Genomic DNA, 72,089 nt, shown 5'->3' on the forward strand with positions numbered 1-72,089 from the left:
ATTTGGATGTAACCAGATACACGAGCTTAGATAGTCTGGACATAACCGAATTATCAAAAACATAAAGTATTTGGATGTAACCAGATACGCGAGCTTAGATAGTTTGGACATAACCGAATTATAAAAAAACATAAGTATTTGGATTTAACCAGATACGCGAGCTTAGATAGTTTGGACATAACCGAATTATCAAAAAACATAAGTATTTGGATTTAACCAGATACGCGAGGTTAAATAGTTTGGACGCAACCGAACTATCAAAAGATAATAACGTTTGGATTTAACCAGATGTGCAAACTTAATAGGTTTGGAGCAAACCAGCCAAAAAACTAGTCGACGATAAGTAGGAACCTCAACCTACTCCGAGATTAGTCGAGATCGAGGCTGGAATATCTTAAAGAAAAATAGTTTCGAACTCATAACCTCGGAGTAAAAACCAAGGACGAGAAAAAAGTAACTAAGCAAAAGATATAACTAAACCATTCACATTACATACCATATAAGTACTTTCGGGTTCGTGGTTAAAGTAATATCCGACCTTGATAAATAAAGAGATTGGAAGCGGATAATTTGAGCAAACGATGCATGAATGCATCGAGTCTCGAGCCTAAATGCACACTATGTTTGTATGAATAAATAAACATAAATTATTCATCAATATAAAATGTGCAAAATATTTCGAGCTGAGAAATGTAAAGCATATATAGGTCAATAATAAAAGAAATTGTATCAGCCCCGTGGGAATAAATTAAAGTAATTACAAGAAATAAGGGGACGCAGCCCCAAGATAAGATTTCCCAGAGATCAGATTCAAGTAGGAGGAGTCTCCTTGGCCATCTCAGCATCAGCAGCACCGGACTCCTCAGGACGAAAAGCATGACTATCCTTCTGGGTTTCCCTCCGAAACAGCCTCGCGAGCAGCCTCTTCCACCTCAAGTCGAGCATTCCACTTGTCAAGAAGCTTCGCCTCGAGAGGACCTAAGAAGCTGGTGTCCAGGTCTTCATTGTTGGCCCACATTCTGTACATGGCCGAATCAACCGCCCGGTCCTTCTTCTCCTTATACTCGGCAAGGAGATGAGCCTTTTCACCCTCAATGATATCAAAGGTGGCGGCCTTTTCCTCTTCGAGCTTCTTGTTGGCCTCCTGGAGCCGAGCGTTCTCCTTCTTAAGATCTGCGAGCTCGACATTCTCCTTTTCAAGCTCCTCGAGCCTAGCTTTCAGCTTCCCAAGATCGGTGGCCATGCCCTCAAGTTCCTTAGCTCCTGCATCAAGCTTTGCATTTGCTGCCTTCAGGTCATCGCTTGCTTTGAGGTGGAGATCCTTCGCCTCCTGAGCATAAGACTTGCTCAAATGGATCTCGTTATTCAACTTATAGTTGAGCTGGGCAGTAAAGGCAAGAGACTGACAAAGGAAGAAATCATCATTAGCACCAGGTTAGTGTGATTATAACTAAGAAGTAGGACTGAAAAAGGAAACTTACCGCGGCAGTGAGCTCGATACTCTTCTCATAGAGGACAGTGCAGTCTTGGGTATCATTCAAGCATTGCCATTGGGGAGCTTCGAGACTGCCAAAGCTCTGGTCGATTCGGGACATAACATCCGAGACCAGCGTAGACCCATGGGACCCAGCGGCATTGTCAACCACATATGCATCCATGTGGGTAGAAACTAACAGCTTCTGAGCTTGAGAAGCAGAAGGCTTTCTAGGAGGTGGACGAAGTGTCGATCGAACCACTACAGGAAGTTGGGGCTCGGTCATGTTAGAGGCATCGACCTGTGAAGTCGATGTCACAGTCGCGGCACCAACCTGCGAAGACGGCGCTGTGATGGAACCGGAAATAGGCGGAGCTGGGGGGGGAGGTGTCTTCTCGGTCCTCTTGGGGACTTTAGTAGGTCGGTCCACCTTTCATGACCCTGCCCTGGGACGCTTGCTCCTTTTGGCGCCACCACTCTTGATGATATTGTCGGGGTCGGAATCCATGGCACCTGCACATTTCCAATCGGAGTTAGACATAATGATAATAAGCTTGGAAAATTAAAAAAAAAACCAAGTAAAGGAAAAACCTAACTGGAACTCTCCCCCGAACTAGAGCTCGGGGACCATGAAATTCCCCCATCTTCAGAAGAGGCAGGGGGAGTACCTTCCCTATAGGTGGATGTCAACCTCGAAAGGTCCCTATAATCATTGGTCCCATATTGGATAGCTATCCCGTTCCACACCTCGTCTGAAGTATACATGGTGTCATACTTCCCGAGCCAACTATCAAACCTATGAACACAAGCGTCTACCCAACTCCATATGTAGAAGTGGTATCTATCATGCGGGCATGAAACTAACCTATCGGGCTTATGCTTTAGTAAGGTGGGGGACCACATTCTCGAGGTAAGGAGGGCTTTACCTTCGTCCGAGTCCGAACTCGAGGCTTCGTCATTAGCCTCATTCCCCGACGGCGGACTCCTTCTTCGAACTGGAAGTGGGGGCCTCACCTCTCTCCTCGGAGGAAGGACGCCCGTGGGCAAAGGCATCTGCTTCCAATGTTCATACTTTTTATTGGACCAGTCAAAGGTGGACTGGCCCTCTCCCAAAAGTCCGCAATTTCGGAGCTTTTCTTCATGCAAGAGGTACAAGAGAGACCTCCTGCCATGAGGGAGTTCGAGCAGGGTCTCTCTATGCCCCTTCATTGCCTCGTCAGTAGGGCGCTGAAAATTGGCAGGAAAGCAAGACACATTTTAACTAAGTACAAATCTCACAGCTAAAAATCCCGAGCACAGAGATAAAGAAAACTGGAATACTTACGAATCCGCCTGAATGAGTAATATCGAGACGGGGACAGGCCATCTGTCCAGAAGAAGGCTTTTTTGAAATCAAGTGGATGATTGGGGAGATCTTCAAAGACCTTTTTCTCTTTGGGATAGCTCGAAAGATAGTAAAAGCTATCTCCTCCCCAAGCTCGGGAGGGGTTGCTTTTCAGACAAAAGAGATATAAAATCTCCTGAGGAGAAGGCCCTTCCCACTTCAGCTCGTGGTATAGCGATCTCAGGGCAGACAGAACCCTGTAAGAATTGGTGTTGAGTTGGAACGGAGCCAGCCCAACAAAGTCTGTGAAGTCCTTGAAAAAAGACTTCAAAGGCAACAGCGCCCCCTCCATCATGTGTTCCTGACTCCATGCCGCGTAACTCAGCCTGTTGTCACGATCCACGAGGGCGTACCAGCTTCGTTCGTGAGCGGCCAGAGCTCGACATTTCAAAGAACCTGACAACCTGAGGCCATGGAGTGCCAGAATGTCAGTTATCTGACTTGTCGAGGTAACCGAGCTCCAATAGTGCTCGGCCTCGAAGATTTCTTTCCTCGGCTGCGAGGAAGAAGGCTCCCCCATCAATGTAAATTGAAGTTCTCCTGGACTATACGCGACGGTGACCTTTAATGTGGGGTCGAGGGGAATCGGCCTAAGACTTGAGTTGGACTCTGGATAAAGGGCCTCCCGAAGAGTTCTCCTCTTCTTCTCTATGACCTCGTCTATTTGGTGGCGGTAATGAGCTCGAATATCCTCTTGCTCGCGTGCAAGCTCGTACTCACGGATTCGACGTTGATTCCGAGCAAATAACAATCCCGGGCTCGGGGTTTTTGGCGAGTAAGGGATTGCCAGCAATGACCCCCACCATCTTTCCAGATTCTGTGACATCTAGCGAGAAAGAAAAAATGGTGAAGGCCATGCATGCAAGAATTACGAGCTTGATAGGACGAGCTCGGAGTGTAGGAACAAAACAAGCTCGATACTAAGACCATTATTAAAGAGTCAGAACGTGCGTTCCACGAGAAAGGGAGGAGAGTAGACAATTTTTTTTTAGAATCCCAAAGATCAGGGGAAAAAGAGTGGCGGATAACCAGAAAAGGTAACCTTGGGTATCGTGCATTTGTCAAAGCCAAGGTTTTATACTCGATATCTTGGTGTACAAGAAACGTCTTTTAAAATTTTTAAAAAACCCAAAAAACAGGAATCTTGTTCAAACATCAAAACTGGATATGAACCAGTGATGTAAACCCAGTATGGAAACCTAAAACATAAAAGCCTATCAGAAAACAATTCCCCAATGTATTGTACTAAGAAAATAAACTAGTACATCCAAAGACGTAACAAGAACAATATGAACAGAAACGGGTATGAGGGAAAATAAAAAAAACAAAGATTGGACACTTACACAATAATGGCAATTGCAGAGAAATTGCTGACTGAAGGAGAGGCTGCAAATATGAGCTCACGGACTCGAACAAACCAGAGGTCCTTTGTTTTTTCAGCTGAGAGAACATGCACGAGAAAGAAGTTCTCTAGGATGGCCTCTGGTTTCGTCTTTTCCCTTTTTTGTTTCTGATGCGTGTAAAATAAGAGGAAGAAGAAGATCTTGAATATAAAGGAGGAAAAGTGATCAAAAGGATTAATCTGAGCCATTGACCAGAATCCTCATGAAATCCAACGGTCAGAGGTCAAGGACATGATGGTACCGAAAAGGTGGCAGATGAATGATCGTGGGCAGGTTTCCAAGGTACTCAAGTACCAAAAATGAGCAATACCCAAATGACGCGTGTCCATTTTCAAGTATATGACGGTACAGTTCCCGAAGAAAGTAGTTCAAAAGTTTCCTTCTCTTAGGATTCGAACAAATACTTTTGAGGGGGCAAGATGTTATACCCAGATTTCGAGCCATGTTAAATGTGACCTCGAAAGCTGGATTCACAACGAATGAACTCGTAAAGTCTGAAGTATGTTCCAAGACTGGACATCGAGCCTGCAAAGCTGAGACGACTTCGAATATGGTGGCCTCGAAATCCACACGATCTCGAAGGGTAGCACCCGAGATGCATCTATCCTAAGGGATGACCTCGGATCAGGGGTTCCGAGCCTGACGCGAGTACGATCTCGAAAGCCATGTGACCTTGGGAGATGTCATTAGCTCGAAAGTTGATGTAAGACCTGGGAGAATAAGGCCTTGGAGATATATGATAATAACCTTGAACATCTTCAAGTGTTGTCCATAAGAGACGTGGTATACATTTATTAATGTAAATCCCCTAAAATCATGGGATATTATTTGATTAGTAATACGCCCCCTGGTCTTCAGGGGACGTTTCCTTTTATATCAGATTACAGGCATTTAAAGCCATTTAATTTATTTACAAATAAAGAGTAACTACCTGAAATATCTGGGATAGTATTCAGCAATCTTCTCTATAAATAGAGAGATCATACACCATTGTAAAGGACCGAATTTCTGAATCTTGAGAGAAAACTCTGAAGAATTCATCCTTGAAGAATTTTCAGAGGTCATCTTGAGCTTAATAAAAAAGACTCGTGGACTAGGCAGATTTAACTGCTGAACCACGTAAAAATCGTGTTTTGTATTATTATATTTTCATTGGCCATTACTAGTTATTGTTTACGTGCTCTTCTTTCACTGTTGATGAAAAACGGCGTCAACATGGACACTACCAAGATGTTGCCAATGGGGCCGGGAGAGACCAGGGTGGTTTGTGAGTATTTGGATGTATTTCCTGAGGAGCCACCGAGATTACCGCCACGCAGGGAGATTCAGTTTCTTATTGAGTTAGCACCAGGGACAGAACCAGTATCAGGAGCACCATATAGGATGGCACCAGCAGAGTTGAAGGAGTTGAGGATACAGCTTCAAGAACTTTTGGATTTGGGATTCATCAGGCCTAGTTAGTCCCCATGGGGCGCTCCAGTTTTGTTTGTTAAGAAGAAGGACGGAGCTTTGAGGATGTGTATAGATTATAAGGAATTGAACAAGTTAACTATTAAGAATAAGTACCCTCTACCAAGATGACTTGTTCGATCAGCTGCAGGGAAAGACGGTGTTTTAAAAGATTGATCTTTGATCTGGTTATCACCAGCTGAGGATCAAGGATGAGGACATACCGAAGACGGCCTTCCGAATGTGGTATGGGCACTACGAGTTCTTGGTTATGTCTTTTTGTTTGACCAACGCCCCAACAGCTTTATGGATCTAATGAACATGGTGTCCAAGGATTTCTTGGATCAGTTCATCATTGTTTTCATCGACGACATCTTAGTGTACTCTAGTTCAGAGGCAGAGCACGAGCAACATCTTCGACAGGTTTTACAAAGATTAAGGGAACACCAGTTATATGCTAAGTTTAAGAAGTGTGAGTTTTAGTTGCCAGAGGTGACTTTTCTTGGGCATATAGTTGGCGCAGAGGGGATTAGGGTTGATCCGTCCAAGGTAGATGTGGTGAGAGACTGGCCGAGGCCAAGGAACGCCTTGGAGGTGCTAAGTTTCCTTGGGCTAGAGGGTTACTACAGATGGTTTCTGGAAGAATTTACGAAGATTGCTTCACCAATGACAGAGTTAACTAAGAAGAACCAGAAGTTCGTTTTGTCAGAGAAGTGTGAGAATAGTTTCCAAGAGCTGAAGCGATGGCTTGTTACCGCACCTGTACTGAGCCTTCCTTCGGATGAAGGAAAGTATGTAGTATATTGTGATGCATCGAGGATGGGTTTAGGCTATGTGTTGATGCAGAATGAGAAAGTTATAGCCTATGCATCGCGGCAACTAAAGGAGTATGAGCAGCAGTATCCTAGCCATGATTTGGAACTAGCGGCAGTGGTATTCGCACTGAAGGTTTGGCGGAATTATCTGTATGGGGAGAAGTGCGAGATATACACTGACCATAAGAGTTTGATGTATTTCTTCACCCAGAAGGATTTGAACATGAGGCAAAGGAGTGGGTTAAGGACTATGATTGTGATATTCTTTACCACCCAAGGAAAGCCAATGTTGTGGTAGATGCATTGAGCTGGAGGGGCTCGAGGCAGTTATTTAGTTCTGTTCAGATCTCAAGACAATTAGTTGATGAGATTGCCAGGGCAAAGATAGAGCTGGTGGTGGGCCAATTGGCCAATATTGTCTTGCAGTTGACCCTGCTAGAGCGGATCAAGTAGGGGCAGTTGGTAGATGCGCAGCTACAGGAAGTTAGGCAGAATGTCTTAGCAGGGATAGCTAAGGACTATTATGTTTCTGAGGTTGGTATGCTTTGATATCAAGGACGAATTTGTGTTCTGGAAGATGAGGGGATCAGACGGGAAATACTGGATGAGTCTCACACTGCACCATACTCGCTTCATCCAGGTACCACCAAGAAGTATCAAGATCTACGGACATTATATTGGTGGCCTGGGATGAAGAAGGATGTGGTAGAGTATGTGGCAAGATGTTTCACATGTCAGCAAGTGAAGGCTGAGCATTAACGGCCAAAAGGGTTGCTTCAGCCTTTGGGTATTCCTGAGTGGAAGTGGGAAGACATTACAATGGATTCTGTGGGAGGTCTACCCAGGACAGTGGGTCTTTGTGACTCGGTGTGGGTGATAGTGCACAGATACACCAAGTCTGCTCATTTTCTGCCAATGAAGTCGACTTATACAGTGGAACAGTATGCAAAGTTATATGTGAGGGAGATAGTTCGTCTCCATGGGGTTCCAAAATCTATTGTATCTGATTGAGACCCTATCTTTACCTCTAAGTTCTAGGGAGCTCTACAGAGAGCCATGGGATCTCATTGATGTTTAGCACAACCTTTCATCCTCAGACTGATGGACAGTCTGAGAGGAAAATTCAGGTGTTGGAGGACATGCTTAGGGCATGTGTGATTGATTTCGAGGGATCTTGGAGTAAATATCTTCCGTTGATCAAATTCTCGTATAACAATAGTTATCAATCCACGATTGGAGTGGCTCCTTACGATATGTTATACGAAAGGAAGTGTAGGTCACCCATTCATTGGGATGAGATGGGTGAGAGAAAATATTTGGGGCCAGATATGGTTCAGAAAACAAATGAGGCTATTGAGAAGATTCGAGCCAGAATGCTCGCTTCACAGAGTAGACAGAAAACTACGCTGATCCTAAGCGTAGAGACGTGGAGTTCCAGGTTGGGGACCACGTGTTTCTGCGAGTTTCACCATTGTGAGGGGTGAGGAGATTCAGAGTAAAGGGCAAGCTGAGCCCTCAGTTTTTTGAACCTTTCGTTATTTTAGAAAGCATTGGACAGGTGGCTTACAGGTTGGCCTTGCCACTGTCATTGTTGGGATTTCACGATGTATTTCATGTCTCCATGTTGCAGACGTATGTTTAAGATCCGACACATGTATTGAAGTATGAGGACCTAGAGTTACAGATAGACTTGTCCTATGAGGAACGACTGGTTCAGATTTTGGACCGAAAGGATAAAGTTCAACGGAACAAGACGATTCCATTAGTTAAAGTGTTGTGGAGGAATAGCAAGGTCGAGGAAGCGACCTGGGAGCTAGAGACGGTGATGCGAGATTAGTATCCCGAGCTATTCAGGTAAATTTCGAGGACAAAATTATTAGTGGGAGGGGATAGTTGTAACGGCCCAAAATCACAAATATGTTTTAAAGGCCTTGACTAGTGTGCTAGGAGGGCATAATTGGTTTATGTGTGAATTTGTTAAATTAACGTGTGATTATATGATAAACATGCTTGTATGGTTATATGAATGTAAATGTGATTATATGTTATATTTGGGGGAAGCACATTATTCTGTGGGTAATTCTGCAGAGTGTGACTCGGGGCGATCCTAGGGAGCTAGTTAGCGGGAAAGTCACAATGGGGCTTAATACCTGACTTGGGGCAAGTTAAGTGGTGTTTCGGGTATTAGATGATTATCTGGGCTATCGGGATTATGGAAATAAATAATTGGAGATATATTTGAGGTTAGGAAGCTTAGGCGGGAATATTGGGGAATTTTACCATTTTCCCCTCGAGGATGTTTCTGGTACCCCGAGCCTCAAGATTGACGTAATTAATCAAGGTTAGACTAAGTAAAATAGAAACCAGTAGAACAAAAACCCAAACCGACCTACTTTGCTCGTCTCTTCTTTCTCTTCTCTCTCTCAAGAAAATTACTGAAACCTAAGGGAATTCAGTTGGGAATTCAGTGCTTTGGGTTGGAATCTTGAAGGTTTAGTCCAGTGCTCAGCTAAGGAAACTCAACCAGGATTAAGGTAAAGGCTGAATTACACTCTTGATCATTAGAATTCTGAGTTTTGGTTGAGTGTTAAAAGTGTTTATGGTTTTGATGTTTAAGGACTGAATTGAAGATGAGAAGCTTGGGTTTTAGCTCAGAAATTGTTAAGGAAGTGGTTCATCAAAGAAGGTAAGCTTCAATTCGTAGTTTAGAGTTTAAATTCTGAGTTTGCATGACTAGTTTTGGAGTTCTTGAGCTACTAGGTTTCAGAAATCAAAATGGGATTCTAATGAGTTTTTAAGTTGGGTTTTTGTTGGATTATGTTGCTAGAATCATGTTAAAAGTCTTGTGATCAATGGGTTTTTGAATTAGGGTGCTTTGAGATGGCTTTGAGCAAGGTTTGAATGATGGGAATGGTGGATTTTTTGGGCACGAAGGGCTGGGCGGCAGCTCTGTTCTAGGGTGTCGCGGCCCTGCGAAGCAAGGAAGAGCCAAGGAGGATTTGCAGTGGGGAAGCGCCACGATGCCACAGGGCAGGGCCGCGATGCGTGTCTGTCTTCAGTGAGGCCTAGGCTTTGTTTTAGGGGTGGGCCGCGGCATGAGTTTCATGGGCCACGACCCTTAAGGGTATTTTTGATCTCTTGGAGGTTTTAAACGCGCGAACATAACCTAGGGTTCTAGGGATCAATTCCACCACCGTGTTTGGTGGAATTTGATGTCCCGGAAGCTAGAACTCCATCCAAAAATATTAACGCGGTTATTAATGGCACTCCCTATCTTGATTGTCACTAGGTATTAAGGTAGGGCTCGGGAAGAAGATCGTGCTCGAGAGGCGTCGCTCGTAATCAATGAACTTGGAAATTAAAGGTAAGAAAACTGCACCCGGTTGTGGATTTATAATAGGACTAAGGGTTCCCTATTTTGTATGCTTTGTAAAGGATGGTATTATGCCATGTAAACAGTAAACCAATGGCCTAAGAGTGCCGAAGTTTACACTATCGCATAGGGCGCGACTCAGCCTCTGGTAGATGAGGACATCATATTATGCACTGAGCTCGGTTTAAGCGGGCCGGAGTCAGTGGGGTAAACAGAGGGTGCGACCTAAGGTGTCGACCCTGATTATTATGTAATTTGTTTGTTATTATTGATTGGTGGATTGTTATGTTGTATAGCTGGGTGATGATTAGCTGACTCTTTGGTTGAATCTTCATGTTTTGTGATTACTGTGGTGTGTTAAAGGGGTTATTCAAATGATATTTCTTGTTATGTAATATGTTAAGTTTTTCTTGCTGGGACTTGCCTCACAGGTGCTTTGTGGTGCAAGTAAAGGCAAGGGCAAACTGATCAACCCTGATTTGGAGAGCTCTGAGAGCAGAATGTACATGATCAGCTGCTCAGCCACCACGATTGAAGGGCGATGGGGACATGAAAACCATAAACTTCTGTTTTTCCTTTAGAAAGGTTGTTGGTTGTCTGTACATTGGAAATTTTGTAAACAAACTTTTAAACGCTATTTCTTTTGGGATCCCATGTGTAAAATGTTTAATTATTTAGAAAGTATCTCTTGAGACCAAAACCTTTTAACCCTAGAACATTAATGGCTTTAGTAATCACGTTTTTAATTGATTGGCTTGATTACCAAGTCCTGCACCTTTATAAATACACAGTGTAACGGTCTTGGCTATCGAGGGCGTTACACCTATGGACCTATAATTCCATGGTCCAATAAATTTATGATTATTAACTAAACTCAATAATTAAATAATCTTAATTTATTATTCTCATGATTACTCCACTATAAATATGTGATTGCACTCTTGTAATGATAGACATTTCATTTACTGAGTACTTTATAACAATAAAGCGTCCATTGATATAATCATTACATACAAATTAACCATCTAATAATTGTTCATAATTAACCAAGAATAAAATTACCCTTTTACCCTTTTAATTATATATTGTTTCATTAATTACCATTGGCTTGACTAGTTTAGTTTAATTCATAACTAAATTATGAATTTGAGCTCAATAACCTTTCAGTCCCAAAATTCAACCCTTAAGGGAACCATTATTTAATATCTTACGAGAAGGTATAGATTCCTTATCTGTATACTATTTCCCCAATCATTTACATTAATGAGTTCCCAAAACAAAAGTTTCTAGCCTGATCATTCTGACAAACTCTAAGGAGTGAATCAAAGAACTTGTATAACATAAACAGGAGTTTACAGTAACTTCAAGATTAAGATATATTTTTATATGATCATCGGATGATATATTTAATTAATACTTCGAAACAATATTTAACTAAGTATTAATAAACATATCTGGTCTAGTTCCATATATTCTCTAATATATAAAGCACCTCCACTAAAGTGTCCTACTACACTAGTAATCCGGGTCTACATTACATGTATTCATAGTACTAGTGGACTGTACTTGTAGTAATTAATCTAAAGATTTCATAACTTTATTTTACTGCGAACTATTCAAGTTCATTTATCTCAAACACAATCCTCCCGTACCAATACGTGGTTGAGATCACATATATGAACTTAGGAATTTTTCTGATATTTACTTAATATTATCACAAAACAATATTGTCCATAAAATATATGCATAAAAAATTTAATTTATTTATTTATTTCTTAAAACAATGTCTAATACATATGCTTTCAGGGAGCAATTCCCAACACCTTTACAGGCCTGGGGTTGGTGTTTTGTCCACCTTTTTCTTGTTTCTAGCTTTCGAAGATGAAGCTAGATTGGATTCAGCCTTAGTTGGATCAGCAGTAGCAACAGTAGTAGTATTCTTTTCTCCTCCCTTACTTGGTCCACCCATGATTGACTTGAAAGTCTAAAGCTCGTTCATGAGCTGCGTCAGACAATAGTTGAGTTTGTTCATTACATAGTTGATGGTGAAGGCCAGAAAAGCTGGTGATAAACTATTGAGGATTAAGCCGACTTGAGTCTCCTCATCTATTATTGCTCCATGCAGTTCTACTTCCTAAAATATTTGGTCATCTTTTTCAGGTGATCATAAACGTGCTAAGACGGTGACATCCAAGCATTGGCGGCCTCAAAACGAGTCTGTACAGACTTTGCCCCGAACATGTCTTCTAGTTGATCCATGATTTTGTAGGCTATCTCGACATTCTCCCTCTTTGTCTTGAGAGTGTCGACCATACTAGTCAACATGTAGTACCGTGCTTTATTATTAGCTGCCTGCTAACACTCATATTTGTCTCTTACAGACTAGGAAACTCCTTCAGCTGGAACTTGTGGGGATTCTTCAGTCATTAGGAACATTGATTTGTCACCAATCCACACTATGTTGATGTTCTGCTTCCACTTAAGGAAGTTATCTCCAGTGAGTTTCTCCATTGATAGTTGAGAAAGGATGTGAGTAGACACAACCATAATAATACTACATATTGTCAATAAAATAGAAATCAGTCACATTTGATCAATAAATCTTCTATTCACTCAAATTTCAAGAAATAACACAACATATACCATAAATATGTAGGATATGGAAAAAAATACCAAAATAATCATATCTCTACTTCTTTAGGTTTTAAACTATTCTATGATATTGTTGTCCCGGTTGGTGAGTGTAAAAAAAAAATCATTAGTTAAATAGAGTTGTGAACTCATTTAATAATGGATACCATTATTAACAACCTATTATTCGATCAAAATAAGAAAAAAAAATTTCTTATTTTTTGAGCTAGACCCACGATTTCGATTATCATAGAGTTAGTCCTAGTAGTCACTGTAAGGGTGAGTCTAGTAGAATATGACGTATAATTATTTTTCTTTCGAAATCTAACCTTGTCAAAATAACCAATGGACACCTTCCGTAGAGGAACGAATCGAAGCGTCTCGAGGCCCCATTAAGATATTGACCTTGTTAAACTAACGGTGGATATCGAATATAATTCTTAAAATAAGCTCATTATTTAATTAAAATAGTATTTTTATTATTAATTTCCGAAAATTAATGACTATTGTTCTCCAAAAAATTGTAAAATTACATTTTAAAACCAAAGCCCTATAGTTTTCAATCAATTCTAAAGTGTCACATTAAATCAAATTCAATTAAATTAGAACAAAGTTGTTGTTAATCAATATTTAGGTTTAACTATTATAATGAACCTATACAATTAAGTCAAACTCAGACAAATAGGCCCCCAAACTTGGGATTGTATGGAGGATGGTAGGGTCCAAGTAAAACCTATTATTTTATCAATGTTTACAAGTGAGGAATTTACACTTTACATTTTCTAATGGGCCCAAGTAAAACCTATTATTTTATGAATGTTTTATTTAGCAAAATTCGTATATTAAGCAAACATATGGGCCATTATATGCATCTAAGCCTAATTGCGAAAATTTACCACATATAGTGTAAACACATGTTTATACAAAAATATCCCAATGTATTTTCATTTTCCAAAATACAACAATTAATTTTCTACAATTTATCCAAAATTCGAATTCATTAAATTTTTGCATTAAATAAGTCAATTTAAATTAAATTTATCAACAATTAACAAATGTTAATTTAAATTTCATTTATCAACAATCAACTTAATTCAGGTTATTTTGAAAAATATTGATTTAATTCAAATTGGATTTATCAACAATACCTAAAGTTAATTTAAATGCCATTTAATAACAATTAAAAAAATTAATATTTTATTAATTGGTTTGAAAAAGGTGCTATTTTAAAATTTTAATCAATTTTAAATTTTAAAACAAATATCATTAACTGTTGTTCAAAAAATATCTTGTGTTGTTACAACTATCATAAAATATCTTAACCACTGATTAAAAAAATATATTAATAGTTATAACAATCCTAAAATATCTCAAACAGTTAAAAAAATTTAAATATCCATAAAAAAATACAGTTAACAATAAAATCTATAGCATAATTAGATATTAATATTTTCAAATAAAAGATATCAAAAATAAGAAGTATTTTAAAAAAATATCTTTAATATCTGATAACTTAATTCTAATATCTTAATATATTAAAAGATTTAAAATTAGTTAGGTAACTTATTTTTAAATTTGAACTTGAATATTTGTAGAAAATATCTAATTTTTAAATATCAAACAACAAAAATATCTTATTTTAAAAAGTATTTTTAAATGTTAAAATAAATCTTATATTTTTTGGTTTGTTATAAAAAAATCATTTTCATATTTTATTATCTTTAATTTAAATATATTTAAAAAAAAATCAAGATGAAGAGTACCTAAATCAGGTACTATTCACCGTGGCCATACATGGAAGACGCGTGCGGATGTGCACGCACTAGGTGGGGCGACGCCGAGGTGTGTGCGCGTGCGGCAGGGGTGACGCCAAGGTGTGCCCGCGTGTGGTGCGCAAAAATTTTTTGTGTAATTTTTCAACCAAAATTGTTTTCTAAATAATTTTTACAATGTTTTACACCAAATAAAGCATTTATAAAATAATAATTGCATAGAAAAAAAAAAAAAAACCCAAATATGCTAATAATCACATAATATTCGATATGCTTCATAAGAATCATGAAATTCATCGAATTACTCAGCACATCAAATAATTCAATTTTACCATGTGGGGAATACTTATACATGATCTTATTTATTTTCATGTAAATCATATATTAAACAAATTAATATAAGAAAACCAAGAATATGTTTCTATAATTGAATATAAATAGAGATAATGATAAGAACTCTTATATAATACGCAACAGAATGAATAAGTCCTTCCTTCAGTTTCTGTAACCCCTGTATCCTTTAAGTCACAGGGTATCACCAAGAAACTGAACTGATCTTCAAATTTCTTCACAACCTTCAACAGTATCCTTAGAATCACCTAAACTAGAGTGGGCAATTCTCGACACACGAGATAGATACAAAGAGAAAAAGAGATGATAATATAGAGGCTTAGAAAAGTAATTTTGTTGTAGAGAGAGTCTAATACCATAAAGCATCAAAACTAGATCTTCTGATCACCTGTTTTCAACTATCACTTAGTGTTCCTTTTAAAGGCTCAATTATGTCACATATTTAATTAAAAAATAAATAAAATAATATGTAATATCAGCCATTAGGTCGAGATTATCATGGGATTTAGACCCGTACAATTCTAATTTAATTATAAGTCCGTTGGACTTAAAATCAAGGCGTGTATTATTTTTTATTGATTAATTATTTAAATCCTTCATCAAATTAGTTATATATAATTTGAACCTTGATTTAAACTTATTTCTTAATTTAGACACCAATTTGTCTTAATTAATAAATCTACCCTAAAATATGTTTTCTTCTTTAAATTGCATAACTCTGTGAAATTATCAAAAATTGACCTATTAAACTTTGATAATTCTAATTGATTATTAAATCAACTAATTGAGACTATCTAGATGATCTTATCCAAGGTATGGTGGGGACCTTGGGCCTATGAAATCAAACTCCAATAAGTTATCATAAATTTATTAACTTATTCGTGACTCCACTAAAGATTCAGAATTAACCTCTTGAATTCATAGAACGCTCAATAAGCAATATAGATATGTTATTAGTTATCCATTGTTATAACCATAATTATCACTCAACCCTCTATAGACGGTCTACAATGCGATGAGACTAAAATATTGTTTTACCCGTCATTGTATTTTATCATTGAAATACTTAGTTCCTTGTAAATGATATTTCAGTAAACTAATATTAATTACTGGAATGAGATCTCTATCATTTAGCACCTCGAACTAAACTATAAGCTATAGATGTTCATATCTATGATTAACACTCCCACTCAATTATACTACCAAGTTCCCAAGATGTAAGTATGGGCTAGTCCGTAGGGTAAGTTGGTAACGAACAAGTCGAAGAACTCAAATAATACAATCAGTTAGAATACTAACCACTAAGAATTGACCTAACTATATAATATGACTAGAATATATAATAAATGTATGTTCACTTATATTATCTACTGTCAATATCGGTCAAGTCTGAGGTAACAAATACATCTGATCTTATCTATTTTACTTATGTTTAGGAAAGAACATAACACTACAATGTGAAAGTAGTTCATATCGTAGATTGGCAAGTCTATTGGAAAAAACAATCATAGTGCGCAGCGAAATGGCATGGTGGGCCCATTTATAAACAACAACAAAATTTCCACCTCTCATATAAAAGTTTAAATATTCAAGAATACATACATGAACCATTAATATGCAATATCATTAATCATGCAACATATATAAATATATATATATACATGCACATGTATACTAATATTTGAGGATATAAATAATTACCTCTTCAAGCCTATCAAGTGTCCTTCAGTCTTTTTGTATAATTTACAATCTTCCTATCCAACGCTTTGGGTACTCAAACCACGATATTCCAGGGTGTTCTCTACAACTCAAAATGTGGGTGGGCACTTGGAGAACAAAGGTTTGTAATTTATAAATCACAAGTTTATATCAACACAGTACTTGGATTATAGCTTAAGAAAAGTTGGAATAATAAGAGAAGAAGATGAGAACAAAGGTTTCTGAAACTCTTCTGATTCACCATTGTTTTTCTTTTATTATCACATAATATATATAGATTACATACTATATTATTATTCATAATAATAATAATATAATAATACAATCATAATGATGATAGGAATTGATTTAGGTAATATCTAACTTACCAAATTTGAAAAAATCTATTTTCAAATTATTAATTAATTAAAAAATAAAAAATAAAAAAAATACTGACACTTTATCAATATCATATGCACGCATGGCACAGTCATTGGACTGTATCATGCATGTGGCACTATTCCATCTAAGGGAGTATTGCATTTTTCCTAATTGCTTTTATTTATTTATTTGATTCAATAAATCATTCCCACAAAATATGGTATCATCTTTTTAAGGAAAAGATCAAAACCATAATTCAAAATTTAAATTTTAAATTCAAAGCTAAAATTAATGGTCATCATTATCATTATTTTTTCAAAAATCAATAAATGAAAACTATTTTGACTTACCATTTTCATTTTCTCCCACTCGAATAAAATAATTAATTAATTTATTATTATATATATTTCAAAAATTATATATTTAAATAAATAAATATATTTTCAAAATTTAATAATTATTTCTAAAATTAATTATTTAACCTCAATTATCATATAATTGTATATTTGACCCGAAGATTAAAATTATTATCAAATTTCTAAATTACAGTTTTACCCTTGTATCAACTCTGATCTTGATATGGTGTTGATAGAGTCGCACTAGGGACTTATGGACATATAATATCAAGCTCTAATAAATATTAGATTATTAATCAAAGCTCTTTGATTAAATAATAATATATATTCATCTGATGATTAGTCCACTATAAATATGAGAGTTGTTACACCCAAATTTCCAAAGTAAAATAAATAGCCTCAAAATTTTGGCTCGAAATAGTAAAGCTCTTGTATACAGATGTTAGTAACACAGTTATATGAATTGTTAAATGGTTCCAAATTTTCTACCACCACCCTAGATCTATTATTAGCATTCGAGCATGAGTCACATTGTTCGAGCGTGAGTTGCAAGCTCGAAGGCCTCGACCTTTTCCGAGGAACGTACTCGACGGAATTACTAGATAAGGAGGAGGTTACAACTGGAATTGTGAACACGAAGCCTGAAGCGTTCTCGAAAGCATGTCTGCAATACGATCAAGCTCAGCGACTCATTTTGCACGTGAGAATGCTTTTAGGAAATCCCTATTACAAGGGGATTCATTATTATTAGATATTAAATCCCTATTATCATGGGATATTGTGTAGTCAAGACATTTATTATATTTATTTCATATTAAAATGATTGATTGTAACTTCCCTGAATTAGAGGAAGATATTCTCATGACCAGGTCTATAAATAACCTGGTCTTATTCATTTGTATTCACACACAAATTATACTGAGGAATACTCTATCAAATTGTTTTCTGAAAAAGCTTTGAGAGAGTAATAAGTAATAATAGTTACTCGTGGACTAGGTAGATTTAAACTGCTGAACCACGTAAAAAGCTTGTGGATCCTTCTATTTTTTCTTCTTCTATATCTGTGTTTAGTGCTCTTCATATCTAAGTTGACAAAAAATGACGTCAACAGTTTGGTGCATCTGTTGAAAGCATTAAACAAATCTCTGTATTGTTTAATACAAAACCTCCCTATATCATCAATGGCCGCTAAAAAATATCCTAGAACTGGTGGGCGACCATTGCCACAAATCCCTGAGGAACAAACTCCTCAAACTGAGAACTACTCGCGAAGTCCTGGGAAGCAACCCATGGCAGGTCAGAGCCCGGATGAAGAAAGTACATCATCTGACTCCAGGGGATAAACTGCTCAACCCCCAGGCCTGACGAGGATTTGTACTATAATCCCGAAAGATACGTGCCCATTGTGGAATTGGAGAATCGCAGATTGCGCGACTAGCTGACTGAAGCTACTCGATGAAATGAGGAGTTGGCTAGGCAGGCTGCCGGAGCACAAGTACCGCCTCGAAGGACAAGGGGACAACCCTATAACTCCCTGCTAATTACGATATATTACCACATGTGTTTAAAATTAGTGCTGGACTCGCTAAACGAGTCATTTAGACTAAAACATGTGATTAAGCCACTAAGGGTTCAGGTATTAAAAATTTTGGTCAAGAAGTAAACATTTCCATAAAAAGAAAACTTTAGTCTTTACATGGGATCCAAAAATACAAATTTAACAGTCTGTTACAACTCAGGGATTACAAAATAAGATGACCGAAGCGGGAAAATAGGGTCCAACCCTAGTTTCCTTGCGATATCTCGACCGTGGCAATCGATTAGACTCTATATGTACATGTCACCTCTAGTGCTCTCCAACTCATGGCTGGCCAAGATTCTCCTTACCCTTACCTTCACTAGAAAGCAACCGTTAGCCAAAAGACTCAGCAAGAAAACACATTAACAAATTCAGGTAGTCCACAGAACATAAGAGCATGCTCAACAGTAATAACTGGAACCAAGCATACATGCTGTACAAGTAAGTGACCATAGGGTCACACAAGTGCGTGTTGCACTCCCGTTCATTCATATGGCATCCGCGCTAGTTAAGTGCATAATGCACTCCAGGGGAGGCCTAGCCAAAATAGCATGTGCTCAATGTGGATAATGTTTATCATGGCTTATAAGCCGAGCCTTACAGACCCTCGACTTATAAGTTGAGCTCATTTTTAACCAAATATACCCTCGGCTGGGAGGTCGAACTTTAGTCAAATGCAACAGACAAATTCTTGGCTTATAAACTTAGCTTCCTAATCAGAACAAACATCCGCAAAATACATTCATCATACACACAGATATAATGCATTACAATATACTGAAACAGATATACACATGAATAATTATAATCATGCTTATTAGCTGAGCCCGAGCGGTAATCACATTTATATTTAACAAATGGGCCAAGCCCCGATCATATTACATTAATAGTTGGGTCAAGCCCCAATCATGCATCTCACTCATAAGATGTAGTTTTCTTACCTTTGGTCCAAGAGTAAGCAATTAAGAAAGGCAAGTACGACTCTCGAGAATGATCCTCTTCTGAGCCCTAGCGGTAACCTAGTCACAACCCACAAATAACATTCTCAAATCCCGAGACCAATCCCGTAGTCTCGGGACCTTTAATTCCCCAAGACAGGGTGGTGAAATCGTCCCCCGAGCCCCTGTGGCTATGCCCTAAAAATACAAAATGAAGGCCCCTTAAAATGGCCTAGTGCCGCGGCACAGCCTTACAGGCATCATGACACACATCTAGGGCCCCCTGCCCTAGAACATCCAAGCAATGCGACTCGAAAGAATAGCATGCAACACCCCTATGCCAACCCAAAAAACTGGGTATTTCCACCATTTTTCTCAGAGTCAAAGCTCTAAAATCTTTCCCCAAACTTGCCTAAAAGTTCCAAATGAGTTTAAAACCCTAAATAACATATCATAAGAAGTACCAATACCTAAAAAACCGAACTAAATCTCTAACCAAAATCAAAACCCATCCCTTGGTTTAAAATTCTACAAAAACTTAAGCCATGGCAAGAATAAAAAAAAAAGAGTATAATCTTACTTCACTAAAGAACCATGCCCCTTATCTTCCTCCAACCTTAATTCAAATCATAAACCTTCAATTTCCATGTCTTTCCTTCTCCAAAAATCAAAACTTCACCAAGTGAAAGCGAGAGAAAAGGATTAACAGGAGAGAGAGAGAATGCTATTCTATTTCTTTGTGTTACCCTGTTCTTAGAAGCTTCAAGTGAATAAGTCACTACCTAGATAGGAAAGGAACAGTATACCGCTTGCCCCCTAATGCCCTGTCCAATGACCTTAAGGGAAAATGAGTCTTTTACCCCCTCCTTTTCCTGTTAATCATAACTAACGCCTCATAAATTCGCATTTCTTTAATTTCCTCAAATGATTACCAAATAATTCCCCATTACCCGATAATTCTCGGTAATGTGCTAAATTAATAAAGTGCCCCTAGGCTCACCCCAAGTCGGGTATTTGACCCCTTGATGACTAAACCGCTAACTTGCTCCCTAGGATCGCCTCGTGCCGGATCACCCAAATATATCCATATAATAATGTGATCTCAATCATGAAACACACATATATTCAAATATGCCCTCAACTTGCAAAAATTATGAAAATGCCTTTCTAATAAGAAACTGGCCCACATGAATGCTCAATATACCTAAACATGCCAATATAGTCATATTATGATATAACTCACATAATTCATATAATCATGCATAAAATCACAAATATCCATATCATATTCAACTATTTCCCTCCTATCCCCCTAATCAAGGTACTAAGCCTTATTAAGGAAATTGGGACAATTATCCCCTCCTTACTAGAATTTTGTCCTCAAAATTTTACGTGAACATCTCGGGATACTGATCTCGCTTCTTTGACTCCAATTCTCAGGTTGCCTCCTCGACCTTGTTGTTCATCCATAATACCTTAACTAAAGGTATAGTTTTATTCCTCACGACCTTGTCCTTCGTACCTAATATCTGGAATGGCTGCTCCTCATAAGATTAGTCTTTCTTAAGCTCCAGATCTTCATAACTCAGTACATGAGCCTTATCAGATACATACTTTCGCAACATCGAAAAATGGAAAACGTTACGAACGACCGACAAAGCCAGAGGTAAGGCCAATCTATAGGTTACCTGACCGATCCTCTCCATGATCTTAAAAGGTCCTACAAAGCTAGGGCTCAACTTGTCCTTCCTCCTAAACCTCCTAACCCCTTTTAGTGATGACACTATAAGGAATACATAGTCTCTCACTTGGAACACCACGTTCCTATGCTTCAGATCTATGTAGCTTTTTTGTCTACTCTGTGATGCGAGCATCCCAGCTCTAATCTTCTCGATAGCCTTACTAGTCCTCTGAACTTCTTCAAGACCCAAATATCTCCGTTCACCCATCTCATCCTAGTAAATGTGTGATCTGCATTTCCTACCATACATCATCTCATAAGGAGCCACTCCTATGGTCGCCTAGTAGCTGTTGTTGTAAGAAAACACTATCAGAGGCAAATACTGTAACGACCCGGATTTTCAAGACTCGATAATGCGGAAATATAAATGTTTTCATTTAACAAAATGCCTCAAAAACCCATAGAAAAAAAAACTTTTTAAAAAGTCGTATGGCCATACTTAACATTTAGTTACAAACATGTTTTATAAAGATTAGAGTGAGCCTAGTTTAGGAAAATTACACAACATTTCCAAAAATAAAAAGGCTTCCCAAAAGGTCGGTCCACATGTACATTTGCAAGGAAGACTCCAGCGCTCACTGCTCTGCCTTGCCCTTGTTCTTACCTACAACATGAAACAACTAGGTAAGCGAAAACGCTTAGTAAGATCAACTTCCGAACAAAGTAGATAGAGAAATAGGGATCCGGACCCATCCGGACCCTACACAATCAATTTCAAGAACGCTAAAGCGTCCTGGCAAACTTATGGTCATGCTTGATAACCAATGATAAATTAATTCGTAACTAGATAAAAATCCTGCACTCAGAAAAATCCCAGAACAAGCAGATATATTATATCACAACTATATCTTATCAACAATTATATCCCTGCACTCAGAAAATCCCAGAGCAAGCAGATATATTATATCACAACATAATTCGAGACCAACGCTCGACAATTTCTAACAATTCATGCGTAACGCGCCCTCCAACATAATTGCTAATCTGTAAAAGAGAACCGAGTCTCCACACTAAGATCTAGCCAATAAATATTCTCATCAAGGGTAACTATCGTGTTACCTAGGGCATCGCTACTTATTCAAGAGTGTAATCCAATTTACACGGTTTTACGGAGACTTCTATGTTAATCAGTGGTGCTGGTGAGCAGCTGCCCCTAGGGTGTTCAACCTCACTCAATCTTGGCAACCCCTAGTATCTCTAGGCACTCTCACGTAATGGCCAATATTCACGGCTGCTATCCGGGAATAACTTATCAGAGCACTTGCTCGGATTCTAACCGTCCAATGATTAAGTAAGCATGAGGGCCCCTAGGTCCCATTTATCTTGGCGCCCCTAGGTTTAACCAGCTTATCCTCATCTCATGGCCACTCGTTGCGGTAATGAACCGGACATAAATAAAATCAAGCAGTGTGACGGGGATCAACCGTCTAGGATATGACGGACTTCTACCGTTCATATTTTCTAAATCAGCACTCACTAGACTAACGTCTCTAAGCAACTTTCTATGACAGCCTACATATGTGCATGTATCCCTATACTAACATACAAGACAATAATCATTTCATGTTGCAGCCATACAATATAAGTTGACTTACTTGGAGTCCTTAGCGCTCAGCAGGTTTTCACCCTCCAACGTTCAGTCCAGTTACGCTTAGCCAATACTGTAGTTATCCATACAGTATACTCGGATTAATTATGGCACTAATAATTCATTATTATTATTTTGGGCAGTTTGGTCATTTTAATAAAAGTCATTTGTAAGGATTTATAATCCTTATTTGGTTTTAAACCTATTAAGGAAAGTTATACAAAATATTCGAGACTAAGCCCTAAGTCTCGGGGAGACCTATCCTAAGGTCTCGATACCTAGGCTCGGGTATCACAATGGTATTTCCCACAATCCGCTAAAAATCTTATTCTTTCAAGGTATCGCCATTAACCCGCACTTTCGACTAGTCGGTTAAAATATGTAAGATTTTAGCCGGTATTATATCCAGAAAATACAAATAAATTCCTTAATTATTTTTAAAGAAAATAAACTCTTTAAATTTTCCTTTTATTTTTCTTAAGGTTTTAATATCTAAAAACCGTTTTAAGAAAATTGCCTAATTTGTCTTAATTAGGAAAACCGTTATAAATTTCTCATCTTGACTAATTAATTTTCCAAAAGCAATAAATCAATTTTTACTTATTAGGAAAATAATTTATTTAATTATTTTCTCAAAATATAGGGTTTTAAACCCTCTTTTAATTTATTAACTATTAATAAATTAAATCTCTTATTTTTAGAAAGAATAAAAAATCTTTAATAAAAATAATTCATTTAAACTCAAAGGGATAATTTTAGTGAAAATATGATTTCAAGACTTACCAATTTATATCTTGAAAAAAGCAAAATTTTACTTTTTACCTTATGTTCCAAAATCTCATTTTTACACTAAGTGTGAAAAACCTAATTTTCACATTTTTAACTACATACTTCGTTAGTTCATAACTTGAAATTTACTTACCCAATTGTTTCCAAAATTTCCCAATTCCATTTTTGTTATGCCATTTAGGTCTTTGTAAAATCTTAGGTCAAAATGAGCATTTTTGATTGGTGAAATCATTTTCCAACAATGAGGTAAAAATGACCTTATTTTCAAGTCCTTATTTTTTCCAAACTTTGACAGTTAATAACTTTCAAACCGTTTAATATTTTCTTACCAAATTTTACAGTGAACTAATAGGTTATGCCAGAAATATGTCCACAAAATTTTAGAAAAAACTGGGTTCATTTGCCCTATACAGTGGCTGTCCAAACTTGGTTCCGAAAATAAGAATACGAAAAAACAGTTTTTTACCTAATTTTTGAAATAGCATAACTTACTCATTTCTAAACATTTTTTAGTGTTTCAAAAGCTCAATTTTATGTACTCAATCTCAAAAACATCACAGTACAATTAAATTTTACAAAAAAAATATACAGTGGCTGCTTGACCCCTTGGAAGTCACAGCTCAAAACATGTTTTGTTTTAGGGTATCCTACAAAACCCTTGGGGGTTTTGGTTCCCATTTTCAAAAATCAATACACATGCATCATAAAAATTATTAAACAACTACCATAACCTTATTACATCATCAACAAGAAACTCTAAGCATTAGATATACAAAATAATGCTTAAAACTAAAAACCCTACAACAAAATCATCAAAAGTAAACTTTTTACCTCTTTGGTGTTCTTGCTTAAGGTTTGGACCTTCCTATAAGCTTTGACTCCTTCAAAACCTTTCAAAAACCCTAACCAACTTCCTCCAACAACATAGGTAATTAGCTATTTGAAACTCTATGATTAAAACTTGACAAAAGTCTAGATTAATGAAACTTTACCTTAGGGAAAACCCTTCCTAGACCAAGACTTAGCTTCCAAGTTTCTTTGGTGTTCTTGGGGTTCAAAATGGAGAGAACACTTGAGAGAGTCTTCAAAAATCAGATGAGAGTGAATGAGGGAGGGAGAGTGGTTGGATTTGGGGGTTAGAATGGCTCACACAACTCTTCAAAATATCACAAAACACTTGAGTGCTTTTCTACCCACTTGCCCACTTGACTTCTTAATTAAATGGGATTTGAATTTTATAAAATTGGGTTCACACCACTCTAAAATAGCACATGGCCAGCCACCCTTTTCCATATATGTGACCATTAATTTATTTTTATTTATTATAAAGGTTAATAAAGGTTTATAAGAAGAAAAGTCCAAATTGACTTTTGACACCTTTTTTCACTCTTATTAAGTTTTAATCACCAAACTTAACATTAATTAATTAAATTAAATGTCTCTCACATTTAATTTAATTAATCACATAATAAAATTTAACCTAAGGTCCATTGATGGAAAAAAATTCCCCATTTCGGCAAAAATTAGGCATTTAACACAAAATGCCCTAAAATTTCCATTTTCTTTTAGGTTTATTATTTTTGACCAAACCTTAACTTTTATGAATGTATTTTATGCCCAAAATATAATTGCCATGATTTTTCGTTTTATTTTCCGAGATTTTTACCCGATCAGGGTTTTTGTGTCGGTCCAGGACCGAAAGTCTTATCTTGACTTTTAAAATCACAAAATTCATATTTTGGCTAGCAATAACTCATGGAATACTTACAAACAAAATATAATATTATTTAAAATAATATTCTTAACCCGGGGGAAAAATACCGACCCGAGTCGTTTAAAGGTACCCGAAAACGTAGGACGTTACAAATACTTACTACAGGACCCTTCAAAGTCTAGTACACATGCTCTCAGCATGTCCTCTAGTATCTGGATAGTCCTCTCAGAGTGACCATCAGTATGAGGTTGATAAGTTGTACTAAACATCAACTGCGTACCCATTGCCTTCTCACTTCCCCAAAACGTGGAAGTAAGTGTGGAGTCCCGATCTGACACGATAGACCATAGAGCTCCATGGAGATGCACTATCTCTCTCACACAGAGGTTTGTATGCTGGTCAACTGTATAAGTTGTCCTCACCGGTAGAAAGTGAGTCGATTTTGTGTATTTTTCTACAATAACCCACATTGAATCATGTTGAACTACACTCCTGAGAAATCCCACCACAAAACCCATTGTGATGTCTTTGCACTTCCACTTTGGGATATCCAAGGGCTGTAGTAGCCCCTCTGGTCTCTGATGTTCAGCCCTGACTTGCTGACACATTAGACACTTGGCCACATACTCGTTTACATTCCTTTTCATCCTCGGCCACCAATATAAAGTCCTCAGGTCCTAATACATCTTCGTGGTGCCGGGATGCAAAGAGTACTTATTTACATTCCAACTTAGGGGTGCCACAGCGCGTGTGCCCAGCAGGCCCTGGGTATGCTCTCAGATGTGGGGGCGCGACGTGACCTTAGGAGGAAAGTCGTGGCCCACCTCCCCTATGGCTTGGGATTTTTGGTCTCTGACTTGGGGGAAATTTGTGACCCTAGAGGCTGGGTTGTGGCCCTCCTAGGGATTTTTAACTTGGGATGATTTCTAGGATAGTGAGGCTCAGGGGCTCAAACTTAGGTACTTGGGACAATTTCTACTACCCGGTTTAGTAGAAACTGAGGTCCCGTAAGCTATTTTTTGCCTCCTAAGTATTTATTTGGATTAGAAGTTGACGATTACCCATTGGCTGCTATGACTAGGTTTAATCACTAAGGCTCAAAACTGAGGATCGTGCTCGCGACCGTTCTATTATCTCCACTCATAATTCAAGGTAAGAAAAATTGCACCCTTGTGTGGTTGTGTTAGGGACTGAGATTTCCTGTACTTGGATATGTATGTGTTGTATACTTGTGATATGGTTATGCAAACATTAAATAAACGGCCTAAGAGAGCCAAGGTCAGCTAGATAAACACTGGACTCGCCCTAAGAGAATCTGAGTCAGTGGAGTAAACAGAGGGTACGGCCTAAGGGCGCCGACTCTGAGTATTGTATATTGATTGAGATAAATTGTTTAATGTATATGTTTACTGATATTAGTTTGATGTCTACATCTTGTTGAATAATTGGATGATTGTTTTATGTTTGAATGATTATCATCACTTATTATGTATTACTTTTATTGTTTTCTTGCTGGGCCTTGGCTCACGAGTGCTACGTGGTGCAGGTAAAGGCAATGGTAAGATGGATCAACCATGATTTGGAGAGCTCTGGGGGCAAGATGTACATTGTCAGCTACTCGTCCACCACAACCGAGGGAAAGTACAGGGACAAAACCTAAAATTTGTATTTTTTCCATTAGAGTGGCCATTGGATTGTGTATAATTTTTGAGAATTTTGTAACATTGTCTCTTAAACCGTATTTTCGGGATCCCATGTCCCAAACATCTATTTTAATTCAAATTAACCATTTATGATCAAAATCTTTTAACCCTAACCTGATTGTTGACTTTGGGACCACACTTTTAATCAAATGACTTGATTAGAAAGTCCTATAGTATTTTAAATACACAGTGTAACGGTCTTGGTTATATAGGGCGTTACAACTTGGTATCAAAGCGGTCTAGGTTTTAGGATTCCTGAAGACTGGATGGACCTGTAAACTCGCCATTAAGACAAGCTTGAATCGTGGTTTAGAAATGGTATATATATATGTGATTATATGCTTAAATATGTGAATTGAATGGAAATGATTTACTACATGTCTGCATTGCTGTTGCATGTGAGTGAATATTTGAATGATTATTTGCATTTTGATTGATTGTGGTTGGTTAAGTTCCATTGGTGGACTATGGGAAGATTTTTAACCTGTCATCATTGCTTGACCGCCGAGTCGCTAATTCTAGATAAACTTGGATAGCTATGCGTCCAAGGCGATCTATACGACTAGCTGGTACAGAGCCTGGGCTAGAGATGATGATTAGGGCCAGAACCCTCTTCCAGTCCCTGAGAACTAGCAGCAGATACTTGCAGACATGCAAGCGTGATTATAGAGTCAGGAAGAGCGAATCCGTCTTTTGAGGCAGTAAGCTCCATTAAGGAGTGCTGCGCCTATTTTTCCACCTGTTGTGGCACCAGCTGTAAAGACACCTCAGGTTGGGAACATGTGGGAGCCACTGTATGTGCGGTTCAGGAGGCAGCATCCTCCAACCTTTGAGGGAGGACAAGATCCACTGAAGGTCGAACAGTGGATGAGTATGATTACTTCTATCTTAGATTTTATGAGGGTGGAAGGTCATGACAGGGTGGCCTGTGCCACCTACATGCATAGAGAAGATGCCTATATTTGATGGGAGGTGGCATCACAGACCAGAGATGTTTCTACTCTAAGTTGGGATGGGTTTAAAGATTTGTTCAGCCAGAAATACTATAACGTTGCCGTCAGGGCAGCGAATGTTAATGAGTTTGTGGGGTTGGTGCAGGGCAACATGACAGTTACTGAATATGCCCTGAAGTTTGACAAGCTTGCATAGTTTGCACCAGATTTAGTGCCTACAAATGTAGCCAGACAAGACAGATTTATTCGAGAGAATTAACACAGTACATGGGGGAATGACTTATGCCCAGTCTATTGAGAAGGCTCTTGCCGCTGAAGAGGCAAAGAATAAGATTTGGAGAGAGAACACTGCGAGAGGGGAGGTTCGTAGGGCGATGCCTCCATATTCAGGGTCTGGTAGGGGTGGAGACCCCAGTGATCTGAAGAGGAAGACCCCTGACACTTCGATTGGCGTCAATCCTGATACGAGGGATTGGGGTACTCAGGGTGGCCACCAGAGAGGATGTGAGACATGGAGAAGTTACTCAGAGTGCACAAGGTGCAGAAGATGCCATCTAGGCGAATGTTGAGCAAAGACTTGTTATGCGTGCGGGGTGGTGCGACACCTTAAGAAAGACTGCCCAACAGTAAAGAAAGAGGAATCAGGGAAAGTGGACACCTTGACTCCAGATTGAGTGTTCACCTTGACGCAGGCAGAGGCCGAGGCTAGTCCCTCGGTAGTGATAGGTAAGCTTTCTAATGCTGGCTTCACTTATACTGTATTGATTGACTCTGGTGCTACACATTCGTTTGTTTCTAGTAAAGTAATTGATAGATTGTGTAGACCTAGTTAGTATTATATTGCGGGATTTGGGACTATACTGCCTACAGGGGAACTGGTAGTTTCTTGAAGATGGATTAAAGCACTGCCAGTGATGGTAGATGGTAGAGAACTATCAATAGACTTGATCGAGTTGAGTATGGATGATTTTGATATGATATTGGGAATGGATTGGCTTGTCAGATATGGGGCTACTATAGAATGTAGGACGAAGATGGTGACTTTTGAGCCTGAGGGAGAGGATCCCTTTGTCCTGCGTACCCATGATATCAAAACTGAGAGCTAGGGACCTATTACAGGGAGGTTGTATAGGTTTCTTCGCTAGTGTGGTGGATACCACCAGGGTTTTGTCAGCAAGGCCAGGAGAAACCAGATTAGTACGCGAGTACTTGTATGTGTTTCCTGAGGATTTACTAGGACTGCCGCCGCAAAGAGAGATTCAATTTGTCATTGAGTTAGTGCCAGGTACATAGCCAGTGTCGACGGCACCATATAGGATGGCTCTAGTGGAACTGAAAGAATTGATGATACAGTTGCAAGAGCTTCTTAATTTGGGGTTTATCAGGCCTAGCTCTCGCCATAGGGTACACCAGTTTTGTTTGTGAAGAAGAAGGACAGGACTCTGAGAATGTGTATAGACTACAAGGAGTTGAACAAGTTGATCATCAAGAATAATTACCCCTTACCAAGGATTGATGACTTATTTGATCAACTACAGGGAAAGACGGTGTTCACAAAGATTGATCTTCGATCTGGTTATCACCAGCTGAGGATCAAGGACGAGGATATACCGAAGAAGACCTTCTGAATGAGGTATGAGCACTATGAGTCTCTGGTGATGTTGTTTGGTTTGACCAATGCCCCAACAACATTCATGGACTTGATGAATAGGGTATTCAAGGATTTCCTAGACCAGTTTGTGATTGTCTTCATCGACGACATCTTGGTTTACTCTAGTTCAAAGGAAGAACATGAGCAGCATCTTTAACAGGTCCTGCAGAGATTGAGAAAGAATCATTTGTATGCCAAGTATAAGAAGTGTGAGTTTTGTCTACCAAAAGTGACATTCCTCACACATATTGTGTGGTGAAGATGGAATTAAGGTGGATCCAGCTAAGTTGGAGGTAGTGAGAGATTAGCTGAGACCAAGGATCGCCTAAGAGGTTAGGAGTTTCCTTCGGTTAGCAGGTTATTACAGACGGTTTGTAGAAGGGTTCTCGAAGATTGCTACACTGATGACAGGATTGACATGGAAGAATCTGAAGTTTGTCTAGCCAGACAAGTGTGAGAATAGCTTCTAGGAATTGAAACAACGGATGATTACTGCTCCAGTGTTGAGTCTTCCTTCTGAGGAAGGGAAGTTTGTGGTATATTGTGATGCATCGAGGTTGGGTATGGGGTGCGTGTTGATGCAGAATGAGAAGGTTATCTCTTATGCATCACAAAAGTTGAAGGAGTATGAGTAGTGGTATCCTATCCATGATTTGGAATTGGCAGCGATGGTATTCACACTGAAGGTGTGGCGACATTATCTGTATGGGGAGAAATGCGAGATATACATGGATCATAAGAGTTTAAAGTACTTCTTCACGCAGAAGGACCTGAATATGAGGCAGAGGAATTGGTTGGAGTTGGTGAAGGACTATGATTGTGACATCCTTTACCACAAAGGGAAAGCCAACATAGTGGCGGATGCATTGAGACAGAGGGGCCCGAGAAAATTGTTTAGCTCTGCACAGATATCGAGAAAGTTGGCAGAGGAGATTTCAGAGCGAGGATAGAGTTGGTTGTGGGCTGGTTGGCCAATATTACTCTACAGTTGAACTTGTTTGAGAGGATAGAAGAGGGCTAGTTGGTAGATGCACAGTTGCAGGAAGTTAGAGGGGATGTCTTAGCTGGAGTGGTTCTGGACTATTCCATTTTAGAGACTTGGTTATTATTGTATAAGGATCGGATCTATGTCCCGAATGATATGGGGATTAGAAGAGAGATACCTTATGAATCCCATACTACACCATACTCATTCCATACAGGCACCACGAAGATGTATCAGGATCTACGGACATTGTATTGGTGGCCTAGGATGAAGAAGGATGTGGTGGAATACGTGGCTAAGTGTTTGACCTTCCAGCAGGTGAAGGCTGAGCATCTGTGACCAGCAGGGTTGCTACAGCCTTTGGGTATTCTCGAGTGGAAATGGGATGACATTACCATGGATTTTGTGGGAGGTTTACCCAGGACAGTGGGACTGCATGAATTGGAGTGGGTGATAGTAGACACATACACCAAGCTAGCTCACTTTCTTCCAGTGAAGACAACCTATATTGTGGATCAGTATGCAGAGCTGTACGTGAGGGAGATTGTACCTCTCCATGGGGTTCCCAAGTCTATAGTATTGGATCAGGATCCTATCTTTACATCCAAGTTTTGGGGTAGTTTAAAGAAGGCTATGGGGACTAAGCTGAAGTTCAGTACGACCTTTCATCCTCAGACCGGTGGACAGTTTGAGAGGACGATTCAAATATTGAAAGACATGCTCAGGGCGCGTGTGATAGACTTTGAGGGGTCTTGGAGTAAGTATCTCCCGTTGATTGAGTTTTCATACAACAACAGTTACCAATCAACAATTGGAGTAGGTCCATATGAGATGTTATATGGAAGAAGGTGTAGATCATCCATTCATTGGGAGGAGATGGGTGAAAGGAAGTATTTGGGACTGGATTGTTCAGAAGACTAATGAGGCTATCAGGAAGATCTGAGCTCGAATGCTCGCTTTGTAGAGCAGACAGGAAGGCTACGGTGATCCTAAGCATAGGGATGTGGAGTACCAGGTAGGGGACCACGTGTTTCTGCAAGTCTCACCACAGCGAGGGGTGAGAAGGTTTATGAAAAAGGGCAACCTGAGCCCTAGATTTATTGGTCGTTTTGAGATCCTGGAGAGGATCGGGTAGGTGGCCTATAGATTGACAGGTGGTCGGGAGTTCATGACATAATCCCCATTTCTATGCTTTGGAAGTAAGTCTCAGATACGACTCATGTGTTGAAGTATGAAGATTAAGAATTGTAGACAGATTTGTCATATGTGGAGCAACCGGTTCAGGTCTTAGACAAGAAAGACAAGGTTCTACGGAACAAGACGATTCCTCTAGTCAAAGTATTGTGGAGGAATAGTAGGGTCAAGAAAGCGACCTGGGAGCTTGAGTCAGTGATGCGAGATCAGTATCCCAAGTTATTCAGGTAAATTAAGAGGATGAAATTCTCACTAGGAGCGGATAGTTGTGATGACCCAAAATAACTAATAAGGATTAAGGACCTCGATTAGTGTGCCGGAAGGGCATAAGTGGTATATGTGTGATTTAATTGTTAAATGCATGATTAATATGATTATATGAATATGTGATATGCATGTTTATGAGTATTAGATATGCATGTGGGCGTATTATAGCTTATAAGGGCATATTTGTAATTTGGCCCTTTGAGGGCATAACTGTGACTATATGTGATAATTTGTTGAGACCACATTATTATGAGGTTATATTTGTAGCATTTAGCTCGAGACGGTCCTAGTGAGCGGGTTAGTGAAATAGTCACAACGGGGTTTATTACCCGGCTCGGGGGGAGCCTTGGGGTATTTTTGGGAATTATTAGTGTGGATGCCAAAAATCCACCAAGTAAGAAAAACAAAAGAAGTTTCTAGTCCCTTAAAGAAGTAAACAGCTAAGGGGCACCAAAGGCGCCAAGTACGCGATGAAGGCAGAAGGTTATTATAGGCCATCAAAGTGTTAAACACTCGCAGGGCTCTAGGCCTCACGAGGTCATTCCAAGCCCCCAAGCCGCATCACCTTGTTAGACGCCTTTGTCATGCACACATGGCCCTTATCCATGCCCCTCGAAGTTAAGGCCCCAGCCTCGCGAACACTACTCTAGCAGCACCCCGTTGCACCCCGCGCATGCCAACACCTCATGCGCCTAGCCTTGCCCCGAGGTGTCCCACACCAAGGACCTCATGCCAAGAATACATTTCGCACCTAGGATGTATCCCATGTCTCACCAAGGCATGCGCCTCTCGCCCCGCGCGCACCAGGGGCCTCGCGCCCGCGCGCACATGCGCCTCGCGCCCCGCGCGCACCAGGGGCCTCGCGCCCCGCGCGCACATGGGCCTCGCGCCCCGCGTGCACCAGGGGCCTTGCGCCCGCGCGCACATGCGCCTCGCGCCCCGTGCGCACCAGGGGCCTCGCGCCCCGCGCGCACCAGGGGCCTCGCGCCCCGCGCGCACCAGGGGCCTCGCGCCCGCGCGCACATGGGCCTCGCGTCCGCGCGCACCAGGGGCCTCGCGCCCGCGCGCACATGCGCCCCGTGCGCACCAGGGGCCTCGCGCCCCACGCGCACAAGGGGCCTCGCGCCCGCGCGCACCAGGGGCCTCGCGCCCCGCGCGGACCAGGGTCCTAGCGCCCGCGCGCACCAAGGGCTCGCAGTGAGGTCACCTCACCTCGCCCCCAAAGGCTTCGCCCAAGGGTCGCGCATGCCTAGCAGCCACGCCCTCAAGGGTCTCGCCCAAGAATCACGCGTGTATATAGCGGCCTCGTCCACAAAGGTCTTGCCCAAGGGCCACGTGTGCCTCGCCTCGCTCACCGGCCACGTCAAAGGCCTCAAGAGACATAGGCTCCAATAAACACCCTTCGGCCATATATCAGGAGCCTCGTAGTATGGGGGATGCAAAGTGATGGTTTCACAAGATAAGACCCTCATCTCATTTGTAGGCATCATGCCTCATCACACACGCAGCAGGCCCCGTTGAAGAAGCCTTATCTCTCTTCCTAAGCTTCCCTACACTTAGTAGGACGTGGAATAACCATTGGGTACATAGTACCCGTACGTGTACGGGTGCATGACGTACAACCATGGGGAGGACAGAAGCATGACCCTGACACCTGTACCACATAGGTAGTGGAGGTACGGATCAGTCCAGAGAGTGGAGGCACTATATGCACTCCTCTGACTATGTACCAGGCTGACACTATGATCCTCTGCTCCACCACTCTTCCCACACCACTGCCACCTGTGCTATTACCCTGACAGTGTACTTTTGTACTATTTTGTCTCACGGGACCACCATGTATAAGGGGCCATTAGAGCCCAGCTATAAAAGGGGCTTGACCCCTCAGAATGAGGGGTTGGAAAATCCATTGTAAGGAGAGGCTATTGAGAAATATACCAGGACTTGCTCCATCATTTATCTGTGTTTACTTTTCCTTAAAGTTTATTCTTAGTTCTTATATAAACATCACCTGACTTACCTTTGAGTTTTCCGATCTAATTTCGTTGACGAGATTTCACCGTCAACAGTTTGGCGCCGTCTCTGGGAAGAACAAGCATCAAGCCAGTGTTCTTCCATCACTTCCAAAAAAGAAAGATGCTAAGACGTTCAAAACGCCTACGGCAAATACAAGAGGTTGAGGCTCACCGAGACGATGTAGAGCGAAGGGCCTCCAAGAAAGACTCCCCTCCGCCCGGGCATGGAGGTGGGCCGGAAGAACCTCTTCCCCCAGGGGAGGAGAGGGAAGCATCGTCCCCAGCTATCCAGCCCGACGGAGGTCATTCAGAGCCACTAGTGTATCCACTTAACCGGCCCCGGTTGACCCCGCGCTCATGCCACCAGGACCCCGGTCCCTCGATGCACTGGCCAGGCAAGGGTCCCGGGGTACACTTGGTAAGTGCCAGCTCAAGGACGCACTTCTACAAGGATGAGATTCACGAGTTGCATAAAAAGAATCGAAGGCTGGAAACCATGATAGAGAACATGCAGGAGGTTTTAGACGACCTACTGCAAGGGAAGTCAAGCACACCCCTCCCTAAGTGTAAAGGGAAGGGGCATGAAAAAGGGGAAAGCACCGTCCCTATAGACGATGGGAGGACCCAACTTTCCACCAGTAAAACCCCCCAGGCAAAGTACCAGGGGGGACCTAGGCCAACGAAATGTCCCCAGGAGCAAAGGCGGAGGGAAGGTGATGGTCGTAAGAATGAGGCCGAGGTCCCCTCAAAAGAAGCACCCCCTGGCCTAAGAAAAGAGCCCCGTGGAGAGAGGTCAGAAGTAAGAGACGTACCCCCCGTGGATCCCCCGAGGGACACAACCAAGGCAAGGGACCAGCCCGAGAACCCGCAAAACTCCTTATGCAAAAAGAGGAGGGGACTAGACACCAAAATGCGAAGCCCTCGATGCAAGATCATCACTACACTTGGGGGGCACATGGATGACGAAGAATTCGACCGTGATTCACCCTTCACAAGGGAGATTCAGGCTGAGCAAATGCCCACTGGCTTCAGAGAGCCACGCATGACCCCGAACGAGGGAACTACAGACCCAAAATATCACTTAGACTCCTTCAATAACTTGATGAGGTTAAGAGGGGTCAACAATAGGGCAAAGTGTCATTTCTTTGTCGTTACGCTTAAAGGAGTGGCGTACAAGTGGTTCAAGAGGTTAAGGCCAGGAACAATCAAATCATGGCAGCAGCTCTCTAATGAATTCCTTCAGCAGCACCATGGAGCCTGTGACTACGTCATGCCGACTACCAACCTCGCGAACATAAAACAAGGCGAAAATGAAAGTTTGAGGGACTACATCCATAGGTTCAATATAGAAGCAACAAAGGTGGGAGATTTAAACAAAGCGGAGCTCAAGATGGCTATTACAGCCGGAGTTCGTCCAGGAAGCAAGTTATGGAGTAACATGCTCAAAAGGGAAGTTCCAGATTTGGACGACTTCGAGAGAGAGCACAGAGGTACATACGTGTGGAAGAGGGCCATAAGAACTTCCAGGTCGAAGAAATTGAACCTTCCTCCAGTGGCCATACTCCCAATATGTCTGGGGATTCCATATAGAAGGGGGGCATCGTGCTAGAGGGGTCGCTGGCCAAGTTGGAGATCGAACGAAGACCCTCTAGCCGTGAAAGTCCCCACCTGAGGGGAAACCACCTCAAAAGCAAACGCCTTCAAAAAGGGTCTCTAAAGTAGACACCTCCAAAAAGGGTCTCCAACGTAGACACCTCCAAAAAGGGTCCCCAAAGTAGACGCCTCCAAAAAGGGTCTCCAAAGTAGACGCCACCAAAAGGGGTCTGCAAAGTAGACACCTCCAAAAAGGGTCTCCAAAGTAGACACCTCCAAAAAGGGTCTCCAAGGTAGACGCTTGCAAAAAGGGTCTCAAAAGTAGACGCTATCCAAAAGGGTCTCAAAGTAGACGCTTCCGAAAAGGGTCTCAAAGAAGACGCTTGCAAAAAGGGCCTCAAAGAAGACGCTTGCAAAAATAGTACTATGCCTAATGACGAGAAGGACGCTTCTCGCAAGATATTATAAGCGCGCGCGAAGATATATAAAATGATAACTAGAACCCAAGGGGTCAATATATCCTTACAGGTGCAACTAAGGCGCACCACAGAGAGAACTACCGAACCCCCTTTTCACGTGGGTTCCAAAGGACCTCGAACATGAAAAAAAAAAAAAAAAAGAGGAAGAAAAAGAAGAATAAGAGAATAATAAAAAGGAACGGAAGAGTCTACAAGAACGCCTAAAGGCCTCCCTATAGACTGGGGGGCAAGTGTGGATGCCAAAAATCCAACAAGTAAGAAAAACAAAAGAAGTTTCTAGTCCCTTAAAGAAGTAAACAGCTAAGGGGCACCAAAGGCGCCAAGTACGCGATGAAGGCAGAAGGTTATTATAGGCCATCAAAGTGTTAAACACTCGCAGGGCTCTAGGCCTCACGAGGTCATTCCAAGCCCCCAAGCCGCATCACCTTGTTAGACGCCTTTGTCATGCACACATGGCCCTTATCCATGCCCCTCGAAGTTAAGGCCCCAGCCTCGCGAACACTACTTTAGCAGCACCCCGTTGCACCCCGCGCATGCCAACACCTCATGCGCCTAGCCTTGCCCCGAGGTGTCCCACACCAAGGACCTCATGCCAAGAATACATTTCGCACCTAGGATGTATCCCATGTCTCACCAAGGCATGCGCCTCGCGCCCCGCGCGCACCAGGGGCCTCGCGCCCGCGCGCACATGCGCCTCGCGCCACACGTGCAACAGGGGCCTCACGCCCGCGCGCACATGCGCCTCGCACCCCGCGCGCACCAGGGACCTCGCGCCCGCGCGCACATGCGCCTCGCGCCCCACGTGCACCAGGGGCCTCACGCCCGCGCGCACATGCGCCTCGCGCCCCGCGCGCACCAGGGGCCTCGCGCCCCGCGCGCACCAGGGGCCTCGCGCCCGCGCGCACCAGGGGCCTCGCGCCTGCGCGCACATGCGCCTCGCGCGCCGCGCGCACATGGGCCTCGCGCCCGCGCGCACCAGGGGCCTCGCGCCCGCGCGCCTATGCGCCCCGTGCGCACCAGGGGCCTCGCGCCCCGCGCGCACAGGGGCCTCGCGCCCCGCGCGCACAAGGGGCCTCGCGCCCGCGCGCACCAGGGGCCTCGCGCCCCGCGCGCACCAAGGGCTCGTAGTGAGGTCACCTCACCTCGCCCCCAAAGGCTTCGCCCAAGGGTCGCGCATGCCTAGCGGCCACGCCCTCAAGGGTCTCGCCCAAGAATCACGCGTGTATATAGCGGCCTCGTCCCCAAATTCCTCACCCAAGGGCCACGTGTGCCTCGCCTCGCTCACCGGCCACGTCAAAGGCCTCAAGAGACATAGCCTCCACTAAACACCCTTCGGACATATATCAGGAGCCTCGTAGTATGGGGGATGCAAAGTGATGGTTTCACAAGATAAGCCCCTCATCTCATTTGTAGGCATCATGCCTCATCACACACGCAGCAGGCCCCGTTGAAGAAGCCTTATCTCTCTTCCTGAGCTTCCCTACATTTAGTAGGACGTGGAATAACCATTGGGTACATAGTACCCATACATGTACGGGTGCATGACGTACAACCATGGGGAGGACAGAAGCATGACCCTGACACCTGTACCACACAGGTAGTGGAGGTACGGATCAATCCAGAGAGTGGAGGCACTATATGCACGCCTCTGACTATGTACCAGGCTGACACTATGATCCTCTGCTCCACCACTCTTCCCACACCACTGCCACCTGTGCTATTACCCTGACAGTGTACTTTTGTACTATTTTGTCTCACGGGACCACCATGTATAAGGGGCCATTAGAGCCCAGCTATAAAAGGGGCTTGACCCCTCAGAATGAGGGGTTGGAAAATCCATTGTAAGGAGAGGCTATTGAGAAATATACCAGGACTTGCTCCATCATTTATCTGTGTTTACTTTTCCTTAAAGTTTATTCTTAGTTCTTATATAAACATCACCTGACTTACCTTTGAGTTTTCCGATCTAATTTCGTTGACGAGATTTCACCGTCAACAATTAGATATTGAATAAATGATTGGTAATCAGTTAAATATGGCAGGGTTAATTGGTTATTATTAGGAACATTTGAGGAATTTGCGGGAACTGGGGGAAAATGACTATTTTACCTTTAGAGAAATTAAAGGGTTAGGTATAACAAGGAAGGGCATGATGGTCTTTTGATAACAAGGGATATATTCAGTAACTACATAGGACTAATTAAGAAAGAAGTAGAAACTTTCAGTGCTCTCTCTCTCATCTCTCTCACAATCTCTCTCATTTCTCGCACTTGTGCTTGGATGTTGAGGAAAAGCTAAGGGAAACCAACTGAGACCTAGGTTGATTTTCGGCTGGGAAGTCTTGAGGAATTGAATTATTAATCGAAGATGTTCAACTGGGAACTTAGGTGAACTAAGCTAAAAAATTGAAGGTTGTTGCTAAGGGTTGAGCATCAAATTGAGGTAAGCTCTAGTCACTGAATTTGTTGAAAAATTTAGATTATTAGGGTAGAATTTAAGCTAAGTGTTGCGTGAGTATTCCTGCTGAATTGAGGTATTGATTTTAGTATAATTGTTAGGAATTTTTATGTTTAAATGTGTTTTTAAATTCTGAACTCGTAGCTAGGAGATGTGTGAAGAAAACCAAGAATTTATGGGTTCGAAGGGGGCGCGCCGCGGCCTAACTCAGAGGCGTTGCGGCGCGTGTGCCCAACAGGCCCTGGGTATGCTCTCAGATGTGGGGGCACACCACGACCTTAGGAGGCAAGTCGCGGCCTGCCTCTCCTATGGCTTGGGGTTTTTGGTCTCTGACTTGGGGGCAAGTCACGACACTAGGGGCCGGGTTGTGGCCTACCTCGGGATTTTCACCTTGGGATGGTTTCTAGGATATAGAGGCTCGGGCGCTCGAACTTAGGCGCTCGGGAAATTTCTACTACCTGGTTTAGTAGAAAGTGAGGTCCTGGAGGCTAGTTTCTGTCTCCTATGTATTTATTTGGATTAGAAGTTAACGATTACCCTTTGGCCACAGTAACTAGGTTTATATCCAAGGTTCAAGTCTGAGGATTGTGCTTGGGACCGTTCTATTATCTCCACTCGGAATTCAAGGTAAGAAAACTGCACCCTTGTGTGGTTGTGTTAGGGACTGAGATGTCCTGTACTTGGATATGTATGTGTTGTATAACTGTGATATTGTTATGCGAACATGAAATGACTGACCTAAGAGAGCCAGGGTTGGTGATTTGCGCACAGGATGCAGCTTGGCCACTGTGAGCTGAGGTCAGCTAGATAAACACTGGACTCGGCCCAAGCGAGTCAGAGTTAGTGGAGTAAATAGATGGTGCGGCCTAAGGGCGCCCACCCAGAGTATTGTATATTGATTGAGATAAATTGTTGAATGTATATGTTTACTGATATTAGTTTGATTTCTATGACTTGGTGAATATTTGGATGACTATTTTATGATTGAATGATTATCAACACTGATCACGTCCCCGGAGCTTGTCGTTGAGATGATTTCGCAGGTCATCTCCGCAAGGCCGGGCCTTTTCTCCTTCGGCCTTTTCATACTTGGCCTCCAACCTTCTTCTTAGGTCCACCGTGGACCAGCTGTCTTCGGAGTGCTTGTCCGCAGCCCGACCGTCCTGGTTGATGGAATCACTGGGGCAGTTGTTCCTTCCCCTAGACCTGGGTGCCTTAGCACCGGGCCCTATAGGCACAGAGTGCCCCCTTAGGGCAGAAGGACGTCTGGGCTTAGGAGCGCCAGAGACCTTCTGCGCGCGGGGGGGGGGGGGGCAGTCGTCCTGGTGATTCACGCCTTTAGGAGGTGCAGGGACGTTAGTGCGCACAGGCTCCCCAACTTTTTCTTTGCCCTTGTTAGGGGCGGCTTTGGATGGTCCAGCAGCGGTTGGATCCGGCATGGTGGCATCAGCACCACCTAAAACAGAGGCGTCCTCGTCCGAGTCACCTAGATCTCCGAACTTTCTTTGGAGGCGCTCCATCATGCGCTGCATTTTTTCAGAGACGCGCTCCTGCTCAGCAAGCTTGGCCTTAGTGGCCACCAGTTCTTCGGCTACTTGGACCAGTTCTGGATCCTTCTCGTAGTAGTAGCCGTCTTTGTAGTAACTGTCTCGGACATACTCTTCTTCGTTTTCTAAGTATGTCGTATCTTCAGTACTGACCCGATCCTGGCGGGATGTCGGGTCTTCACCTTGGTAGTCCGAGTCGTGGGTACTTTCTCCTTCGGTCTGGGCTGCCGAGGGTTCGTTTTGTACTGCTTCTTCCATCATAGTATCGGGGTTGACCCTAGCATTCTTGTCAATCGCGGATTTTCTCGTAGTCACCATCTTTTCAGTACGGAGTGAATACAAAAAACGTACACAGAAAAAGAGCTGACTAACAACTCCCTACAGCTCTCAATGAAAGCACCAAAATTTTTACCGAGTTTTTCGGAAACAAATACAAACAAAATAATAAAAAGATAAGAACTGTAGAAGTGCAGAAATATAAATAGACAAACAGGTTTTTTACGTGGTTCAGGCGTTAACGAGCCCTAGTCCACGAGTCGATTTTATTATACTTGTAGAGAATTACAGTAAAATGGCTGGTGTACAAGAACCTCACAAACTCACAATGTTTCTCTCGGGTTCTCTTGAAGAAGATGAAGCTAGAGAGATTTTGGCAGAGTTCTTGCTCTATAATTTCTTGGCCCTCCTACCGTAAAATGAGGAGGTCTTTATAGCTAGGGTTTTTGGATTAGGGTTTTACTCTGCCCCTATGAGTCTTAATTACACCAGCCGTAAATAGGGGATACAATTACCGTAGTAGCATGGCTACAAGGCTCTACGTAGGTATAATTACATGAAAATATGGGGAATGTCAAAAGGCAGCTGTCTTTTCCAGGCTGTCAATGGAACAGTAGGCGAAAAGGCACTTTTAGGCGTGCTGGGATGTGTGCGGCCTCGACCTGTCAGGCGTGTCAGGCGGGATCCTGTGTCAGGTGAGTATCATTCCAACTATGCCTCCTCTGTGACTCGACCGCTTGGCCTTCTTCCGTGCGAGGCACGGAACTGTATCCGCGAAGGTAACCTGAAGAGCTTCTCCTGGAAGGACCTTCCCCGAAGGATATCCCTTCGGGAGTCCGGGAGAATTGACGAGCTTCCAGGTCGCGGTTGCTTGAAAGAGTGTGCTAGACACTAAACGAGAGAGGCGAAGCCTCTCTGTCCATCCGCGAGCCCTGGTCACCCTTCGTGAAAGACTTTGATAATTCTGCTTCCCCGAGGCTATCCATCTAAACGCTATCCGAAAATCTGGATAACAATAACCAAGATTGTTCAGAGGTAAGAGTTTATTCCCCTGTTTTGCTTATGTTTTAAGCTTGATTTCTAGAAAGTAAGTATGGAAATTTAAAGATAGTTATGGCTGGCTTTGTATGGAATTCAACTTGGTAATCAAGAGGAATTTGTTTAAAGCAGGGATTGGAGGGAGTTCAAGCTGAATTATTGATTGAGGTAAGGGTTCTAAGCATCTTTGAATTTTCGTTTTTGGTGTGGTTTAAGAATTGGAAGCATGGTTTACATTTTTCAAGCCTTGGTTTAAGTTTTAAAATCTATGGTTTAAGTTTCTGAAATCTTAAACCAAAGTGTGGATTATGGGTGTGATTGTGTGTTTGACCTTGTTGTTAGTGTTTATAGGTTGTTAAATGGTTCATTTGGGGTTTTAAATTGATTTTGGGGTTTAGGTTTGTGTATGGATTGAATTGGAGGTGTTTTGGCTCGGGGAAAATGCAGGGGAAAACCCAGAATTCTGGGTTCGCGAAGGGGCGCCGCGACCCTGTTCTTTGGCGCTGTGGCGCAAGGCTGCATCGGAGATGGGAGACTTTCTGGGCGCCGTGGCCCTCAAAGGGTAGTGCTGCGGCGCTAGGCTATTTTCAGGACAATGAAATTTTGCAATTTTGGGCATTTTCCCCTGGGGCTCGGGGATGTTTCCGTTGCATTGTTTTGGGAAATTGGAGGTCCCGAGAGTACAGGATTGGTCCTGGGAAGTGGTTTTGGATTGATTAGTATTAAAGAGTCTTTTATATGTGTTGTGACTAGGTTTTCAGAGAGGCTCGGGTTAGAGGACCGTGCTCGTGACTTTGGTGCATTGTGAAGCTTTGGATACAGGTAAGAAAATTGTAGTACCCGTAGAGCAGGGCATGGGCCCATAGAATTGTTGCAGGGCACAGCCCTAGATTGAATTACATCTTAGGGTGTAGCCCTTGATTGAATTATTATATGCTTGAATGTTGTTTGAGTTATGCTATATGTGATTATAGTAGAATGAACGACAAAGGAGTCGGGAACGGCAAGGAGCCGAGAACGGCAGTGGGGCCGGGAATAACACTTAGCACATTGAGTGCTTATTGTTAGGGTGAGACCCCAGGCTTTGGTAACGCTTCTGGGACGGCATGGCCGTATATGTTTACTCTGATGAACTGTCTATTTATCTGTGGATTATCTAATATAATGATTATTTAATATGCTTATGTTATGTGCTGTGTGAGTTTTCTTACTAGGCTTCGGCTCACAGGTGCTCTGTGTTGCAGGTAAAGGCAAAGGAAAAGTCAACCAGCCATGAGTACGGAGAGCGTGAGGCGGCGCGTACATGTCTGGCCTGCCCGACTACTTTGGTTGGGGGAATTTTGAGAAATGGCTGTATTAAACTGAGATTTTGATAGTTAAATATCTGTAAACCTATTTTGAGTTGTAAATATTTTATAAACCTTATTTTGGGATCCCAAATGTTAGACACTTGAAATTTTCAATGAATTAGAGTATTTTCAAATATTACAGCCTTGACTTTTTCTTAGTCACACTTTCGTTCTAAAAACCTCGTTCAACGGGTTAATTGCACATTTTAAACTCACTTAGTAACGACTCTATGGTAGTGGGGCGTTACAGGTGAATAGGATGTTTGTTTAGCAAATAGGGAATAACATGGAAGTTTATGTGGACAATCTGCTGGTTATGTCCAAGCATAATTGTAACCATGTGGATGATCTCGCTGAATGCTTCACTGTACTCCGGAAGTACAATATGAGACTTAACCCACAGAAATGCTCATTCGGAGTATCCTCGAGAAAGTTTATCAGATTCATAGTAAATGCTCATGGTATAGAGGAAAACCTGCATAAGATTAAGTCATTAATCGATATGCCCTCACCTAAAAAACATAAAGATGTCCAAAGCCTAGCTGGACGAATGGCGGCCTTAAGTAGGTTCATCTCGAAATCTACAAATAGATGCCTCCCATTCTTTAATCTTTTGAGAGGGTGCAAGAAATTTAAATTGTCGGACGAGTATGAGCTCGCTTTTCAAAACCTTAAGAAGCACTTTGCCAAAATACCGATCTCATCCAAGCCAATCACAAGGGAAGTATTGTACTTGTACCTTGCCACAACCAAGCATGCAATTAGCGCGATACATGTTTGGGAGGATAAGAAAGTGCGAAAGCTTGTTTACTATGTTAGGAAAAGGTTACTAGGGGCAGAATCGAGATATCCGCTAATGGAACAGCTGGCTTTGTGCCTGATACATGCATCTCGAAAGCTATGACCTTACTTCCAAGCACATCTTGTACATGTATTGACTGATCAAACATTAAGGCAAGTACTATCAATGCCTGAGGCCTCCGGGAGATTATTATAATGGGTTGTCGAACTCGGGCAGTTCGAGATCACCTATCATCGAAGAGAAGAAATCAAAGGGTAGGACTTAGTAGATTTCATAACTGAATGTACGGGAATCACCAACGAGGAAGTCATAACCCCAGCCTGTAATTTGTGGAGACTTTACGTTGATGGATCTTCTAATGAGAACGGGTTGTGAGCAGGAATCATTTTGATCACCTCGATGGGAAACCGTTTTCATTCAGCCTTAAAGTTTGGCTTCGAAGCGTCAAATAATGAGGCCAAATATGAAGCACTATTAGCGGGACTTTGGATAGCTTTTGAGTTTAAAGCCATGGCTATTCACTGCTACAGTGATTCCCAATTAGTCATTAACCTGGTTATAGGAGAATGTCAAGCACATGGCATTAAAATGGTAGCCTATTTGGAAAATTTTCAGGCAGCGTTCGGGCAATTTGAGTTCTATGCCATAGAACAAGTTTCGCAGGAGTATAACTCAAATGTGGAAGCTCTAGCTAGGCTCGCCACTACCAAATAGGCTGACATACTCAATGTGGTGCCAGTTGAACTCCTACCAGGGCCAAGCATAACCGAGAGCGAGGAAGAAGATGTCAACATGATTGACTCGCAACCTACCTTGATCATCCAAATAATTGACTACCTATAAATCGGGAGACTTCCAGCAGACTGGAACGAGGCTAGAAAACTTATGTACAAAATACCAAGATACACCATCTTGAGTGGGAAGTTGTATAAAAGAATTTATTCCATGCCACTACTAAGGTGTGTAACTCCGCCCGAAGCCAGAATTTTTTTAGAAGAAATCCATGATGGATTTTGCGGAGACCACATTGGGGGGAATAGTCTGTCGCAAAAAGTGATTAGGCAAGGATACTTCTGGCCTACAATTAAAGCACACTCGTTCGAATACGTCAAGTACTGTCACAAGTGTCAATGGTTTGCTTCAATATCGCAAGCTCCCCATGATGAGCTCTCCATGTCCATTCACGATATGGGGAATCGACCTTATAGGTTCCCTACCAACTAGAAAAGGAGGAGTAAAATATGTCGTAGTCGTTGTTGATTATTTTACAAAGTGGACCGAGGCTGAACCTCTAGCTACTATCACCTTGAAGAAAGTTCTAGATTTCATGGTGAATAATATAATTTGTAGGTATTGGGTGCCCAGGAAGATCATATCAGATAACGAGACCCAGTTCAACAGTGATCTGTTCACACACTTCTGTGAAAATAATGGGATAATCAAAAGTATTTCCTTTGTGGCGCACCCACATGAAAATGGCTAGGTCGAGGCAATGAATAAAACTCTGAAGAGTTCTATTAAGAAAATGATCAAAAAGGCTAAAGGGAAATGACCAGAGGAATTACCACAAGTCCTATGGGTGTATAGAACGATATCCCAGACCTCAACGGGACATACCCCTTTCTCTCTGGCTTATAGTTGCGAGGCTATTTTACCTATTGAGGTCGAAATCCCAACAATAAGATGCGAGGCATACGACCAGACCTCAAACCAATCCCAGCTCCAAGAAACTCTAGACCTAATTGAAGAAACACGAGACAAATCCCAACTAAGGAATGATGCATACAAGCAGAGGGCTACATAATATTCTAACAAGAAGGTTCGAGAAAGAAAATTTGGCTTCGAAGTTTTGGTTCTCAAACACATGTTTTTGGCCACACAGGACCCATTTGTAGGTGTGCTTGCTCCTAATTGGGAAGGACCATACCAAATCGAGTCTGCCATTCGACATGGTGTTTATAAACTAGTGAGATTGAATGGAGAATTTGTCCCACGAGCTTGGAATGGTGAAAATCTATGACCTAATTATCAGTAATGTAGGAGTGATGTTTATTTATTTTTAACCTAGCTTGTATTTAATTTTTTCTTTTTATCAAGAAAGCACTGGTTTTTATTCAAAATTTTGTGTATTTTTATTGTTATACTTTCTACAAGCTCTAAAATTCAATAATGTAATGACCCAACTATTCTAGACTTTTGGACCATTAACGAAAACTATACATACCAATCCTTAATAAAACTTACAAGTGAAAATACCATAACTTTATTAAGAAACTTGTAAAAATAAGAGTTAAACTTACATAAAATCTCAAGTAGGATATGGGATCCCATTGTTTTAAAATCAAAACATGACATAATTAAAAAGAGATTTACATAACAAAATGCGGAAAGATACATGTAAAAACCATAAAAAACAAAACTACATCCTCGAATCGAAACGCTCGGCTCTTGAATCCATTCCGCCTCAATACACATTCTCTAAGCTTCCAAGAACCTTCCCCGCCACTAAGACCTATTTTCCTGCACATATAAACAAAAAGGAATGAGCCTAATGCCCAGCAAGGAAAATCTAACATATAGCCATATACATAAAAATTCATAGTGCAACATAAAAAAAACATACCATAACACATATATCACATACATACTATAATGGCCATTATTACTTGGGGTCCCATAGACTAAACAAGTCATATGCCCATTAGATTAGTGGGGTCCTACTAGCTAAGCAGGTCATATGCCCATAATCTATTTGGGGCTTGTTAGTCATATGGGTCATATGCCCAAGCCTACAAACATACATATCATAACACTTATTATAACATAAGAAACATAAGATAACATATAAAACATATAACATATGAATTTCTATCCTATTTTCCTTACCAAAATTACCGGGATATGAGGACAGAATAGGGACTTTGGAACACTCCTAAAAACCATTTGTGAAAGGGTGAGTCTATTGATATTGAAGAAAAAGGGATGAAAGAGATGAAGGAACTATACATATTAAAACATACTTACCAAAAACCTTGTGCTTAAAAACTTGGATTTCCTAACCAAGAATAGGAATAAGGTTAGAAGGCTGAGTAGAAGACTATGAGAACTTTAAAGAAAATAAAATAATACCAATGAACTAGAGTGTGGAAATACCTTGAACACTTGTAAGACCAATCTAAACCTTTAACCGAAATGCTATAAGACCTTACTTCCCAAGTGTTTGGTAAGCTTATAGTGATCAAGCTTATAATCCCCAACCCAAGTGTTTACACTCTCACAATAACCTAGCAACTTGCAGCCTTTGAACTTAGCTTGATGAATGAATGAAAAATGCTTGGTGCTAGGTCCTATTTATAGAGTTCTAGGAATAAGAATCTTCTTTTTGGCTTTGAATAAAAAAATTAAATTTAATTGAAAATATTTGAATATCCTTCAGCCAAAGGCTTAGGAATTGTTCAAATTTTTCAGAGAGATTTAAGGATTCAAAACTTGATTTTAAAATAATAAAAACAAATAGAATCCTAACTTCTAACTCCCTAAATCTCGTAACTCTAAACTCCTCTTCAGTAAAATCAACATATCTGGAGTTGTAGAACTCCGATTTGGACTCTCTTTGTACTGTTAGAAAGCTCATTAAATTATCTACAACTTTTAAGAAATACTATTTTTCGAAATTCCTAATATAACTGGGTCAAAAACAGGTCGGAAGTTACAGTACCCTAAAGTTACGAAAAATCTATTTAATTATCTAAATATCAACCTAATCCACAAATAAATAAAATTGTGATAAATGTCATGCTCCTATCAGATTTTGGTGAAGACTAAGTCTTATATTTCTCTTATTTTATCATTAAAATAATAATTTCTTAATAATCATACATATGATAAGTGTTACTATCTTATTGGGTCTATCTAAACCTTATAATATAATAAATATCACCATCAATATCAGTCATATTAATCAAACCTTAGGTTAAAATTAATATTCTTAAACTGTAGGTTAAACTTAGAAAATCTACAAGTGTTACTATGAGTGTCCAATTAAATCCCGGTCTGAACCAAAATCCACAGTTATAAACATACTACAACTAATACTAGCTATTACTACTACTACTACTATCTAACAAGCTAAGTAAATTCTGGGACTCTACAAATAACCTAAGATTGAAATCATAGGATATTAAGGGGGCATAAGTTGTACGATAATACCATAAGCTCGAAAATGTAAATTCAATAAAAATGAAATAAAATTAGTAAAAGTGTAAATAATAACATTGTATAAGTCTAGACTGAGATAGAAATTTTTTGCAAATAAGTTCCGACCATGCAACCATGAGACCATACTCAAGGATTAGAAAAAGTTACTATCAATAAGCAAGAAATAACTAGACTAACGAGGTTACATGCCAAATAAGTATTTCATCACAAAGATACGAGGTAAGAGTAATATTTGATTTTGAAGATAACGAAGTTGAAAAATGTGCAATCGAATGAACTATGTATGAATACGTTTCTTAGCTTCTAATCGAATGAAATTAGAGCTTAAGCATGACAAGTATTTGTATAGATAAAAAAATATAGTACTTTATGCACAAGCTCGGAATATTTCAAGGCTAGAAATGTGAAGCGTGTGATAAAGGAAAAAACACCAAAGGAAGACAATATGCATAAATATTTCGAGCAAGAAATTTAAGCATAAATGTTTCAATTGACTTAGTTCAAAAGCCATGAAAGGAAGTTAATTACAAAAGATAGATAAAAATATAACTAAGGGACACATCCCTTGTAAAAAAAAATGGTCTTCAGGGATCAACATCTCTATCGACCACGGTCTCGGCTTGTTCGATGGCTTCTGCTACCTCTTTAGCATCGAGCCTTGCTTCTTCCTCGTCCAATCGACACTGCCAACTGGCAATAAACTTGGTCTCCTGGTTGGATTGGAATCTTGTATCGAGATCAGGATTGTTAGCCCAAATTTGATACATCACCATGTCTACAGCGCGATCTTTTTTCGTCTTAGACTCCTCAAGAAGATGAGCCTTCTCGCTCTTAATGAACTTGAAAGTCATCTACTTCTCATCTTCCATCTTGGTGTTGAGCTCCTGGATTCTTTTGATCTTTGAGTCCTTGGCCTCCACCTCCTTCAAGGTAGCCTCTAGCTTGGCGTCCAGCTCCGGGATCCTCTTGATCTCAACATCTCTCGCTTCAAGCTCCAAATGAGCCTTTTTAAGTTCTTCCCCAACCCTAAGGTGTGCATCTCGTGCCTCTTGAGCAAGCGCCTTTCTCGTTGTGACCTTGTGGTTCAGGAAAAAGTTATGCTGAACAAAGGATATGAATGCATGTAATGAAAAGCTGATGTTAAAAGAAAAATTCCAAAGATGGCACAGAAGCAAGGAGCTTGTCAGAAAGTAACTAATCGAAGAAAAGAGTTCCCAACTCTTGTCGAAAAGAGTGTTGGAATCGTGGTAGGAGGTCAGAAATTCCCACTGGGGAGCCCCGAGGTTGCTAAAGCTTTTTCCCACATGAGTCAAAGCGTCAGAACCAAGGTTAACCCTATGGGTACTGGTAGCACCGTCAACCACAAATTTGGGGACATAGGTCGAGAGCGAGAGAAAACGGTCTCGGATGGGAGGTTGGACTTGGTTTGGGTGAGCTACTAGAGGGAGAATAATGGTTTCTAGGGGTCCTAGGAGATCGGTAACTTGGCCCGGGTCAGGTGGCCTCAATGCCGAAGGGACCACCTCAGCTTTCTTGGTGAGTTTGGAGGGGCGGCCTCCCTTCTAAGATGCCCGGTGGCGTTTGTTTGCTCTCGAGGCCATGGGCTTGTTGAGTAGATTGTCCAGGTCTGAGTCCATATCACATGCAATAAGGAAAGATAAAACATCAGCAGTTGAGTAAGTTATAATGAGTTATGAGACTCAAAGTGGAAAAAAACCTAACTGGAAGATTCTGTCGAGCTTGAGCTCGAGGACCAAGAAATCCCCATGTCTTCTAATGACTCTAAGGGGGTTTCCATAGTATAAGTGATGGACAGTCTTGTTAAATCCCTATAGTCGTTGGTCCAACATTGGACAACAATCTCATCCCAGACTTCGTTTAAACTGTACATAGTCTGGTACTTCCCTAACCAACTACTCAACCTATGGTCTCTAAGGTCTACCCTTGATAAGGCCATGAAGTTATTCTTAGGATCCTCAAAGAGAACCATTACATTGGGATCATACCTAAGAAGGGTGGGCGACCACATTGACAAGTCCAGCACTACCTTACATCCGTCTTCTAATCTTGGCGAAACCTCATCCTGGGCTTCAGTGCTTGAGCCTTGATGCTCAGGTAGAAGGGGAACGAGGACCTGGGCTTCTGAGCTTGAGGGACTCCTTCTAAGAGGAAGTTTAGCAGTGGGGCTTGGGACGTCTTCCCATCTCGCATATTTGCAGATTCCTGAGTCATCGTTGGACTCACCTTCGCCTAGAAGACCACAAGCTCAAAGCTTATCCTCGTGGAGGAGGTAAGTGAGAGACCGTTGACCGTAAGGAATCTTGAGAATCGCTTTCCAGTTATCTTTCATAGCCTTGGTCAGCACTGGTCGGTGGTAGTTGGCTGCATGCAAGAGTGGGGTGAGCATTTCACACTTGTAGACCAAAGAAAAAAAATTAACATGGAGAAATACTTACGAATTCGTTGGAAGGGGTAGAACTAAGAAGGGTGAGCCCATCCATCCAAAAGAAGATGGTTTTGAAGTTAGAGGGTGGTTAGGAATATCCTCGAACAATCACTTCTCCTTCAGATAGCTTGACATATAGTAAAACCCATCTCCTCCATGGGCATTAGAAGGGTTATTCTTAAGGCAAAAGAGATATAGGATCTCATGTGTCGAATACCCGTCCCACTTCATTTCTTGGTACAACGACCTCAGAGCGGCCAAGACTCTGTAGGAATTAGTCTAGAGCTGGAAAAGGGCAATGCCAGTGTTGTCCAAGATACTCCAAAAATAATCCCTTAGGGCAGTAAGGCCCCAGCTTGCATATTCTTGCAACTCCAAGTCTCGAGCTTAATCTTCCTATCAGCATTATCGTCACCGGGAGCATAGCAAATCCTCTGGTTGGAGGTTGTAGGCCGAGACATCAACTTGCTAGATAACTTTAATTTGTAAAAGGATAGCAATTTAGAGATATGTCCTGTGGAGTTCACAAAGCTCCCATAGTGCTCAACTTCGAAGAAATTGTCCTCCAAGGATGGGATAGAAAGGGCCTTGAAGGTGGTCTGTTGGGTCGAAGCAATCTTCATGAGGCTAAAGGAGATCTCACCTGGAGATTAGGCTACGATGACTCTAAGCTTTGGGTGTAGTGGAATTGGCTGGATCTCAGGGTTCGGATCGGGGTACACCACAGCTCGAAGTTTCTTTCTCTTCCTTTCTTCGACCTCGTCGAGCTGATGTTGAAAATGGGCTTGATTATCTTCTCATTCGCCGTGTTCCTTATGATCATGGATTAACCATTGATTTTGCGTGAATGGCGATTAAGGGCGAGGGATTGACGGGTGGTAAGGGATGGCAAGCTCGGGCCCCCACTGATTTTCCGAAGACAGCGACATCTAACAAGAAAGAAAAAAGTGAGGGCCCATTATAAAAAAGAAGATGAAAAGATTAAGATCTTGATACTTGATCATGCAAGCTCGAGATAATGAGATCCCCTTAATCGAGTCTGAAGGCTCGAAATGCCGAGATTAACTCAAATACCAACACCGAGCTGTTATAATGTTTGGGGTATCAAGGTGTACCCACGCTAGAGTGGGGCGGTTATTGTCAGTTTAAAAGTATCCCAGGTTTCTTTGAAAAGGGTGGGCAGTTACCGATAAAGGAGATACTATTGGGATGAGGGCATGAAAACCCTAATCCAAAACCTTATTTCTTAAGCTACACGAAACCTATGACCAGTTACTCCATAACCTAAAGAAGGGCACCATTTTTATCGTGTTCACCCAATCTTTTTGCCAAAACACATCTCTGATCATTACCAACTTACCCAAATCAAAAGATTGTCTAATGCATAAGAGATTTTAAGAATTTGGAAGAAATTAGAAAAACTTTTTTACGCATATAAAAAATATACATACACAAAGACCAGAGAACTTACACGAAGTTATTTGTGGAAATGTGGAGATTGTGGACTGAAGAAGGGGAAGTAAGAATGATCTCACGAAGCTGAAGGTGGTGAGATTTCATTGTTTTCTCGATTTGGAAAACATGCAACGGAATAAGGCCTGGTTCATTTTTCTTCTTCTAAAAATTAAAATGCAAAAGTGGATGAATGAGGAAGAAGAAAGGGTATATATATGCAAAAGGGAATAGTAAGGGTCAGATGGATATGAGCCCTTGATCTGAGTTAAAAGGTGATCCAAAGGACAACGTTTGATTCCAAAAAATTGGCAGCAAAAAGGTAATAGGAGAGGACGTGCGTAGGTTGGAGGGTACTCAAGTACTCTCGGGGAGCAATCCCCTAGTGACGCGTGTCCACACTCGAATGTGGTAGATAGGCACGTTCTTCCAAGGTATTGTTCAAAAGTTTCATTCTTAGAGAATTTGAACCAACACTTTCGAGAGTAAAATATATAGCCTCAAAATGTCGGCTCAAAATAGTTAAGCTTATGTATACGGATGTTAGCAACACACTTATATGAATTGTTAAATGGTTCCAAATCTGCTATCAGCACCCTATCTCTGTTATTAGCATTTGACCATGAGTCGCATTGTTCGAGCCTGAGTTGCAAGCTCGAAGGCATCGACCTTCTCCAAGGAATGTACTTGATGAAATTAATAGATGAGGAGGAGGTTACAACTGGAATGATGAACTTGAAGCCCAAATCGGTCTCGAAAGCATGTCAGAAATACGATCGAGCTCAACGATGCATTTTGCACGCAGGAATGATGTTAGGAAATCCTTATTCCGAGGGGATTCATTATTATCAGATATTAAACCCCTATTATCATGGAATATTATGTAATCAACACATTTATTATATTTATTTCATATTAATATGATTGATTGTAACTTCCTTGGATCATAGGAAGATATTCTCATGACCAGGTCTATAAATAACCTAATCTAATTCATTTGTATTAACACACAAATTGTACTGAGGAATACTTTGTCAAATTACTTTTTGAAAAAGCTTTGAGAGAGTAGTGTGTAATAATAGTGATTCATGGACTAGGCAAATTTTCAGTGCGGAACCATGTAAAAAGCTTGTGGATCCTTCTATTTCTTTTATGAATCAGTGTTTAGTGCTCTTCATATCTAAGTTGACAAAAAATGGGATCAACAAGATTGAACTCTTGATAATTATAGACATATATTTAAAGAGTACTTTATTAAGAATAAAGTGTCTATTGATATAATCATTACATACAACATTAATCCTCTATTGATCGTTCATAATTGAAAGGGAATAAAGCTACTTTTTTACCCTTTTAACTATATCTAGTTCCTAGTGTACCATTGACTTTACTAGTGAAGGTTGTGTCAGAACAAGTTTGCGAGGTGAGAGCTCATGACCTTTTCATTTCCAAAAGTCAACTAAATAGGAAACCATTATTCAATCTATATGGAGGTATAGATTCCCTATCTGTTAAACTATGCCCCCAGCCATATATATACTTGAGTCCCCAAAACAATTGTTCTTAGCCTGATCATTCTGAGAAACCTTAATGCATGAATCAAAGGATCATATGACATATATAGGAGTTCATAGTAACCTCAGGATTAAGATCATCGTTTGATGTGTTTGAATAATACTACGAAACAGTGTTAAAACAAGTATTAACAAATCACATCTGGTCCAGTTCTATATATCACTATATAAAGTACCTTCACTAATGTGTCCTACTACACTAGTGACCCGGATCTAGGTAACTTGTATTCTTTATAATAGTGAATTGTACTCGCAGTATTTAATCTAAAGATTCCATAACTTTATTTTAATGTCAACTGTTTTAAGTTTATTATCTCAATCTCGATCCTCTCATACCAATATGAGATTAAGAGCAAATGGATGAACTTTGAAATTTTACGATATTTACTTAATATTATCAACATAATATGGAACATAGTGTGTATATATATAATAAGTCATTTCAATTATTTATTTCATTTAAAACATTTGTCAACTACAATTTCTTTAAGGGCACTATTCCCAACAAAGTTAGTGTGAATGAACCTGTCTAACAAAATTTTTGTAAACACTTTTGTAAGAAATTGTTTTGAAGCTATCTTCAAGATCATTACATCAATTATGTAAAATTGTGTCGAATTAAATGATACTTCATTTCATGTGCTTTCCCCTCTCATGATTTCTCATTTCTTCCATAATACTTATATCTACATTGCTTTCGCAATGAGACACTAGTAGTTTATTCAAGTTTAAAACCCTTTCCAGAATAGCTAAGAACTCAACTAAATCAAATAGCCTATTTAACTACTCATAAGGTGTTACATTTCGGCTTCTATGGTGAAACATACAATTCTGAAATGTCGAACAAATTTCCAGATTAATGTGTTTCTTCCACAGTTATAGAAACTGATTTTGATATCAATCTTGGAAGATTTCTCCATCGTTTAAAATCAGTTCATTCTTTTGGGATTTTAGGTCACTGCCTAAATACACAAACATATAATCTCCATTATATTCAAGATACTAAAAAATCAAGTACTTTTAATTAATAAATGACTCAACCCAACATTGGATTGACAACTGCATACTATTCCCACCATTTAACAAATGTTAATTTGAAGACATAACATTTGATACATTAAACACTCCATCATTAAGTAGTAGGAAAACAGTCTCATGTCCTTCTTTTCTTATAAAATAATAAATGGACATTATTTTATAGCTAATACATCCTCCTGACCGAGAAGGCTAAAATCCTTTATTCGACTTTTGTACACTAAAGTGTTTAAGCATATTTTCTATATAATTTCTTTGAAATAGTCCTAAAAGATTGTTCTTTCAATCTCTATAGATTTGAATGTATAGAACATGTTTGGCTTTTCAAAATCTAATATTTAGAAATTTTCAGCTAACCATTTATTTTCTATTGATAATTTCTTTAAATCATTGCCAATGATTAGAACGTTGTCAACATGAAGAATAAGAATCACAACAGAATCTTTGATCAAATCAAAGATATTTAAGATTTGATGACTCGTAAAAATCCGAAGGTGGATTTAAGAAGCCTTGCAAATAACTTTTCTTTTGATCTTTTATTTAAAATCTTTTGGGTCGAGATCTTCAAATGGTTTTGTCATGTCAGTCATTCAAAAAAGACTACTTAGACATCCATTTTAATAAATCTCATAATGTAATGCCCCAACTATCTCTAAGACCTTAGACCATTAAAACTACTAAGCATAACTACTATTTTGGAATACATGCATAAAATAATAGAACTTTATTATAAAAATCCAAAATACAGTATCCCATTGTTATTACATAAAATCATAAAGAAAACTTAAACCTTTAGTTAATTGTTCAAATACTAAATGTGGAAAACATAAATACATAAATTAAAAGACTTGAAACAAAACATCATCCTCGATCTTTCCCATCAGTCCATTCACTCAGTCCTCTCCTAATACACATGCCAAATCTGCCATGAATCCATCTCACCTTCAAAGCTTATTTTCCTGCGCCATCATAAATAAAAAGGAATGAGTTTGATGCCCAGCAAGGAAAATCTACTAAAACATATCATAAGTCATAAAACGTAAAAACATAAATCATAAAACGTATGACGTAAAAACGTAAATCATAAAACATAGGACTACAATATTAATGGCCATTAACTCATTACCGTAGTATGTGATAGAAACCATCTAGGTCCTCTTGCTACTATTTGAGGTAGGTTTAAACACAATATAGTATATGATAAACCATCCTCTTGCTACTATTCGAGCTAAAAAGATTGAGATTTTCTTATTTGCTGTCTAAGCAACTATATTTCCCAGCTGACTATAACATAAAACCTATACATATATACATACATTTACATAGCATATAATCATAATCATAACACATAAAATCTAACCTACTTTCCTTACCGAAGACGGGAATATTCGAGACAAGAACGGGATTGAAATCTCCTAAAACCAATATGTAAAAATCATAAGTTTTCTAAAGAAAAGAAGATGAAAAGAAGATCTAACCATCAAGATTAGAACTTATCGAAAAACCTTAAGTTTGAAGAAACTCAAACATCTAACCAAAAGCCATTATAAAAAGTTAGGATTTGGAAGAAAATGAAAAGAATAGGAGGAATTATAATGAACTAAACCTGACGATAAAGAATACCTTAGATAGATTAGAACTTCGATATATACCTCAATACCAAAATATCATTCTATCTTACTTCCCAAGTATTTAGAAAAGCTTAGATTGTAAAGCTTATAACCCCAAAACCAAAGTATTTCTCTCTAGAATGAACTTAACAGCTTGGAGGCTCTAAAGAATACTTGAATGATGAAGCAAATGGCTGAGTGAAAGGTCATATTTATAGAGTTCAAGGACTTAAACTAACTCCTTTTCAAATGAATACTAAGCTACTACTACTACTATCTAGCTAAGTAAAATTCTGAGACACTACACATAATCCATGCATAAAGCAATGGATAAGAGTATGTAAACAGCTTTAAGCTTGCTTACAGTAGATGGTATTTATTCGATTAATAAATTTATTCTTTCTGTTTATAGCCTTCAGTTATTAAACTTACTTTGAACAGTCTATATTTTCCTATGTTCTCCACTTCATCTTGAATATCCTGTTGCAATTGAAGTTTAATGAACTTTAGTTGGAAGTTCAAGAATCAGATGTCATAGGAATTCAAAATTCCATTTCTAGATTCATGGTGTTTCAACTATTGTTTTATATTAAAACCTTTCATTACATACTAGCATGTGAATGAAATATAGTTAGATTGTGTTACATACAACCAACTAAACTTTATGTTTGTAGTGAAGTAGTTACTAACTAGTGCTCATACTACAATAAAGCTTTATATAATTTGTGATATTCTTTGGTTTTATCATTGTTAATTATCAATAACTCGCTTACTTGACTTATACATCATTATTTCTAGTGCAAGTTAACAAGAAATATTGTGATTATAATAATCATGCTTCATTAAAGTAGTATTTAAGAGATACATACACTTTTGTAATCTTTTATGATTATTAAATTGTTTCACTAAATAACTTCATGGAATTTTTTTAATTTTATTCACATAACTACTTGTGAATTCCAACTTTTAGGTCATTGATGATGTACAATCAAACATGTACAAAGTATAACAAGTGTCAAAATTATAGATATAATAAAGACGATAATGATCATTCATTATCTATTTAATCTTATCTATAATGATTATATTCCAATTCCAAAATATTAATGTTGCTTAGCATTCTAGTTGTATGTGAGTTGGGTTTGAATTCAAAGTTCACATGAAAATCACTTGAATTCAAAATTCGAGTTTAGTCTTCCTTTTGAAAAAGTGTTTAAACAATTATTAACAAATCACATCTTGTCCAGTTCTATACATCACTTTATATAAAGTACCTTTACTAAAGTGTCCTACTACACTAGTGACTCGAATCTAGGTCACTTGTATTCATAATACTAGTGAACCATACTAGTAGTAATTAATCTAAAGATTTCGTAACTTTATTTTATTGCAAACTATTTCAAGTTCATTATCTCAATCTCGATCGTCTCATACCAATATGAGATTAAGACCACATAGATGAACTTTGGAATTTTCTGATATTTACTTAATATTATCAGCATAATATGGAACATAGTCTGTATATATATAATAATTCAATTCAATTATTTATTTCATTTAAAACATTTGTCAACTACAATTGCTTTAAGGGCACTATTCCAAACAAAGTTAGTGTAAATCCTATGCACTGACTAATCTTAGGACTAACTTATTTTTGAACGTATAATAATATTTATATTCCACTGTGATTACATCACTATAAATATGATTAGTTATATGCTATGGATTTTATGGAAGTTTATATTAAACAGATAATCATGAAAATAAAACATGTAATCATGAAGTTTATTTCTATTCTTTTATTGATAATAAAATGAGATTACAAAGAAATTGGGTTTTATTTGGGCATAAAACCCCAACATTAATATCCATACTACATGTTTTTTTTTAATTCAACATCTCAAACATTTCTTCTGCCCAATATTAAATAGGACCTTTATAAAAATGCAACCTCAACATATAGAAACACTAAATAAGATAATAGACGAAATAAAATAATCTGACTTAAAACTTTAGCAAATAAAAATTAAAAACACTTAACATATTCTAAATGGGATTATGTGGGTTTCATTGTATGATAATAGTTGTTGGATCAATCAACATTATCCAAGTTCAAACACCCGGGCATACTCAATTGATTGTTCATATTCTCGACGACCGTTTCAATATCTTTCATCTGCTCATTTGCAAGGTTGCTTGTCTTTGTTAATTTGTAAATCAAATTTGACAAATCAAACATGAGCTCTCTTGCTTCGTTAGACATTCTAGAGGTCTTATTCCTCAACTTCCTCTCTTCATACAACTTATCCATAAGAGTAATGCAATTCGAACAATTCACACACTTAAGAGCAAAACGCTTGGATTTAGTCGAGATTGATGAAGCCTTCTTCCTTGAAGATCCCAAGTTCTCGCAATGCATCGGGCATGCACTATTTGGAGTACAACATTCTCTGGACGTTATAATTAATTTTAGGGGCAAAAGTTGTCTTTTTGGTGGTTTGTGCATAAATCTCTAACTAATTAATGCACTAGACCAACAACCCATTAAATAGGTCTTCATTTCATGGACGCTAATTTTTATTAGTTACAAATTATTGTTCACGTAGTATTTGACCCGTACTTTCAATAGTAAATTTTGTCAAGGCCATGCCACATTCAATTATGTGGACCAACAAAATCTATGGTCATGCCTGTTGACGCGGTTTTTTGCCAGCAGTCTATTAAGAAATAACAAGGCAGATTAGTGCTTAATAGTAAACCGTAATGAATAATAATATGAATTCACTCAAGAACACATAACTTTTACATGGTTCAGTGGTTAAAATCCACCTAGTCCACGAGTCAATATTATTGACATTTCTCTCTCTATTTTGGCAGAGTTTTGGTATTATAGAATAATGAACCCCCTTTTCCTGTCCAACATTCCCAATATTTATAAGGGAATTCCATGGACAGGTTTGGGTAACTGCGTGAGTCAATCACGCATTTACATAATAATTACATTTAATACAAATAATTCAAATTTATATTGGGATATGATTTGATAATACAATAAACAAGTTCCCGCTATCTCAGATAATTAATATGACAGCCTGGTCATAAATAAGCGTATAAAGGGATCCCGAGTCTCTGGGGATCCGTTGGTATGCAATATACTAGAATTATCACGAGCTGGACATCTCCTCCAAGCTCGTGCTTCGAAAACTATTAAAATTATCCGCTCGCACTTCATAGCCATTGCATCCTTAGTTCGGGATAAACTCAAGATGCCTTACACCACGTATGCCACTATGAATCTCGAGTTGTCCACATGGATAAAAGCAGATATCATTCTCGGCTATTTCTCCGTATATTTATCTGCCAGCTGTACTCGAGCGGAGTGCATGTACTCGTGCTAAAATCATGGTACAACATTTCCCCCCCAAGCTCCTGCTTGTGTATGATGTTGTCACTTTCTGACCTACACAGTAGGGGGCTTTAAACTTCTATCACATAAAACCACGCCTACCTACTACTCGAGTACTGGAGACGTGGTGTATAGAAAATTAGCGTGTGTTCGGGTTTTGAGAACTGCAATAATTGTCTTATCAACTTTTTGTCGATGTTTGGTCTATTTAATCTTGGCCCTTGGATCTTGAACTAACCCAATTGGATGGCTCAGACTAATTTCCACATTTTATGTATAAATAGGATGGACAAATTTCAAACTTCACCACCTTTGTATTTAAAAATTTCCTTTTTCTGAACTTCCAAACTTCCCTTCTTTCCCAGAATCCCCAAAACCATTCATCGTGCCCAAACATTCAGAAGCTTTCCCGGAGCTTCTTGTTGCCGAGTCTACATCATACCATCGACGAACACACTTCCTGTAAGTATCTCATATTTTGGTTTGAAGAGCTTTTTCCTATTTTTATTTTTATCCAATAGAATTTATATTCTTACCCATGTTCATCCGCAACACTTATTGTAGTTACTGGTGGGCTATTTCTGAATCTTCATAGGGAATAGTTTTCAATTTAAACTCCATAAGTGAAACCAAATGTGAAGGTATTCGTAAAATTGGGTAATTTTTTGGGTCAATCTAGGGTAATTCTAATCTCAAATAGGTTTAGGAAATACATGTTTGGAGCATAAGAAATCTAAGGATTCTAGGTTAAAAAACCAGGTAGCTTAAGGGTTACGACTCCTTAAGAACTTTTGCACAAAACTTCTTTTCAGAGGAAAGTAGTGGCCTGCCGTTTCTGACACACGGATCCCTAAATATCAGGGAGTGTTAAGAAACCGAGGTGCGTGGCCTAGGACATCGCGTGGCATCACACGAATGGGTTGAGGCTAACTTTAGCCCGTATAACCAAAATAACCTATTTCGTCCTCCATACTATCGTGTCATAGTTTTAGATCATCTTAGGTTGCCTAATAACTAGGTTGTTTTGTCATTAGATGATCTTATGGCTCCTCAAAAGAAGAACGTTCCAAAGAAGAACACCTCGAGCTTGTCCTCCCAATAGAAGAACAAGGGGAAGCAGGTTACTCACAGATCTCCCATCTCCCACTTTGGTTCAGTGGTGGAGAAGGAGCCTGTGGTCAATCCCAACACGTACTTCGAGGCTGAGTGCATCTTCTCCAAGATCATGACCTAGGGGAGAGTGAATAAAATTATGTTGAGCCACAACATAGAGGTCGAAGCTGGAACTCTCCTTGCACGACCTGCATTCGAAGGGGAAAGGAGTTGTTCCCCTCTTCAAGACAACTATGCGACTTGGAGTGATGAGCACGTGAAGGCTGGGACCTTCCTTCCCTTGGACAAGTACTTCGCAGATTTCTTGACTTACGTGAAGCTGGCTCCATTCCAGCTCCCCCCAAATTCATATAGACTTTTAGCAGGGCTGAAGTACATGCTCCTAAAACACGCGTGGGAGGTCCCCACCCTGGCAGACATATTGTACTTCTTTTGCCTCAAGGCAAGCCCCGACCAGAGGGGACGCAGTGACAGACTACTACCTCACATGATTCCCTAACTCCGCCACCTTCATTGAGGACCGCAGCCATCCAAACGATTATAAATATTTATTCTGTTATACCCAAAAATTGGAGATCAATAACGTGGCAATAAAGGTGACAAGTGACAGTGCATGATCAGTAAAAGACACATTAATAGTCAATAAATACATTGACTCCTCAGAGTTGTGATAAAGGGACCCGGTAGACTGACGAAGAATTTGGACTGCTTGAAGGATGTCATAACCAAGCCAAGTGCATCCTAGGAGGCTAAGGAGAATGCATCCTAGGAGAGCTAAGGAGAGTGCATCCTAGGAGGCTAAGGAGAATGCATCCTAGGAGGCTAAGGAGAATGCATCCTAGGAGAGCTATAGAGAGTACATCCTAGGAGGCTAAGGAGAATGCATCCTAGGAGGCTAAGGAGAATGCATCCTAGGAGGCTAAGGAGATTGCATCCTAGGAGAGCTAAGGAGAGTGCATCCTAGGAGAGCTAAGGAGAATGCATCCGAGGAGAACTCCAGAGAGTGGTCCTAGGAGACCCCAAGAGAGTGGTCCTAGGAGACCCCAAGGATTTGGTCCGAGGAGAAACATGGCATGCTAGAGGAGAGTGCCATGTTAGAGGAGAGAAGTGCATGTCCTACCACCATGCATGTCCTACCACCATGCACGTCCGACCAACAAATGTTTGTCCTACCACCATGCACATGTCCGACCAGCACTTGCATGAGTGGTCAGTAGGAGAGCTGGATAAACTAGCTAGAGGAGGACTAAGTCAAGATTCCCAGAAACAGCTTCAACAAAATACGTGGGAATCTCTCATTCTTCCCACAAATGGGGGGTTTGTTACATTTTGAATTTTGAATGTTTCTTTGTAATTTAAATGTAATAAATATAATAAAATATCCTGATTCTAGGGATACCATATGTATGAGCCTAAGCCTATAAATAGAGGGCTTATGGGATGAGAGAGGGGCTTCTTATGCTTCTTCTTTCTAGAGAGAGAAAATTTGGGTCTGAGTATTCTAGAGAGAGAAAGTGCTGATATTTGAAAGGATTCTTGTATTTTTGCAATTGGTACTGAAGAAACTCAGTTGGCTCAGTCCATCTGATCTTGAGTACAGATCTATAATCATAACTCTAAGTGGATTAGGCTATTACCAACATATTGGGGCTGAACCATTATAAAAATTGCTGTGTTATTTATTTTCTGTTCAAAACCCGTCTGTGTCGTTTTATTTTCTCTTGAAGGTTTGTCATTTTTGACGTTCTCACGTCGTTGGCCAAAAACGCGGTCAACATATTCTTTATGTCAAATGGCTTCAGAAACTGCGAACACCATTTCTTCAACCGACCTTGTAAGTGTTCTATCCTTGTAAATTCAGCTCTTGAATTTTCGTTCCTTTTAAGATATTTCTTTTTTTTTTTTTTTTGTACATGTCTTGATTGAATTTGTTTATCTTGCAGCCATATTTGCGAGGACGGAAAATTCTGCGACCCTCGAGGGTCAGTACAAAAAATTATCCAGACTTCCCTCTATTGAACAGGACTATATCCAGGTCGTGAGTGATGCCACCATGTTGGCATGCAAGCTGATCGGAGAGGGGACACATTAGTTCTAAGGACCCGGGCTCCGCTCCCAACCATCCCCGAGCTTCCCGCTCCTCGTGAGGCCTTACTGGTCTATGAGGACAGCGAGGAGGAAGAGGCTGAGGTGCCTATTGTGCGCAAAATACGGGCTCCTGAGGCTGTCTGGGAACCCGATCCAGATCAAGTTGCAATAGGGGCAGCAGTCGGCCCCTCTGGCCAAGGTAACCCATACCCTTTTAGGGAATTAGATAGGGTTGTTTCCGATTTTAAGTTAGTTCAGTATAATCTGAATCAGCTCGTCCACCGTCATCCTTCCAACCCGGATCTAAATATAACCCTGCTCTAGGCGTAGACCACCTAGTGGTACGCCATGACAATAGTTAACCTAGGGGCACAATCGTAGTTGACAACACCCTAAATTTTAGATCCACCATTTTTGAAGAATACGGGATAGACCGTAGGTCCTGGCCTTCTCTACTCCAGGGTGCATTTGCCCCTAGTTTCAGACAATATGTAGATGATTCCAACCCTGAGGAAGAACCTGAAGCCCTTAGGATCCAAGAAGTATTAACTGTAGATTCCCCTTGTCTTCCATTACACTACAACAAAAAATACTTTCAATAAGACCGAAAATGTATTATCAAATATATACCATAAGACTTTTTTATGTGTTAAGGAAAGCATTGTTATAGTAGGTCAGAGCACTTTGCATAACACTTTTCCATAGTTATAAACATGTGTTACGGTATAGCCTATGATAACACTTTTGTTGTGTTATTTAAATAGTTAGATAAGTATTTCATTATGCTATTTTTAAATAGATTATATAACACTTTTCTGTGCTTATAAACACTACAAGAATTTTGTGTAAATATTACGGTAAGATATTACATATGTTTTAAAGTGCTATTATTGACTTAGCTCTAAAACTTACGGAGGGAACTTTTTGGCGCCATGTGAATTAGTAATGGCGCTTTACTTTTCATTTTTTTTTTACTCAACACTCTCATTCTCTCTAATCTGAGAAGCCCTAAGCTGCCACCCTCTCCTCCTCTCACTCCTATCCTTTATTCTTCTTTTTCTTCGTTTCCTGATTCCCCTCAACCTCTTTTCTTTGGTTCTCTCTCTCTCTTTGCTACCTCAGGGCCTCTCATTTCTACTCACGCCCTCCTGTTTCGAAACCATCCCCACTTCACTCTCTCTTGGAAGAATAGGTGACGGCGCCTGGCGGAGGCGGAGGCAGAGGCGAGGTCACGGGTTCGACGCTGCGTGGGTCTTCTTCTCCTCAGCACACGACGAAGGCGAGATCTGGTATGTTTCCTCTCAACTTATTTTTGTTGCTGTTGGTTGGTTCATGGTAGTCGAAGGCTTAGTATGGGATATTTTAATTTCTTTATTCTCATTCTTTCTCTCTTTCGACTTTCTTCTCTCAGGGATGTACCTTTTCTCTTCTCAACCCTATCTCCCTCACATCTATCTAACCTCTCAACTCCATCATTTTTCACATTTCTCTCTTGTAAGTGGCTGGCGCGGGAGACTAGACGGAGGTGGTGACGAGGACTCGGAGGTGCAGGAGCTTGACGATTTCTGTCTCTGATTTCATCATTACAAGTCCGGCAGTGTGCAGGGTCGAGTGTGGGACTGGGCTTGTTGGCGGAGAGCGAGACAGAGGAGGGAGACAATTGGAGTTCAGGTTTCTTCCCTGAAACACCATCAAACACATTTGATAGATTACTAAATGCATAATAATTGGGTACTCTTCCTTGTTGTTACATGTTTCTTAATTACAGTTAGTGAGGAAAACAATTGACATAATTTATGATGAACTATATGTTTAGGCGTTCTTAGTTTTTGTTATTGCCTTTAAGTAACTACTAGTACTAGTCATGGTGTCTTTCCTTTGAACTACACTGATGGTTGAGAAAGAACTTTTTCTTCACATAATAATTATAAAACCATTGTATTGCTAAAAATGAAAGCTTTGGGACTTTATTTATATTTGGGGGAGATTGAAAATTTGAAACTGTTTGCTCGGATAGTTATTTCAGAGTGTTTACTACATAATTTGATGTTGGGTATTGGGTTATTAGGATTGGTAACTCTGTTTCTTTCATTGTTAATTTGGTTGTGATTTAGTTGAGAAGATTATATTTCAAACAATTTGGTCCCGAGTTCTGATGGTGGGAGTTTTGTCTTTTCTTGACTGAATTTGCTTCAGGCATATCTGATATTACTATAGCCATATCTGTTTCAAGCATTCCTTTTCAAGGTTCTGTTAGGTCTCTCTCTCAGTCCCTTTTCAACGGTATTTCTTTTAGGAGAATAAAAGATTGATTGAATTTCTTAACTTGACATTTCTTTTGGTAGAATGGCATTATCTTCCTTGTGGCTGCTGTATTTGATAATACAGATTGTTGGCTGATGTGAATTTTACTTTATTTAGTAATGTATTCTAATTTATGAAAAAAGAGGGTTGGTTTCATTCACCTGGGTTTTCATGTCTGGTCTGGTTATATCATAAAGGCTATAAATTTGTATGTAATTGTGATATTAACTGTATATTTGGGTCACAGAAAAACGTAATTCATTAATTTTCTGAAAAAATTGATTCTTGTATTGATAATCGCCCTGTTTGTTCTTGTTATGGCTATAGGATGAAGATCTTATCTTTTTCACACTCGAAACCTTATGAACAGCTGCAAGAAAATAATCATGTTGTATATCCAGAGGAGAAGATGAGTCTCTAAATCTTTTGAGATCAAGCATATCCAGAGGAAGCAACTTTGAGGTATCTTGTTGTATATCATGTACATGCATAGAAAGCTTGGTTTGACTTTAACATAAAAAAGGTTCCATATTGGAAAAGAAAAGGGTTTATTCTGTATAGCAATTAACTTAGAAAAACACACATCCCACGAGCTTGTTAGTGTTTGATTCATTGTTGTGTGCCATTACATATTTGATTGAATGAATTTATCATCATCAAATTGATTTCAGTAACTTTGAAGCTAAAATATTTCACTGCTTTATCTTTATTTATCTTTAGCTTGTCTTTTTCTTAGTGTCTTATCCTTTTAAGAAACTTCTGTCGAATCTATTCGATTTGGTTGTGCTGGAAATCAGGTAAATTTGGTGCCCTTATAAATCATGTAACTACTTCCTTGTATTTTTTCTTTATATAAATAGTACAAGTGAATACAAGTAGTGTTGTTTCTTTTTAAATCCCTGTTGTTTGTAAATTTTAAGTGCAACTCTCTAATTTTTGGTTCTAGTTTCATGTGATTAGAAAGGCCCTCTTATTAGTTTATCTTGTTTTTTAATTTTTGGTTCTAATTCAGTGGTTGAATCGTTTCACACACTTTTATGTTTTCTTTTTCTTGTATAACATAAATCATATTTGTCTTTTTTTCTTAGGCCCTTTTTCTTGTAGGACCTTTATCGAATTACTTAAGTTTCTCCCTTCATACATCTTACTTAGCCAAAATGTTATAAAATTGGATGAGTTCCTCTGTTTACTGTTCATATATATTCTTTAATAAAGGGGTTGAAAAATGGTTGATGCTGAAATGTAACTAATGGACAACCTTGCTGCAATGTAAAAGGGGTCGTATAAACTTGCTTTATTGTAAGCTTTGTTGCTCTCTCTGATTATAGGGCATTGGCATTTGTGCTTGTGCTGCATCAACTGGTTTTCCAGTTGGTTAAAAACTTTGATTAGAATCATTAGATTTTTGACATAACCCACTGTTGGGACATAAGTTCAATGATGTTATTTTCTATAACCAGGTCAAATAGAACAGGTCCTCTGTTATCCTTGATTGAAAACATGAACTTTTTCCAAAAAGTTTTGCTTTTGATATATGTTTGTCTTTGGTTTTGAAAAAAAAGTTCTGTTCATGGGAATAATTTGTTAGCAGTTTCCAATATGCTAATTGTGAGATTTTTCTTATGTCTTTTTTTATTTTTTTGAGAATGCAGGTTCAAATGCGGCATACAATGTATCAAGGTTTATAGCTTGGAATGTGAGAGAAAAACATTGCTGTACTGGGTTACAACCCAGTTCATTGAAGCATTGCATTGAAACATCTATATCCTACCAGAGACCAAATAAAAGATTCCTGGTTAATGCTGCTGATGGACAACCTCTTGAATCAGAGCCAAAAAATGTTTTGAACTCCGTTAAAGATTCCTTGGATGCTTTCTATAGATTTTCTCGGCCACATACAGTCATAGGCACAGTAGGTTATTTAAATTTAGTGGGGCAGTCCCAGAATAGTCATTATATTAATCTCATTCATTTAAACTTCAATTTATTGATAATATTGTTTCCTATCAATTTTTGGAGACTCATCCTATTTTTTCTGGAAGCAGGCATTGAGCATAGTCTCAGTTTCCCTACTTGCAGTCGAGAAGCTTACAGACTTTTCACCATTATTTTTTGCTGGGATGTTGGAGGTGAAGCTTAAAATACTTTGAACTGCTTTTTTTTAATTCACACCATGAATTTCGTTCTTATGAATTTGATCTTTTCAATTCAGGCTGTTGCAGCTGCCCTCTTAATGAACATTTACATTGTTGGTTTGAATCAGTTGTATGATATTGATATAGACGAGGTAGCTCTTAGATCTTACTGTCTTACATTCTCTTAATTTTGAATGAAGAAAATGCATATATTTTATTCTTACATTTGAGCATAAGGTCACTACACCAGTTCCTAGTTCTACCAAATAGTTTTTTTTTCTTCTAGAGAGACTATCTACAATTCTACATGGTTACATGGGATACATCAAGGATTGTCTAACTCTAGATATCTATGGCGTATTTCATCACAGGTTAACAAGCTATATCTTCCGTTGGCGTCAGGGGAATATTCAATTCAAACTGGTGTCATGATTGTCACATCCTTTTCTGTTCTGGTATGGGAATTAGCTTTCTGTATTAATGTATTGTGCAAAATATTGTAAAATTATTATTGTGTATTTGCAGCCTATAATATTCTGACTACCTATCACTTTATTTTTCAGAGTTTTGGCCTTGGATGGATTGTTGGGTCATGGCCATTATTTTGGGCCCTATTCATCATTTTTGCATTGGGAACTGCTTATTCAATCAATGTGAGTTTGTCTAATCTCAGAATTTTTCATATACAATGCCTTATCAGCGGATATTTTGAAATATATACTTAGTTTTATGTCACCTAATGAGAAAAGGTTAAGGTGGAAACTTTACAGAATCTGTTTCTCACTTGGTAGCTTAACACCTTTCATGTCAGGTGCCCCTTTTGAGATGGAAGAGATTTGCTTTAGTTGCAGCAATGTGCATTCTCGCAGTTCGAGCAGTGATTGTTCAACTAGCTTTTTTTCTTCACATGCAGGTTATGTTATATCTATTCCTCTTGTTGCAAGCGAAGTTGAACTTTGGATGTCTCTTTCTACTCATACTATGCATGATCCAAACATTCTTATTTCTTGTGCCCAAAGCTGATTGTCTTTTAATAAAAATAAGTTTTCATTATGCCATTTATTGTATGGATATAAACTAAAAATAACTAAATCATGCATGACATAGATATTAAGAATGTAAATGAAAAGGAACATGTATCATATAAATAGAAGGGGAAGGAATAATGTTTATTTGGGTATCTGTTTTACCAAATAGTTGCATATTTTAGCCATTTGTTACTATGATCATGTAAATTATAATAGTAATGCGTTTTAGATTTCAGTAATTTTTTTTTTAAATTGAAAAGATTTCAATGATTCCAAGTACTGAAATATGCATTGATTTTCAGACCCATGTCTTTAAAAGGCCAGCTGCCTTCTCAAGGCCTCTCATATTTGCAACTGCATTTATGAGCTTTTTCTCAGTTGTTATAGCATTATTTAAGGTATCAACTTTTGTTTTTTTTCCATGGAACTATGTTGTGAGCTTTCCCTTTCTGCTTGATTAGTACTGTGAATGTTGATTTTTTTATATGTATTTCCTTGATTAGGTATTGGGACACACAATTTTGGCTTCAATACTCTGGACTAATGCCAAGTCGGTTGATTTGAGCAGCAAAGCTGCAATAACATCGTTTTACATGTTCATATGGAAGGTAAATAACTATGGTGCCAAATTTAATTTGTATGGCGCTCAGTTTAGTTTAACAAAATTGCAAAAATAATATTTTAAATAAAATTAATTATAGTCACTTGGCTAACTCAAGTGGTTGGGTGTGTGAGTTTGTGTGGGAGGAAAGGTTCAAATCCTACTGTAAGATGGCTAACTCAATTGTTCCTTCTTTTTCTTTTTTTAACTAGCATATATTGTTTTAACAGGGATGCTGAGGAAAGATTACTGAAGGAGGGAGGTGCACCAAGAGGTTTGTTAATTTTGTACTTATTTTATTTTCAGTTGATGTTAGTTCATTACTTTGCATGAAGTTCGTATGAAGCTTTATGTTAAACTTTGTAAGTTTTATTTTACTATCCATATCTGTGTAACCTCTGTTTAGACTGTGTTTGTGACTATATAGTTATAGGATATTTATCTGGCATCCACTCTTGTGATGCTTAATATTAACTCGTGTGTTCAGAAAAGATCAGCAGGAGGAGGAAAGCAGGGCTCATCAGTTAAAAAGCTGAAAAAAGACAAGGTAACGGGAGCAACAGGGAAAGCCACTTGTCCTGAGACAAACATTGTAACTGTGGCACCAAGAGTCAAACCAGAGCTTCCTTTGCCTACAATGTATTCTCTCGCTTTCTCCCTCTCTCTCTTATGTAATGTATACATCTTTCTATCTATGTATTTTTGACCTAGGATGTGCCTATTATTAGAAATTCCACATATTTAATTGGGGGTAATGTAGCATAGAATCCATGCAGGGCTTCAAATTATTTTGATGAGTAAATGTTTGGAGAAACTGAGATAAATTAAACATGTGATGTTGACATAATGATGTGGACACTAAAATTACTTTTTGGTACGACAGGATTCTGATGTTTGAGTGTATTTTTTTCAACCTGTAAGATATGAGGATGCATATTTTTAGCTTTTGTATAGCTTGAGGAACATAGTTTATGTATATTGGTTTTGTGTGAATGTGACTATTCTCAATAGTTTAAATAGATCTTTTTATGATGGAATATGTTGTTTCCAGTTTTAATTCTCTCTGCCAATCGAAGTCTTTCAGAGGGATTTAGTCTTAGTGTTTGCATACCCATGATGTTTATTCTAGAAGAAAAAGGGAAATCTCCCACTGTTTTGTAATGTTAACTTTTGATATAGGTTATTTGATTAATCTTTTATTTTGTTGCTTCAGTTCAGTCGAGGTTGAGCAGTCTATACTTGATCACAGTAGATTTTGTAACAAGAAAACAGGTTGATGATATTTAACCTTCATCATCAAGTTCTGAGGTTTGTGTTTTTCTCCAATTAATTATTCTTTTAGATTGAACATGTCTATACTCGTCACATGCTCAGAGACATATCTTTCCATGAAAAGAATCTGGACTTGAGGCTGGATCTGTGCACCAAAAGAACTGTAACTCTTTTACTGTAAGTTTTCTTTGTTTAATTACAGATGCACCTATATCTATAGAATTTATAACATTTAAATTCTTTTCTTTCTTTGTTTAAGATATATTTATTGTTAAATCTTATTTGTGTATATCCTAAAACTAAAAAGTAAACAAAGGAACAAAATAGATCTAAACTATTCTAGAAATATCTGGTTTATCACTTCATAATGATGCTGATTTCGGCTAAATTCTTCATGCTATTATAGGATGATGACTTGGAAAGCCTCAAATTTTTGATAAATTCTGCTAGATGTTAGGCACCCAATAAAAGGTAAAAAAAAAATGAATAAATGAAGTTGTGGGTAGTGTAAAAGATTTTCTTGAAGGTGAGTTATATTTTGTGGTTAAAGAGTGTCAGTGGTCTCTTGAATACACCATTAATCTGTTTGTGGGTCTTTGTATTGCTGATGCACACTAGTATGTTGAATAACTAGAATGAATCTTTATTGATACCAAAACCAGATTACAAGGGGTTCCAAGACTTATTGTCCTTGGATTATATTTCTTATGAGAATAGTTTCATTCTTGTTAGCATGCACTTTTATATTTGCTGCTTATCTTTCTCTATTTATTTTTCAGAGTGTTTGAACAAGTTCCCTCGAAGGACTAGTACACCATCTAGGGTTCACAGTCAAGCACAACAAGCTGAAGAATAGCTACAACATCAGCAACAGCAGCAGCAACAATAGCATCACCCAAACTATAGTTTGAAGTAAAAAATGTTCAAGATTATAAAACTTTATTATGTTAAGCTTTCAAATTTAAGTTAGAACTAAGATCTCATAAAGTAGACACATTCATGGTTCGAATTAGTTATTGTTTAATGTAATACTTATGGTTTATCAATTTATTGATAATTACATTTTATGATTAATTTTGATTTTGTTTATCAAAATACAATAATGAAAATCTTTTAATTAAAAAAAACCATACAAGTATACTTATCAAAAAATAATTTAAAATATATTATCCACACTAAAGTAACAATTTTATTACTATATGTTATGATTTAAAAGCATATTATAAGCGTAAAAAATCGTTATGGTTTATATAATATAACAAACTAAAAATGTTATCAAAATAATCAAATGTAACAGTTGAAAAGTGTTATGAAAAAAATACAAGATTAAACTTCAAATTTATAACCAAAAACTCTATCTAAATGTTATTATTTGAATATTATAGCAGCTAAAAATGTGTTATTGAATAGTTTAAGATAACATCGAACATAACATTCAAAAACTGTTATAGAAAAGACTGGACTTTTAATAACAGGGGCTATGTTAGCATTTTCAGAAGTGCTATCAATAGTCCCGGTTAGCAGTTTTTAAGTGTTATGAATACTGTTTTTTCTTGTAGTGAAAGTAGTGTTATGATACACTTTATAATAACACACTTTCCACATTATAGAAAATAGTTTGCATAACATAATTTTATGCTTATAAACTAGTGTTATTGTAAAAGATACAATAACACATTTTTTGTATTATTCTAATATTTGGATAAGCTTGAATTATTATTATATAAACCTGTACATTATAATTATTTTCTATTGCTTTAATTTAAACCCACTTCAGTTAGTATAGTTATGGCACCCTTAACATTGTACAAATATATTTTTGAGTACAAATTATATGGTTCATAACACATATAACCAAATAAATGTGTCAAAATACATTAAAGATTATCTAAAAAAAATCTAAAAGTCTTAAGATATTCAACACTGCCTAATTAACATAAACAAAACATTCTCACAATAGTCAACAAAATATTCTTAAACAGTTGCATATTCAAAAGTAAAGTAGTTGGAATTCATGATCTTCCAAATGTAAGCACACCAAAGGCTTCCAAATCAGATTTTC

General features: G+C 39.3%; 1 long non-coding RNA gene and 1 pseudogene across 2 annotated transcripts; one reads left to right on the plus strand and one right to left on the minus strand.

The window, feature by feature from the left end:
* Nucleotides 1-21,705: 21,705 nt before the first annotated feature.
* LOC133829069 (uncharacterized) lies at nucleotides 21,706-25,026 on the minus strand. Of its 2 annotated transcripts, XR_009891500.1 has the most exons (4): nucleotides 24,715-25,026; nucleotides 24,554-24,632; nucleotides 22,941-23,006; nucleotides 21,706-21,949 (listed from the first exon to the last, which is right to left on the minus strand). It is a non-coding gene; the product is annotated as an uncharacterized LOC133829069 (long non-coding RNA). The 2 variants fall into 2 exon arrangements; XR_009891501.1 differs by lacking the exon at nucleotides 22,941-23,006.
* A 42,407-nt stretch (nucleotides 25,027-67,433) lies between these two features.
* On the plus strand, nucleotides 67,434-70,883 carry LOC133832363 (homogentisate phytyltransferase 1, chloroplastic-like; annotated as a pseudogene).
* Nucleotides 70,884-72,089: the final 1,206 nt, after the last annotated feature.

This window comes from Humulus lupulus, chromosome 4 (assembly GCF_963169125.1).
Source record: "Humulus lupulus chromosome 4, drHumLupu1.1, whole genome shotgun sequence".
NCBI classification, from domain to species: domain Eukaryota; kingdom Viridiplantae; phylum Streptophyta; class Magnoliopsida; order Rosales; family Cannabaceae; genus Humulus; species Humulus lupulus.